The sequence below is a fragment of the Mya arenaria genome, chromosome 17 (assembly GCF_026914265.1).
Source record: "Mya arenaria isolate MELC-2E11 chromosome 17, ASM2691426v1".
NCBI lineage: Eukaryota > Metazoa > Mollusca > Bivalvia > Myida > Myidae > Mya > Mya arenaria.
In genome coordinates this window covers 5,195,304-5,267,392 of record NC_069138.1, presented here as the reverse complement: position 1 = coordinate 5,267,392, position 72,089 = coordinate 5,195,304, and the positions used below count along the sequence as shown (strand labels likewise).

The following is a 72,089-nucleotide window of genomic DNA, read 5'->3' as shown; positions in this document are numbered from 1 at the left end:
TTCGTGTCATTTCATGTCACTTCGTAAAAACATCATTTTATGTCGTCTCGTGAACACGCCATGACGACTCGTTTCTTGTCATTTGATGTCACGTTGTGAACACCTAAGGTAAAACACATCACTCGTGGCGAAGCCACTCGTGAAATATAGCTTTTGGTGCTCACCCGCTGAAATATATTCCGATCTTATACTGAAATAAATAATTATCCTCTAATTAAACCCAACGTTTCTAGTTGGTTACCCAAATGTTTATAAATGAAGATATATTGATGCATGTGTCGTCTGTCGCTTTCTTTTTGTGACGTTGTGTGTTTCTCAATCAATGCTCTCGAATATGATATATTTTAAACATATTTTTAGGCTAAAATAGCTATCAGCAAACTAAACATTGAAACCAACTATGTATGAAAATCATATTTCAACTATACGCAAAACTTTGTTTTATTAATTAAGTTTTTATCATAAGTAGTTTCTTACTTCCATTGGAGTTTTGCATATCTAATATCAGTACAATATTTTTGTTACCGATTTTATTTAGCATATTCACATATACAAACAATACATACCTTCGCAGATGGTGACGACAAGAAATCCAGAAAAAACGACACAGAGTAATAGCCGTGACATTGTTGGATTTCAACTCCGATATATTTGAGATCTATGGATGTTACATTACAGCTAGGTCCTTATCGTCCCTGCTAACGCTAACAAGAACCAAACACTTAAAGCCAATCAGACCCGGATGCATTTAATTGCTGTCGTTGAAAAATGTTCCTTTAAATAGACCGCCAAATAGCCTATTTACTCCAAATAATTTATTAAGCAAGTATATTATAATTCCCGTTTTCTCGTACGCAATTTTATAATAAAACGAAACATTTTGTCTTTGGGCAAATCTGGACCACAGATTGTTAAATAGTGCATTCTTGTCCTCCATAATACAATAATTTTATAGTTAAGCTCAATCATTCTACATTTTTAGTATGTTTTGCAATGAACATACCTAAAAAAGATATGCTTTGTCATGATTGCTAAACTTGGACAGTCTTGAATAAAACTCTAAGTAAATGATAAAGAGTTTTAGTCGACCAGTCAAATAACCATTCAATTTATTTATTATAGGGAAATGAGTTTGGTATATTTTTATTTTCTTTCCAAAACACAGTGTTTGTTCACAGTAAGTTTGGCTTAAATGTCAGATGACATACGAAATATAAAAACCCGTATTATACTTGACAGCTCTCCGTGCTTATACAAATTTATACGTGATGTTTACGTGCGATGTGGACTACGGTAGGTCCAACGTATGAAACCAATCTGGTATATACAGGTTTACCAGAATTACTTTGATTTGCAATTTCGGTAAGTTAACTATATCGTTATATTTGTTTTCAATTGTTTTGTACAAAACATGTTTAGTTCGTTGAATTACATTTACTTTATCAAAAGTCATACGCTAGATAGAGCACAAGAAACTCTATTGCCCATCCGTATGTCTATAAAAAGAAACCGAAAACTGCATTAGAACTTCTTGTACTTCTTTTCTAGTGCATTGGCTTGTATAAAGAAGTTTATTTGTTTTGGGTTCGACAATGTTATGTTATTTTCGCGTTCTGATCTATAATGGATATACAGGAAAAAAATTGTTATTAATGTTTTATGAAATACTTAGGTATGTATCTTTTCTGACCTTGATTTTAAAGTTTGCATCAGACCTTAATATCTTGAAACTAGCTTTTAGATATTCGTGTGCATTCTAATCGGATAACATTATAACAATGTAAATGCATTTGATTTTAAGGACAGTTCACTATTAAACCTAGGAAAATACTATTTTAATAACAATATGAATTTAATATTATAAACTAGTGCACTATTTAAACCGACTCAGATAAGCCTGTCAGTCTTAACCAGACACGCGAGTATCATTTGCACTAAACGCACTGGTCTTCTCTCTTTACATGCATCGGAGATAACCCAAATTAGCTTCATAAAGTGAAGTGATTATCATTAATTCATAATTCCAATTTTAACTTTGACTTATATACTATATAAATATAACATGTTATTGCCGTTTGTTCCACTCTTTTGTGCAAATCCATTGCAACGACGAAATTGTCGCTGCTGTTTAGTTGGTTACTACTAAAGTCAACAAACTGACCACTCAGAATGATCAGCTGACTACTCAAGTCAGTCAACTCACTAATGATGTAAACAAATTGAAACAACAGAATAACCAGATGGAATTGAATATCACGAACATGGATTCAAAGAATAGCCAACACTATGGAGGTAAACTAAAGATTTCGTTAATACATTTAACATGCCTTAATGTGGCATTACCTTTAATTGAAATAAATTGCATGTGTGTTTTTCCTGTTTATTTAATTCACACGCGGGTGAAGTTTGCGTCCGGTCGTTGAGTGCTTGAAATATCTTTATCAGGTTAAATGTTATGTTTTACTCTAGTCTTCATTTTTCGAAACCCATACTGGCGGCTCTGATGAGACCTATTTTTTCATATTATAATTATTGAAAAATGTTTGGACAAGGTTGATTTTATTGCCATCCAAAATAGCCGTAGATAGAATTGTGTTCTAGACTATAAGTATCTTCCATGGCCGAGAGTGTAAGATAGGTTCATTCCGACCTGAGCGTAGGGTGTTTTGCGGAAACGAGGCTTATATTATTATTAATATTGCCACAAGACAAGGTTTCTATGTTCTACAGACGACAGTCTTCAACAAGGGAGGTAATTACAATGTGGTGACCATTGAAAAGGAGTTCCATACGGGTATTTTATATTCGCCCGTGGGCAAAATATGAATTTCTAGCATGGTTAAATTATTGGATCTACTTTTCTGAGGTGGGAGAAAACTCGTGTTTCACTGACCATCCCATGACGGAAATCCTATCATTTATATACAAAGTTATTTTGATGCGTGTGTGGTCTGTTTGTGGTGTTTGTATTTCTGTGTACTGGATGAGTACCTAAATAGGAACTCTTTCGGCACTATTTTTGAAATATTTTTAGTCAGTCTTGCACCACAACTACAAAATTTTCCATCAGCATACTAGTATTCAAGCCCAATTGGTCGATATAAATGTCATTTTTCTAGATACTACCGATCTGCATGAAAAGTACGTTATTAACCGCACAGTCAAGGACTCCCATTTTTGTTCTCTGAGTACCTAAACATGGAACAGTATCAATTCGTTATTTATTTTTAAGTATTCTTTCAAAATTATTGCTACATGTTTTGTTTTGATAAATTAATAATATATGTTATTTCCAGCTTGGTTTTTGTAATTTTTGTCAGTAAAATTTGACGATTTAAGTAAAACGAATACAGGGTGTACCTGTTTGCTGTGATTGTAGCAAGCATGAAGTCATTCCTCCGCATGCCATGTATTGACATCTGAACATGAAGAACTTTGAATGATAGCAGTATTTACAATAATTACCAGAGAATCATGTTCTTTGGAACTTGTATCTAAGGCAAGCGTCTTTATTGATTAAAATCGTAAATAAACTGATCGCGGTCGGACAAAATGCTTTTATAATGGGTGTTCCATATTTAGGTACTGTTCCGATTTAGGTACTCACCCAGTATGGTATCCCTTTTTTATTGTGGTTTGGGTCTTGTGCCTATAAACAGGGTTTAATTTGAATGTTTGACAACAGGACTTGTCCCTATAGATTTCATTTAGTTATTGTTATGCTTCTGATATATCTTACTACTAGTATATATATATATATATATATATATATATATATATATATATATATATATATATATATATATATATATATATATATATAGTATGTTTGCACTGTGATGCTTGTGGAGTTTTGTGATGTTCTTTCATGTTTCTTGTTTGCGATTTTATGTTCTATGTCTTTGGCGTTTACCCAGTGCCATTAAACCGGGTTTATGTTTAAACTTTTCTGCTACTGAGCTTGTTTTTGTAGCTTTTCGCATAAATATTACAATATTAATGATACAACGTGTTTATATTTTTAAAGCTTTTTTAGTCTTTTTTATTTAGATGTTCATGTTAGGTGGGGACGAACAACATGTCCAGTCAATGAAACTGAAATTATCAATACAGGTTAACTGCCTTTTCCCTTGTGGTTTTGATAATTGCACCATATTTTTTTCATTTTGTACTTTGTTCCGAGTATGTATATCTAGTTCAAATGCATTATCAGCGAAATCAAGTTAGATATGGGAATCTCCATTTTTAACGTTATTTGGAGACAAGCATAGTTGTTTATCAGAAAGTTTCTTTTTATACTTATGGCTAGATTTAGAAACGACGTTAGGTTTTGTGTTTAAGGTTATACGAAATCAATGTGTTTAAAATAGCGTTTCAGACTCCCTCCGAACCTATCCGGGATGCATATGATGATACTGCACAGGAATGTTCGGCTAAGGTCTTTGGGACCGAATACGAGTTTTAGCTTTACACAAACGAAGGGACGCAGTTCTTTGGCAATAATCTTTTGAACATGATTCTCCTTGCGCAGTATGTCACACTTCTCGACTGGTAACTGCCATGGTCCTAGGTAGGAACTAGTGCTACGCTGGATATAAAAAAGAATACTCTGTGGCTATCCTGTTTCGTCCTTGTCTCGGCATCCAGGTTTCATGTCATTTTCAAACTACGCATATTTGTATTCTTTAGCCGAGTTTGAAAGTGCAGACTATGAAGACAAAAATGGAAATCTGATGTACCTAGACAAAGCTATGTGTGGATCACATCGCTTTCTACCGTATGCGAATTATCGTGTATTAACATAAGATTTTGTTCCGTTTTCGTCAGAATATAGCATCTCTAAGGCTGTTACGTGGTCTATTTTGTCAACTACCTCGACCAATGTTACTTCATAAGAATTTGGAAAATTGTTTTGATGGATATATGGCAAAACAGACAAACCAAATTTAAAATATAACTTCAAGATTTTTTTTTCTCACTGAAAGTATATTTACATATTGGCTTGCAATGAGAAATATAAACATTTGTTTTATTACAGGAACAAATTAAACACCGTAAACGCGATAGTGCAATAATACTGCTTACCACAACAACACAATAAAAGATGAATGTACTATGCATATGTTTTGGTATACTATATTTGCCAGTGATATATTATACCACTAATTACCTAAGAAATAGAAAATAGAAAAAACGAAAGTGAAAGTTGCGATATCGTTTTATAATATAGAAATGTGTGACGAACAATCTCATTCAATAACGAGTCGTAGGTTTCAAATAGATATTGCCGCTCCAAAAAAATAATATGTTTTTGTCTTCTATTAAGTTTCATCTCAAGCTTGTGCACCATAATGCTTGTTAACATTATTTAACAAGAATCTCCCCATCAGCATCTTTGTTAATATCATTTTGCAAGATCCGTTCAATTAGCATCTTAGTTATTAAGCTACGCCTACTCTTTTGAGAACGTTTTCTTTCTAAATACTCCTGCTTATCTTCCTTCTCAGCGCTGTGCAAACGATTACAGTGACCAAGGATTGGAAGAGCCCATTCGGTGACTGCGTTTCATTAACATTAACTTAACAAAGATATACCTTCAAAACAAAACACAATAACACCTAAAAGACGTGATACTGAAGGAACGTCTTGCCGTATGCAGTGACTATATTACTGCGCGTCATGACGTCAGTAAACGTCATCGCAAGCGCTTTTTTGGTGAAACGTACAAAAATGCGCTTCATTAAGGTGTGTAAGAAAATAAATCAATCATGTGTTTCCTTTCCGGATAGAAAAAATCGACCCTCAGGCACGCTGTGTAGCCGGTAACTCGGCAAGACTCGTTACCTGGCAACGCTGGTGGCCTCGGGTCGGATTTTTTTATCCAGAACGGAAAAACATGACAGATGTTATTAGTGTCTCATGTTTGGTATTGGGCAAGTCATCATCCTTGTGCTATTAACCATGATGTTTAAGGATTATCAGCTTGTCCCTGCAATTCCATCGTCTTGTTTTTTTTATAGGTCTTACCAGCCATCCCAGTCAACGGATCAATTATACAATGAAAACTATAGTAGTCGAAAGTTAAAAGTTTACTCAAAATTAACAAATATTTCAAGGTTTAAATTTAAAATCCCGTTGACAGATTACCGGGAGTGATACAGATAAGGGAAGTAACCATTGTGTGGTGTGTGAACATGTTCACGTTACTTGCCAAATAATTGAGAACAACAATTAATGATTACATGATCGTTCCATGTTTGTTCGTTTCGTCGTTTTTTTGTGTTTTGATTTTCGTTCATTCGGCTTTCACTGTATAACCAATACCGTCAACTGTCAGTATTTCCAACTGTCTCTTTTATTTTTTTTATGCGGGAAAAATGTGTTGTCAACCTTACCAGATCTGAATTCAGCTGTATTGCTGTATACAGTTGTTGAGAATTTTGTACTTAAATAACGGTTTATTAAGTTATTGTATGGTCATACAAATACATCTTACCAAAACATTCAGTGGTGAAGACGATACTGATGAACTCTTGTCCAACTTTTTTTGAAACAAGCGAAATGCTTACATTAACAGTAAGTGTTTAATCCCAGTCTTATATCACAATAAGATGATTCATTGTACGTTATACGTTGCAAAAGGCATATCGATAGATTTAAGATAAGTAACTATACTGAATTTCTATCAGGATAGCATACCTGTACATTTAAGATAAGTAACTAAACTAAACTAACTGTAGGGGAAGCTTATCTAGTAACTTATCTAAATATCCTTTAAAGAAATCGTGTCGATAGATTTTAGATAAGTAACAAAACTAAACTGACTGTAAGGAAAGCTTATCTAGTAACTTAACTAAACGTACTATAAGGACAGCATATCTTTACATTTCAGGTAAGTAACTGAACAAAACTGACTGTAGGGGAAGCTTTACTAGTAACTAATCTGAAAGTCCTTCAAGGAAATCGTGTCGATAGATTTAAGATAAGTAACAAAATTAATTGACTGTAAGAAGCTTACCTAGTAACTTAACTAGACGTAATATAAGGAAAGCAGGTCGATAGGTTTAAGATAAGTTACTAAACTAAACTTACAGTAAGGGAAGCTAATCTAGTAACTAAACGTTCTTAAAGGAAAGCTTGTCAATAGATTTAAGATAAGAAACTAAACTAAACTTACTATAAGGAAAGCATATCTGTTTGATGAACTTGTTCAGAGGTGGTTGTGTTCTATCGTCTTCGACAAAATCGAGGATGGCCACATCATAATCTTGAATGTCATGCTCGTGAGGGACGCCAGTCAATCAATATCAAGACGAATAGTGGCATGGCTCGAAAACGTTACTATGGCGAACCGTGTACCAGTTTCGCCTAGAAATATATCTATGTTAAATAAGTTACTTTTTAATGGAATGTTACCTTAAAATTGTCGTTTATTTAATTACAGAAATGATTCAAAACGTGGATTGTACCGATGCTTGTAATTGTGGAGTTTTGTTTGTGCTCTACGTCATTAAGAAATGTTTAAACGTTTAGAATGGCGTGTACAATAGCAAAACGGCACTTTCTGTGCGAGTTTCAGCATGCCTACAGAAACAACAGTTAAGATCAATTCGCAAACGAGTTTTAAAGCTCGACTCTCACAGATTGACCGTTTTGACATTTTTATTTTTTACTTTTGTATTGGAATGAGCCATTTTTGCGTATAAGACTGTTAGAGCCTTTCCTGGCATACAAATATTTGATTAGAATATACAAGTATTTCTACAACTAGCTATTTACCGGCTATAAATCTGGTAGGAAATTGATTCCTGACGCCAACACCCTCCTATAAATATCATATAGAAGTAATTCTATAAATAAGGATTACTCTTATCCAAATCTGGTTGGAAACCTCCTACTGGCACAAACAACCCTCCTATTAATATCATGTAGGCTTCTACAACTACCCTGCCTCAAACTGGTAGGGCAGTCCTTCTGAAACAGTCCTCTCTCTATAAATAGCATATACACGTTCTTCTATACCTAGGGATAACTTTAATTCAAATCGTGTTGAAAACGTATTCCTGGCACCAACACCCCTTCAAAAGATAGCATATACACTCCTTCTATAACTAAGGTAAACTCCAATAAATATCATACACGCTTCCTCATAACCTGCTTCAAAGCTGGTAGGAAACGCCTTCCTTGCACAAACATCTTTTTATTAATAGCACATACACGTACATTTCTGCAGAAACATTCACCTATAGATATCATATACGCGCACTTCTACATCTAGGAATGACTCCTTTCCAAAACTCTGTAGAAAACACCTTATTGGCCAAAACTATTTCCTAAACATAGCATATCAACTTACTTCTACAAATCGGGATTATTCACTCCAAATCATCCTTGGTTTGCAAGTCAACAAACGTGAACCGACGAGGAGGAATCCGGGGTCACACTTGAATGTTGCTGTCCTTTTGGTCTAACGACGCTGCGTACACCTTTCCGTGTTTGGGGTCATTAAGCTGAGTGCATTGTTTCCTGACTGAAGCGGACCGAATATGTGTATGAATATTTTCAAGAGCGGTTAAAAAGCTACTCGTATGCATAAGTGTGGTTTACATGAATTACTCACGTCTTATATATGGATAAATATATGATATATGATAAAACCAAATGATCTGGCTCTAATGAAAAGACTTTGGTATTGCGTACCAAAGGGCATTCGAATTAATAAACGTAAAGATGCACTCTCACAAATTTATCGTTTTGAATGAGTATATGTTTGCGTTTATGTCTGGCAAACAGTGATATAAGACTGCTGACAAAAGGTCGCATCGTAGTTTATCATAATTGCATTCTAAAAGTGACATTTTATGTCTAAAAGTGTTACTTACGCTTTAAGAAAAACGATGTTTTGGCAGTTTACCAAACAATTGAGATCTTTTCTATTGCTAGTTATATAGTATTACTGAATTAAAATATTGATTCCCAATCAACCGATTCTGAAACCCAAAAAAATAAATATAAAACGTAAAAATTGAGCATGTTTCTGTAGCTTTTTGCATATATATTGACATTCTGTTAGAGTACAGCGTAAGCTTAACATGATTGAATTTCAGATATATGTACATTTACTAATTTATAACACTCTTTTGCACCTTCCATGTACATTGACGTTATGCGGCATCGTTTGCAAGTGTGAATAACTGTCCTACACGGTGTATACGCAATTCAGTAATTTTAAGTTAGTAAAATTAAGCTACATAGTTGTGTTTCGGAGACATCCATTCCTAATATAGGTTTCGTCTTAGCAATCAATAGTTTAATTTAGAAAAATACGTAAAACGTTATTGCGTGTATACTATGTTGGAAAAAACGTGTACCTAAAGTCTCTTACCTCGGTCTTTGACAACACAGTCCGTCACAATTCCCTTCCATTTTCTATTTCTACAAAACCTGTTCTTGTTCAACCATCCGAACGGTTGTAACCGGAAGTTAAATTTTGGAAAAGGTTACAAAATTCTTGAAAAGGTAGTCACATTGAAGAATTGCAAGTGTATATCCATTTTCTATGTTTGTTGAAAAAATCAACACATCGAAACCTAGCAAGCTCTGTTTCTTATACAACTACCGCAGTGAGTAATATTAAGTTAAAAATTCACTAAAAAGTAGATCAAAACAAACTCAGTTTACAGATAAATTTAAAAGCCAAACGCATTAATACATTTTATTTACTGTATGCCAATCATAAAAATATATCCGATTTTCCTGTGAGCTGTAGAATTAATGTGAGCGTTTCCAGTTAAATATATGTGCTACCGTTAGGGGTCTTTTTCAGAAATATTAACATTAACAAAACTAAATACCTTTGCTGTTGGTAAAGACCAGAACTCCGGAACATAACACAAATACACAAAATAATTGCCACGACATTCTTTCAACTGCGCAATATTTGAGATAAGATGAAGCTAGCATTGCAGAGCATTTATTGTCGAAGTTAGTATGAACAAACACTTAAAACACATGAAAATAGGATGCTCCAATTTAATTATTTATATAGGCTGCAAGCACGTTTGTCTTTTAAGCCATGAGGAAGCTTGCCTACTTATTAAAAAAACTGGTCAAGCACAGATCTGATTTTATTACGGACGTTATCCAGTGCAAATATATTGTTAAAAAGGGAGTATTTTAGGTAAATAATCCCCAAAAAACTGCTTAATAGTTCATGCATCTTTTGGGCAATGTTTAGAAATTAAACTAATTCATCCTACACCTTTTAAGGGTGTTTAGATACAGATATTACAAAGATGACTTTTTTATAATTGAGATTTTGGTAGTGCATTATTAAATTCAAGTAATTGATACACAATGTTCTCTTAAATCCTTGACATTATTATAATAGTTTTCTTAAATAAAACATCAATGTTCATGTGCGCTATCCTTAAATTAATATATAATATTTTACATATATATTTATTCAATGTTTATACATATGTCACAGGCAAAAAACGTCTTGACTGTAACGATTTCCAGCAATGTAACCTTAACAATTTCAGATATATATATACGCTTTTACCTACATGTTATATGTACACGTAATCATTTTTTATGTGATGCTAGTAAATAAGAATTGACTGACGCAAACACGTTCAACATATTTTAATGAAACGGCACTGCATTACCACTCAAACATTTTCAACCATTAATATCAAAATAGTTATAATTTTCATTAGACTGTGACGGTTGAGCCCTCGAGATGATGACCTTGACTACCGCGGTCTGGCATGAGAATCAAGTGTTTTATGAATCTAGCGCCAAAAGATGTGTTTTAGCAGTAAATATTATTTCAATGCAATACTTATGAGAAAACTATACATTGTCAATACACGTTGAAATCCAAACAGGAAAAAAACCCAAACAGATTGCTAGAATGACAATTAAACAGCAGGCAAGGGTCGTCGGCATGATTGGTTCCCAAACCCCGATTTGGCAGGTAACTTTTACCTTGAATTTTCGAATCCGAAAGAATTCAGGAAATCATATCTTATAAAAAATGATATTTCGCCATTAACACATAGTTTACACGATTATATAGTTTTGCGACACTGTCCAGTGGTCGACACTCTAGTATAAGTCAGATGCGTGAGAAATTTAGAAGAACCGGAAGTAACATCAACTTAAGACCAAAGAGGAGAGCAACAACTCGCCAAGATCGGTATGTGTTTTTATCTCAGACCTATGCTATCTCTTTTCTCCGGTTACGTCAACGGCAAGGCGGACAGTTTGTGCGAACATATGGTCCACAGCCGCCTTCCGGCCGTCAATATTCGAGCCCGTTGTGCACGATGATTCCTATCCTTACCATAGAGTACTGAGTAGCACGGGTAGGACGGGCAAGACGGAACCTAAGGCTTACTAGATCTGCATATGCTCATGTTGAATCGGTTGATGTACGTCCACATTTATCGACAGAGGAGAGAGCGGTACAGAAGATGATGTCTGGTTAACACTTCAGTTTTGAGGGGGTTCCGTGATGGTCTGGGCAGGAGCCTCAATTCACACCATTACCCCAAAGTGTTATTTATAAGACGTGAGGTTTACGAACGACACCAATTAACTTGTGTTAATACCACATTTCCAACTTATCGGGGAATTTGTTGTTGGTAGATAATGTGGCCTGTCATGCTGAAATATTAATGTTTATGTTCTCGATTCATCTGAAAAAGCCTATATATCGTTCACACATATCATATGTGGGACTTGCTTTAGAGGAAGGTTAGAGCTTTGCACCAACACTGATGTACCGATAGCTCAAGCGTGATATTCGTCGGGTGAGGGAGAAATAACCATTCATTTGATGGTTGACCAAAAGAACTAAGATCGCAAACGCGAACACGGATTTAGATACAGAAACAATGAAATTTAAATTGTTGACAACAATACTATTCAGAAATAATCGACATAAAAAGTAGTGTGGTCTATTTACGGGTTTCTAGGGGCTTTAAGCAGTTTAGAATTCACCAAACGCCGAATAAGGAACTGAAAAGTGTAAACTTTCAACTTTACTACTGCTTCATTTTTCGACGTAACAACTATGCAGCACGTCTCTTATAAACATTTACACAAATGCAGCGTTGTTTTAAGAGGTTCAGACCCTTGAAGTGTTTTAATTTCGCACCAAACTCCTGAAAAGGAACAAACATAAAAAAACATTTTTTTTTCATCTCTTTTTGAAGAAATATCTATGCAGTAATGATCTACATATGCTTGAACGAATGTACGGTCTCTATACTTGGTGAGAAGATTTGGAAGCAAATGTATTTCGAAGATATGTTACTTAGTTATTATTTCATTGAAAGAAACCTATATCATCTAAACAAGCGTATTTATACTTTTATACCTTATGCTCTACTCTCCGAACCGATATAACCCCTAATCCAGATATAATATATTCAAAGAAAGCATTCCCGTCAAAAATTTTGGACATGCGATAGAACACGAGGAATCTAGAAAATAAGTAACCTAGTGACTTTTTCTTGAGGGGACATCTACCAAATTTATTTGATCTTGTGGATCCGTTAAAATAAAAGCGTTCATTACAGCTTTGAATTAAAACATATATTCTAACGTTGTCCAGGAATAAAATGAATCTGGTAAAAAAGACCCATAAGACCAATTAAAATGTGCTGCTGGAATTGATTCGAATGAACATTTTGCATTCATAAAACATTAATGTTTTATATTATTTCATGATTAGATTCTCTGAGAAGTCGAAACAATCGTGATTTGTATATTTATTTGCTGCACACAACACATGTTAATTCACGATAATTCACATACGGTGGACATCGAAATGATCCACACATGGCTTCGACCACGTACAAAAGCTTTCCTTCTTTGTTTTCATAGTCTGCACTTTCAAACTCGGCGTTAGAATCCATGCATGCGTAGTTGGAAGGGGATATGAAACTGAATATCCAGACAAGGTAGACATAAGATAGCCAGAGTATTCCTGTGTCCAGCCGGGGTAGCACTGGTTTCTGCCTGGGATCATAACAGTTGTTGTTCGTCGAGAAGTGTGACAGACTGCACAAGGGTCGTCATGGTCTTGCAGATTCTTGCCAAAGAACTGCACACCTCCGTTAGTGTTAAGACTTGTCTAGTATTCAGTTCCATAGACCTTGGCCGAATTGGCCTGTGCGGTGTCGTCATAAGAGCCCCAGATAGGTTCCGACGTCAAACAAAGGTTTTCTGCAGCACCATCCTGATTATAACGATTTCCTGCTATATAACCTTTAAAACAAAACATAATGGCTTGTCTGAATCCGGATAAAATATAAAAGACACACCCTAAAAGAAAATAAGATCAAATAGAAATAGGAAAAGGCCATTGTCTTATTTTACATATTATGAGATATGAGGTATTCGGGTTTTGATAAACCTGTATAAAAAAGTTCGGTTCCATTCCCTGGACAGGTTGTTCTTCCCCATCGGACATACACAGCACCTGGAAAACAAAATTCTACCAAAGTAAACACTTGCTGGAAACTATACATATACAGATGAAGGGGAAATAGAAAACCAAAGTACATGGAATATTCTGGAATTAGTTATATATATATATATTAAACAAAGGGCCAAAATAAACTACAATATGTACAAAATACGGAGCATCAAGTTGTATTTTTGAATTATTTTGATTTCTCCTACATGACTGTTTATATATTCTTAACTTGAAAGTATATATATATATATATAATCATGAACAATATAACAAACCTCCATAGTGTTGGTCACTCTTGGTCTCTAGAATCGTGATTTTTGATTCTAAGTTGCTATTCTGTTGCTTCAATATTGTGACGTCATTAGTCAACTGGCTGTTCTGAGTGGTCAGTTGATTGATATCAGTGGTCAGTTGATTTACCTCTGTAGTTAACAACTGAACAGCAGCCACAAGATCATCGTTGCCGTGAAGAAGAATTTTTGTTGATCCATGTCCGTAAAGGAAAGGCACCAAAGAGTGGCACAAAAGTAATGTACATTGAGCGTGGTATACATAATGCTTAAAATGCAAATTCAAATCTACTGCTTTATCAGTGATCTCTGTGAATTAACACAAAGCTGGGCTTTCTTGCATAAAACACAGAGTTGTATCTTTCAAAATTACAATACTTAAAATACTACTCAGTTATGAAATACCAGATAGCCGAGCTTTCGTGGTAAATACATAAAATGCGTTCACTTTCTTTCTTTACGTCTGCAGTCTAAATATAAATACGCTCTATCTTCATCCAACAGGAAAGCAGAGCTTTCTCTGAAATGTTGTTAAAGTTCCAACTTACTATGCCTCACAGGATAGCTGAGCTTTCTAGCAAGAGCATAGAAGTGTTGTCATTAAATTAACTATCTTATCTTTCAACAACAACCCGGTCCACTCGTCAGCTATTAACTATACAATACGTCAAAGCTGAGCTTTTCGGTAAATATAGTTAATATTTTAAATAAGCAACTACAAAGTTCAAGTTGATAAATACCAATTATTTCTTGATGCTGACTGTAGGGTAACTGCATCTAGAATCACGATATTATATACGCCGCAAAAAGCGCTCAAGCAAAGCAATGCTTCCATTGGTTGTTAAAACTGCGCGTCGATTGGTTGAAAACGAAGCACTTTGATTGTTTACAATCAGCATTCTGATTGGTTAAAATTATTCTTATCAAAAATAAAGAAACAACTTTTTCGGTAATAGTCCACTATTTTATACGGCTGTAGTAAATTCGTCACAATACAATTTGAAAGTATATTGTAGTCGTAAGTATGGTCGATATGAATCTAAAATCATAGGAATTTTTGTTTTACTCCAGTCCTCCATGCTATTTGAAAACTATGCTTTTAGTCACGGCATACATACTCCTGAAATAACTTATCTGTAACCTACCTGTAACTATCAGAATTTATGCGTTTCAAGTAGGTTTTACATGCTCTCTTTAAAATACTATCACAAGCAAAACTTTTTTACTTAATCCCATTGTCATGCCGCATGATAACAATACATATTGAGTACGATTTTATGCAAATGATAAACATTTTACCGTGTCTGCAACAGTTTCGTTTATGAAACGCACGGTACGTTGGAAATTCTAGGTCAATAACTGTTCAATGATTTGAGTGATGTTTTTTCATTTTTCGAATGCATTGTACTGCGACCTTAGGACCGACAATGATACAATCTAAAATGTATGCATGTATAATGTGCTTTTGATAATTCATTAATAAAAGAAGCAGTGCGTTCGCAGTCTCCTTTCAATTGATGTTTTCATATTATGGGTTCATCAGGCATCAAAATTAACATTATGTTAACTTGGTCCTTCATGGAACTAGCTTTTCAGTATATTTTCATTCATTTTATATAGTCAACTCCTTTCAAGCGTTATCTATTTAAAAAACAATTGTTTAAACGTTTGGCTACTGAGCATGTTTTTGTATTTTTCCACTTAAGTATCCAATACTATCCCGACAAATTTGAATGATATAAACGTCAGAAATTATCATTTGATAATACGATAGCTGAACGTCAGATATTGATTCCATTTATTAACTGAACGCAAAATTAGTTCGCAAACTCGCTTCATCTAATAATGAAATAAATTCAATCGTATAAGAATACACTTGGTTATTACAAATGTCAGCTGATTCACTGATAAGATGGTAAGTAACAACAAGATGGCAACTGTAATCTTTGATTTCAGTAACGTGTGAGAGGTTGCTATAACTTCTTGTACGAATTCAAGTGCGACATCAACAAGGGATGTGTACATATAACAAAAAGAAGCGTGTCGAAATGTCGACATTGTACATTTTATAAGTTACGTAATACAGGAACGTACATGCTCGCCTAAAGTGACCGGCAATGATATCTATGAATTCATTAGGAAAACGTTTTTCGAAAACATTACCGATACACGTGGAAAAGGGAGATTTGTTTTTTCCTCGTTTTTTATCACATATATTTCAAAACAACACATACATTGTCTTTTCTAAGTAGGAATGATAAAAATTATATGTTTTTTTTCTATTTTACCTATTTTTGCGCACATAAACACACGTACTCACCAACACAAACATAACACAAAATGCACAAACATATACACACTTACAGACACATACCATATGTACACAAATACATTATCCACAATATGATTCCATGTGATTCGAGTTCTGCAAAGGATGGAGGACTAGGTTAATGATAAAAACATATTAATATTTGTTATGACTGCATGCCATTAATCCTATAATTGTAATGTATATATCAAGGCTCAAATTTCAAAAATGTCATTTGACCAAGTTGAACGAGTTTTAAGACCAACAGCAACTTATTTACTTGTACTGTTAGCTGGACGTCACAATCTCTAAATGAGATTTCGTCGTCGGAAGAATTCATATATACTAGTGAGATATGTTTTTAACGCTAACTGGGCAATGCAAAAGATAAAAAAGCATTCACACCAGAAACCTATGTTTCTTGACAATCACACAATGAACAGGAAGGAAAAGGGTGTAAGGATTTAATAAAATGTGACTCCTGGATAGTATAGAATATTGTTCAAATTCACAAAATGTCATTTGTTTTCTTTTACTGAGAACAAACAAAACTTTATGGACATTTGGACTCAACGACCAAAACATGTCCTAATTATATATACCCAACCACTCAACATACAAAAGTGTCAACGCACTTCCTCCAAATTACAAGAGCCACGCCGATGGAATATTCCCTAATCGTGCTGTGGTCCGTTCAACATCGTCCCTGAATTCCCGTTGACCCCTTTGCTCTGTATAAACGCCATGATCGGCAAACGTTAACATCTAAACTGGTCGATCTAGGTGCCAAAGTGACTACTCCTCTATCTTAGGCTGCAACAAAGCTTTCCAAAGGTTGGGTAGTGAGATTTTGTAAAGGTTATTCCTAAAAAAATCAGAATACAGATAAGTCGCTATTAAAGTGACACTCTTATTCAAAAGCAATACATATACATGTAAAACAAACATAATTTTTGAGTGATACACCCTCAACTTCTTAAGAAGAAATGTACTTATGGAAAATATTGATTACTTTTAACATTATTATAACTGTTTATTCAATAGCTAAAAGCGCAAAACTATTAAATGGTTGGTAAATGCTAAAGGATTTACTGCAATTTAATATGGTCTCATAAGGTAGAAATACCGTGGTTTCTGCACATTTTTTTTAAAATAAACTCGGTATCCTTCACAAGAACCATTGTTTTCGACATTTGTTCATCCTTAAGTTTTTGGTATATTAAAATAATTGTATTAAACGTGTTAAATCTTATTTGGGAGTAATAGTGCATCTTTAAATATTGTGGTAAACATCAACTTATTGTTCTATTGAAGCTATTGAAAAGACGCTGGCAGTTTTAAGTGGGGATTTATATATTTATCAGAATGAACCAGACTTTACTGGACCAATAAGAACTCTTGTTACGACCTATTTATAAACATTGCTGTATTGGTGCGCCAATATTGAACATTTTCTTTTTAAAACGCAAGTAAAATTTAAAGTAAAATTATAAATATATTAAAGAACATATTTAACATAGTTTCGGACTATTGTTTGATATTTGCTACACATAACACATGTTAATTCACGGTAATTCACCTATTGACAAAGTTTGCATAAATACGATCTTGCCTACGTGATTAATATCGCTTATTTTTAGTTACTATTTGTCGCACTGACAACAGACACACTTTTAAGACAGAATTTTTGGCTCCTAACTATCTAAAGTCACAGTATTGAATCTAACGTTTTGATGTCGTGTGCACTTTTTACTGCAACTATTGTCTACCACTCCAAAGGGGTTTGTTTGCTCTTTATTGGTATACAAAAATAGTTGTAATATCTATCTTTATATATATCAGATTACCAACAAAGGACTTGTTTGATAACGAGTTAAAGCCGTGAAGCTTGTCAATCGGTTACAGTGAGGGTCTATAATTTTCATTGAGCATTACCCTTCAATATTAGTACATGTGGTATGATCGCTTCATGACCATTCTTTTCGGAAACGATTATACTAACCAAGTTTGCATAAGCACGATCTTTCTTACGTGATTTATTTCGCAATTATCTAGTTTCTATATATCGCATTGACAACAGCCACAGTTTAAAGACAGTGTTATAAACTTAAGGTATTGGGCTCCTAGTTATCTATAGTCACAGTATTGACTCTAACGTTTTGATGTCCTGTGCGATATGTATTGCAATTAATGTCTATCATTTCAAACGGGTTTGACTGCTCCTTATTGGTATACAAAAATAGGATGTTATTTTATATATATCAGATAACCAACAAGGGACTTGTTTGCTAACGAGTTAGAACCATGCTTAGAAGCTTAACATTCGGTTACAGTAAGGCCCTTACTAAGGGTTTATAATTTTCATTGAGCATTACCTTTCAAACTTAGTACATGAGGTATGAACGCTTCATGCTATGGTCATTTCCTAGGCTACATGCAAATGTTTTACAGTCAACCATGTATAAAGCCTCTTATTAACATAAACAGTAGACTTTACGATTAATAGGTTCATAATAACTCAAATTTATTACAATAAGCCAACACATTTTACCCTGTCACATTGAGTTCTTAGTTGAGCAGCCTTGATGGTTTGCCGATGCACATTTCTACATACCAATTATCTAAGCTATTGTCCTGATGGTAGGGGGAAAAATGTTGTTTTTATTCAATATACTATATTGTTTGATATCATTTATTAACAAAGAAACATAAATGAAGTGAGAGTTAAATGGCTTGTGATGGTATGTCAGAGTGTTTTACTAGTTTAAGACGGATGTCATTATGTTGTTGTTATTTTCTGTAATTTTTCGCCTGCTATTTACGCCGAATCAGTGTAAAATAACCCGCAAGTATTATTTGGTTTTGAATTTATGATTTACATATCAGTAAAAAGAAAGTATATTAGTAACAGAAATCCTTCAGAATAGTTTTAAAGAAAAATTCGTATGTATCTAAAAATAAGTTATTCATGCATTTGTCAATATCGTTTAAGTGACAAGGGTATTTAAAATCAATACATGCACATGTATAACAATATAACTTTTAAGTGACCTTAACTACTTACTAAATAATGCATTTATGGAAAATATTTATTACTGGAGATAAGGATGTAACCGTTTATTAAATAGCTGAAAACGCAAAAATAGTAATGATTGGTGAGTGCTAAAAGATAAGATAAAATATCGTGTTTTCTGCACCTTTCTTTCAAATAAAATTCGGTATTCTTCATAAGAACAATTGCTTTCGACATTTATTCACTCTTTTTGGTATATTAAAACAATAGAATTAATTTTGGTTAATCGGATTTTTGACTTTGAGTGCACCCCTAAAACGTAGAGATCATCGAAGGCAGTTAGCAAAATAAGGTTCTGTGCTGATACGCGATCGCACAAAGACATTGGCGTGGTATTGATTTTTCAGTACGGCGTGCTGTGTTTTACTGATAATTATGGAAACTGATAAATGATTGTATATCTTGTTTGAAATGTCGTTTTATGGTTAAGAAGCAGACATTTTATCTTTGTATGGGTTGTTAACCTTAAACAAATACTAAAGCCTTTGTCCAGTAAATATAACTCTACTACGTTGTTTGCATCTTTATCAGTTGTTTGCGTGCACACTTTTCAAAGTGTCCTCAAAGTGTTGCTTATGTATCCTTGACACAGCATGTCTGTAGCAGAATACGAAATTCGCATTTGTTAGTGTACGGTCAGCAGAATATTTTGAAATAGTAAAATGTTTACCAGTGTCAAACTTAAGGCACCAAGTAATCACCACAAAAATCTTTTTTTTTAATATATGCACTAAAAATAAATGAAACAAGAACTGTGTGTCCTTTTCACTGTTCTCCATCAAATATTTGAACGATGACTTTAACTGATATTATTAACGATATAGCTAACAGTATTTAATAAAAAATGTTGCATTAAAAATACCCCGGTTAAATGAAATCTTGAGAAAAGATATTATTAGCCAGTGCCCACGAATATTTGATAAAGTCCGAAATGTATCTTCAACTTATGTACTTAAATTACAGAATAACGCTTTTGATATTTACCAAGTTGTATGTTAAAATGTGAAGAACGGTGTGTTTTGAAAAATGTGTACTTTTTTCATTTTAAATATTGATTTCAAATAGAACAAGCTTTTAGCTGAATGGATGAAGGTTACACGATACTCAAACAATATCTGATATTTTCTCCATCTCCTTCGCAGTAATCTCCCTTGGTGGTATACATGCAATTTCTTTTCTTTTTTGATCGCACAATCTTGGTACTATGCATTATATTTTTCTTGTTATGAATTGTACGACCATTGCTCTGCATTAGGGGTCTAAGGAAATAAAAATATGGTTTCCTAAGACGGTGCATTGAATGAATTTCTACAGTTGCAGTATATGCCGGTATGTGCAAATATATCTGTTTTATGGGCAAGTCCGATTGCCGCAAAAACAATTTAGTGCAAACGACTGAAGAAATTTAAACTTGCATTTAGCCAAGGATTAGGATTATTGTGTATTGCCATATTGTAGTATTAACTTAATATGGATAGGAAACAGATGAAATACTCAATATATGGCTGACGCAATGCATTATTCAATTACATTTACTACATGAAACGCGTGCATAGTGGAACACATGCAGCACAAACGCGAATTCCAGTTGATAAAATCACGGATTAATGCCTGGAATGAAAATTAAACACTAGAACAGCGTATATTTACACCAGCACTGAGTAAAGCTAGAGCTAATTCAATGCTTATTTGTAGCCTAAACAACTCGTCTTAATCGGATTCAGAGCAGAATGGGTTGAGTAAATTCACTGCGCATGCGCTTAATTACGCATCTACTCGACTGTGATAATACCTACTACGTCGCGAGTTGGTAAAGAGTTGAGGCCAATCGTAACTACGGTGCCATCTCCGGCATTTTCGGAAAATTAAAATATAAGACGAGACAAAAATCGTAAAATGGTATGTTCGGTCATGAGGTAGAATGTGCCCCTGCGCATGATTAAACTATCTAACCGACTAACGAAAGTCTTAAATTCCCCATTCTATTTGAGGTTTAATTACGCATCTACTCGACTGTGATAATACCTACTACGTCGCGAGTTAGTAAAGAGTTGAGGCCAATCGTAACTACGGTGCCATCTCCGGCATTTTCGGAAAATTAAAATATAAGACGAGACAAAAATCGTAAAATGGTATGTTCGGTCATGAGGTAGAATGTGCCCCTGCGCATGATTAAACTATCTAACCGACTAACGAAAGTCTTAAATGCCCCCATTCTATTTGAGACTAATATTTGCGATTTGTTTTCCCGCTTGCAGTGTTTTCGCTGCAAGGCAACATGCATACAAAACAAAAACATTAATGTGAGCAAGTTTCTTTAACTGAACTCAAGACTCAGGACTTGCGATTTACTTTGTCTGGCCAACAGGTTTATTAACAGTCTACGGACGATTTATACTTTTTATGCAATATTTTAACATGTGAAAATGCCAAGGTAAGTGTGAAGTGATTGCTTTATCGATAATGGCTAATTCAGTCATTTTTGGTATTGAATATTGATCTTAACTGGATGTAAGAACGATGTCTTGGGATATAAATAACGGACCCTACAGTAAAGGAGTCAATGAACGAAAGATTAACTTTAGATGCAAGTTGATATCACCTAAAGGGAAAGGTAGGTTCTGGTGCAATCTGCCACTGTCCTAAATTCAATTCAAGGGCATTTACTTTATTCAGGATTGTTGGGATAAGAGTGATATTGTGCAGGTTTAAACACCCAAGTGACCGTTCCATGGCGGTACCTAACAATCCTTAATAAACATACCTAGTTTTTTTATAAAATATAGATGCACTGTGTTGTTTGTGGAGTTCTGTGTAGTTGTTTTATGTTTCTTGTTTGTGATTCTTTGTTTTTATGTTCTATATCTTTGGCGTTTACTCTGTGCCATTAAATTATGTTAAAACTGTTGGCTACTGAGCTTGTATTTGTGGATGTTTACATAAATAAGTAAAGGCTAGTGTCAACAATTTTGAGATGGAACTTAAAAAGTCTTTGTTAATCACTGAATCTCGAAGCCAAAATAACTTTATAAATTCATTTTGGATTCCACAAACGTGCAGGTTGAACACTTATATTGTTGGCCTGAACCAAATTCAAACCATGGGAGGGTTGTTATTAAACTCTTAGGTGTTGTGTTCATGTCCACAACGATAAGAGTGTCACGTAGACAATTCTTATATATATAGCAAAGGCTGTTGGAAGCCAACACTATTTGCCGATTGACAAGGTGAAACACGTATGAAGGGATATCTAAGGACGCGTTACTCAAAAGTCACAGGAGCGCTTTTCTAGCATAGGAGACATTGCCGACAATGCTTAACTGTTGAAAATTTATCTTGTGTTAGAAAACTGCTATGTATGACTCTTGAAGACGTGCGGTGTTATTTAAAATGTTCATTCACTATTACATGTATATATGTTAGCTTAGCTTTATATCAACTGTTCGTTTTTTAAGTGTCACGATAATTTAATATGTCATATATTTTTGCTTTGCTTTTCTACAGGTATTTTAAGTGGCTTTAAGATAATTAATTGATGATTATATTTTACAACAGCCTGTATGAGTAATATCAAACATTTTTAAGATACCAACTTTGTATTTATAGGGTAAGATGCAAAGACACATATTCTCTTTTACAGACCAAACATGAAGCTGCTGCTTATTATTCTGTGCGTTGGTAAGTTGTTTTTAGATCTGTTTTGTTATATATATCAAAAATCATAATGTTTGGCAAGACGTTTTTTAACATATCAAAGAGGTAGCTGTTTTCACGCAAATTTCAGAACATATTTGTCAACTATTTGCGAGCAAATGCACTTTCAGATTAACAAATCTAGAAAAGGCATTAAAAGAGATTCACTCACATGGATTTTATGTTGTTAAATCCAATTTTAAAATAGTTAATTTTGAAAAGCGTAACAAATGTCAGCATAAAAGAAATAATTGTATGTCAAAATTTTAAATAATGTTCAACAGTATTGTTCTGATATAAATCTGAGATGTCTGATTTTATATTCAAACGTGAACGAGTCCCTTCAGATATGGCATCAACATGCACCCGAACTCAGTTGTATAGCACTTTTATTTTTTTAACGAATTATGATCAATAAATGACCTCCTATACATTGTAGGAACCATTTTTGTTGTTTTTGTTGTTGTTTTTATTTAATCTGAAATTTTAATATCTGACCATTTATTTTTAAATGTTTTGGTCAAATCAATAAAGCTATGTGCCTATGTACAAAGGGCGTAATTTCTCTAATTTTTAAAGTCTTACGTTATTTTATTTCAAGCAAACGCTACTGTGTTTGCACGCCAGCGCCGGCAACGGCACAGACGGTAACTTTTACGACACACAGGTTATGACAATCGGCAAAATTCCTTCGAATACTATATAGACGAGCTAATAATACTAAGATGATGCACTGCCGCTATATATCCAAATTGCTATTCATTGAGTATTCTATACCTTAACCTGTTGTTTTCCTTTTCAGCATTGGTTGCTGCTGCTCCAAAAGGTAAATGCAAGGTCCCCACTCAGTAGAATCTTTGAATATGGCATATGTGTATCATAAATAATATTTGTGTGTGTCCGAAAGTTTCGATAAAATATTTTAGAAGTTAATACTTAAATACCGTTCTAGTCTAACAGAATATAAAGCGTTTAAACATGCTATGGTCATACGTGACTTAATCAAATTCGGTACAGACTTCACTAGTATTTAACCTTGGCATTACAAGTTACACTAAGAATGGCTAGAATACCGTGTAAATTAAAAGACACCTTATTGGACCTGCGTGTTCTTATTTTGTAAATCAGATTAACGCGTTAAATCTGATCAAGTCTATGAATGTCTGAGTCGTGACTGACGTTGTTATACCTGGATAACATTTTTACGCTACTATTGGTGACGTTTCATCGCAATACAGTGTAGTATTTCATGTTAGATTATCTTCACTCAACACAAGATAACTTTTGAAATACTGGTTCAGCTAAATCACACTCGAAGCGATTGTCGTGTCAACTTGGCCTGTGTGACAGCAGTTGTTTCTTCCAAGGCCAAACTGATGGTGGTTGCTGTGGGACATCTGGGCCATGTTACAACATTTGCTATTGCAATGGGGTAAGTTCGTGATTAAACTTAATGGCCCATTTTATTAGACTTTAAGAAGATATATCTTTGAATTATAGGCAACATAGAGATTTTTCATATACACTGTAGCTGGCTACCGTAAATGATTTTGTAAAAATAACTGTGTTAAGAATTCAAAGTGTGACGACAATTTCATTGTTTGTAACCTCCGTCGTGTGTTGTTTCCCTTTGTTTTGGTAACGCCGATATATTGAATACACAAATATATTTCTTAATGACTTGTAGGTAGCATAGATGGTTTTATTAGTCTCGTTGGTTAGAATTAGTTAGCAGAATTTTTGAATAATGTCATAAACACAACAATTAAACGGCGTTTCAGTTAAATCAAACGTCTCATTGATTGCTTTCGTCGCTGTTCTTGACGCCTTTTAGATAGTCAGATATGGTGTAATAGTTAAATGTTTATGATAGAAAATGCAATTTAGTTAAATTATCTTTATGAGAATAAGTCAAAAGTTTAGTTTTTGTTTTAGCTTTTCGCATAAATATTGAGATTAACATTTTATTTAGGATTGTCAGTCGATATATTTTTAAGGGTCTTATGGGCATTAGGAATCGAAAACTGATAAATATAGTGAGTTTGTAGGTAAATATGACGAGGTGATATCCCCAGTATAGTTTTCAAATGGACACGTTATTAGGTATATCAGGCGTGATTGTACTTTGAGTAGTTATTTTGAATTGAAACTCTGATAGAATAGAGTAGGACTGAATCAGTTTGTAATAAGTAGACAGCTAGAGGAGTCTGAGTGGTCAGCATGGCTACGGCATATTTAACTAGTGGTATTCAGGGATCACCTCTCAATCACTGCGAAAGTGCAGTGGTTCTTTGATGACAATAGTTACTGTAGGGAACAACTGAGACTTTGGGCTGTGGAATAAATATATCTGTAAACTTCCTGGTTGTCACACTCCTTGCCGTTGTGTTTTAACACCCCGATATGTATTGATGTACATTACTAGAGACCGGGCCGTAATGATGCTTCGTGCTGTGTAACTGTTGATTTACAGTTTGTTGCAGGAGCATACGAAAAGTGAGTTTGAAATGCAGCAAGTTTTGATAAGAGTAGAAATGTGAAATAGACATAGTTAAGATGAACGCATATAGTTTTGCAAGATATGTGAAGTTGTAGTTTAATTCTGTTGAACAGGGGACATGCACAAAAGAATCGGCGTGCTAGTATGAATAGTTGAACGACTCGAGAGATGTATAAGAACTATTTTTATATTTGATCAGATAAGTAATTTCAGACTAATAAAACAGCAAGCCGTAGCTGGAAATGGTTTACTTTTTAACAACAGTCTAATGTGTGTAGCTCTGATAAAAATTCACATGAAGTCTTTGGTCCATGAACTTGAAGAATCTTTGTCAAATGGTTTGCATGCTCGGCTACGTCATGTCGCTACTGATTATTAACATTTCTACTTTTCAAATGAACGCACTTTGTATCAAAGTATCAGTATTTATTAAAATTAGTCTGTAGACACAAACTTACACCTGCGAATAACGTATTTGTATTTGTTTACCCTTTTTGAGAAACAAGAACTGTTTCAACAAAGCTTTAAAAAGGAAAAGTCCGTATTGAACTAAAATCATTCATGTTTGCTGAGTACATAAATCCCTTATCGAACTAACGAACTTATTAAACAATTTGTGAGAGTAATTGATTTTGATATTAGGTCTTCATAGGTAGAACCACATTTATTTGTGTATGTTCGTAGATTATAATTATGTAATGTGTTTGTTTTGTGTTATTTTTCAGAGTGGCTATGAATATCGCTGTGGTCATTGCGATCTCTAATCAAAGCGAACTATACATGCATAATACTATGAACTGAAATTTTCGCTTTTATGTTGCAATAATTCGTTGCTAAAATATATTCTTCAAGATAAACTTATTGCATTTGTTATTTCTTCCCAATATATTTATTGATAAAAATGCTGCACCGACCAAACAAACAGATATTGTTTTAACGTGCAGATGCACCTATTGTGCTACTGCAGATTGTCTATCTCAGTGTGTGTATACCATGTCATAAATTACGTCATGTATGCTACGTCGTAAGGCAACATTTTGCTTTAAATGCAGCCTTAAATCACAGATAATTTTTCTTAACTACACTATTTTTATGAAACAAACAGCAGTCTTTGCCGCTTTAAGAGCCACACCTTTGTTTTATTACCGGAGTTTGATAAGTTGATTAGTTTCATCAAACGCCTTGTCAAACCTGTTTCAAAAGAATGTTTTCTCAGTGCTGCGTCAGACGGCCGTTTTGTGAATAGGTTTGTCTAAGAGTTTTACGACTCTCAAAAACTCTCAGTCAAACTCTGGTAAAAGACCGAAGGCAGGGCTCCGTAAGCGGTGTAGACTGCGTTCGATGAACGGGGTGTGGAGGGGAGTGATAACCTCACACCACCACCCCTACCCCAACCCGCCGCTACACATTTAAATTAAATTAAAACAAATGAAATCAATTAAATCAAACCATAATGGCGACCAAATGTTTAGGTACCCTTGTGCCTTCATTACAATTAACATAATACAGTGAAGACGTGTCATGCTGTGATATTGTTAAGTGGCCTTTTAAGATTTGAGCTCCGTAAAAACAACACAAACATATTTGGTAAGCTCAAATAAACTGAGTTATCTTCGATTTACCAAACTTCTTTGAAGAAGACAACCATACATAAAGGGCGCTCGATAACAATGAAACGAATGCAAGGGTAAGCGTCAAATGACCCCGAGCAATCAATTCGTCATCTAACACTACATCCAGACATTTGTTTATTTTAAAACATCTAAAGTGGTGCAGTTTGTATAATCTGAGAGAAGTATTATTATTTTTTGAAGAAAAAAATTGAAATGACTTTGTGTATGTTTTGAATAGGTATCTAGGTTTCGCAAACAAAGGTTGACGCAAAAGGAAAACAAAACAGCATGACCCAAATAATTTGAAGTGAATGGGGGACTTGTTTATTGCTTTTCGATGGAATATCGAAATTTATCAGTGAAATAACAATAGTGAAAATGTTAATTTGATATTTTCACTAAGGAGTGAACATATCAGTTTTGATCTACTTTTAACATCTATTGAAGTTTCTCTCCCTTCCTCAAAATTGAAAACGTGAGTTTTGAACCAGAACTTGTTGAAAACCAAATAATTTGAAATTAAAAAGGTTGAATAAGAACTTTTAATACAAACAAATCCTACTCACGAATTGATTATATTTAACATCCAAAATCATAGTTAAATTGACAGTTGTACTAAAGAACGTTTTCCTCTTTCAGATCATGATGCCATTTCAATCAAATTAGCAATCGAAACGGAAACAAGAGGGCAGATCGATGGAAAATGAACACTAGTATACTTGAAAATCGTTAATATGTTATACGTTTTGGAGAGAATGGACACAACAATAATGCAACTTTTCAACACCAGAATCATGGTGGGAAATTGCAAAGATAAGAATCAAAGAAATATCAATAAACTTCTGTAAGGAACTGAATAAAACTAAACCTGGCTTCAAGCAGTTAGAAAAAGAAAAAGAACAATTAAAACAAAAATATCTGACAGATGGCATATGCTCCGAAATACAATCGTTATCAGAAAAAATAAGAGATAGCTATACATATTAGGCAAAGGCTGCGCAAATAAGGTCAAGGGCTAAACTAAAAACAGAAAATGAAAAATTAATAGCTTATTCCTTTAACTTAAATATAATAAAGATAAAGGTATGCACAATTCTTTTCTAACGAACTAGAACAAATAATGAATAATTTGATTTGGAATGGCAAAAAGTCGCAAGTAGCCAGAGATGCACTGAAGCAGGAAAACGATCATGGAGGAGTAAATATATATAGCATTACTGACTATAAACAAGCATTACAAATAAGAATGATTCATAAAATTATTCACTCAAAGTATGAAACAACGTAGGGCAGTTTTATCTTGGCATATTAGATAAGAGCTTGAACACAAATAATTCCATTTGTATTATGTTCAGAAATAGAAAATAAGCTTATAAAAAATACCGAAATATTACTTGGAAAGAATGGAATCCTAGGGAAAATTCTTACAGATTTTCACAGTATGACTACTAATGAAGTCCTTTACACTCCATTATTTAGGAATCACAAAATAAAAAAATATTTTTAAGTAAGCCACTTTTTATTGCAAATTTTAGTAAAAGCGGGATTAAAACAATTTAAGATGTATGGTTTTTTTAACAAAAAATGATTACGTATCAACTGAAAGTTTACCCTGTAGATAAAAAATCAAACACAATTAGATAGATGAATGGACAATAATAAAAAGAGCATTCCTAAAAAAATTGTTGACACACTAAAATTGGGGAGGGTGTTTGAATCAACACAGAATGGTTATTTAAAAATTGATATGGATACTCTCTAATTACAAAACAAAATAAATAAAGACATTAAAGGTAGTGAACTTAGAGTTAAAACTATTTCAAACAATTTAATCTTTAACGACAAAGTAAGTAAAAACCAAGCGAAATAAATTTGGAAGCAAGTTTAAACAATACGAATTTAAATTGGAACCATATTTTAAGCTCAAATGGATCTCTGGGTGATCGGCAGTTTCAATGCAAGTACTTATAAAACATAATTTTCAAAGAGCATCGCCTAGCCGTAATGAAATTATCAAGATATAAGTTATGTTATATCTGCCATAAAAAATAGAGACATTAATTCATCTCTTTTTGGAATCGTTCAGTTGTTAAAGCAATGTAGGACAAAGTCTACAATTTAGTAAATCAGGCCCCAATTTCTCGAAACTTCTTAAGCTTAACAGGCTTTAGTCGCTTATTTCAATTAGCTAAAATACATACTGAAAAGGGATTTTGATAAATGAAAAATGGTTTATTCTGATTATCATACAGATTATTCCTTCAAAATTCTAAAAACTCTAAAAGAAGTAAATATAACGCATTTTATAGGACAACAAATATAGTGAGATTAGCTTAATCCTGTGATAAGGGACTTAAGAGAAATTGGGGCCATATATTCAACTAGAACATTGAAAACAGTACTCAATTTAACTATGACTATTTATTGTTTTAGGGGTCGATTATCAGATGAAGCTGTAATAAAAAAATAACGGGTAATATAAAAATATTGTACACGTACTACAATATGCCATGTGAAATATTAAAGATCAAAGAATTCATTAAATGTACAGTCATTAAAAGTGTTTGCGTAAGATTAAGATAATAAAACGATGAGTGTAAAAGGTTTTTAATTAAAGAACTATTAAAATACTCGTACTGACAGGGTTTTCAAAATGAACCGGCCGCCGGCCTATTTGACCGGTTAAAACCAGAAATCGGCCGGTTAGAATTGTTGTAGAAACCATAAGGTCACATTCTTTTCTGACCTATTTTAATACTGAGTATCTATTCTTACTTCAGCGTATAGAAGAAAACATTGTCGATGTCAAAAAAAGAACATAGACACCCCAATAAAAGTGGCAAAATTACAAACATCAGATTTACGCGACCATCTGCTAAAATAGATGTTTCGCTACGATGAACACTCGATATCTTCTTAATAGCCGCGATTGCAGATAGGTGTAATCGGTCCAAACACTTGGTAGATCACAGGAGACACATTTTGCTGACTGTTTAATGCAAATATTTCGAATATTGTTCGCCGAGTTTATTTTTTCCTCGTCAGAAATAAAACTTACTTTTTACTAATGTAATGATTAGGCTTTGCGTATACACAGGCTAAATGGCAGGTTTTAAGACACATTCCATTAATCGTTACAATAATTAATCCGCAAAAATCAATTGTTATTTATTTCGCCTAATGCAAGTCCCATCCCATCACAAATACCTGTGAAAGGATAACTTATTAACACATGTATTGCCATGTGTCGTGCATGTCGGCTGCAGATCAAACGATACACTTTCTGACGTCAGAGCACGAGCACACCACATTTTTCCGTTTGATATGCAGCCGACATGTACGACACATTTCAATACATGTTTTAATACCGGTAGGTTGAACTGGAGATTAAAGTCGCGTGGCAATGTATTGTATTTAAATCGCTTATTCGAATACCGTATGATCCCATTTTTCTCTAGGCTAGTTAACCATCTACCGTGTTTACCGCGTCTGCGTCTAGATTGTAAGATTACCGGAAAAATTATAGTCAATAATCGTCGTGTGAGAAACTTAAAATCACGGCCGAAATAATTGAATTCACTGCAAATATGAATGAACTGATAGGATTCGCAAAATATGTATGTATGTCCGAATTATAAGTGGGTTTTTTTTTAAATTATTTATTCACTTCAGAACTCCTTGAAAAGCCCTAAATAGCTCAAAATGCAGGAAATTGCATTCTTGTTTTAAAAAAAGTCGGGGGGGGGGGGGCATGCCCTCGGGCCCCCCTCGAAAGCCTGTTACAAATTCAATTTGGCCTGTTCAACTCAAACATTTTGAGAACCCTGCCACTACAATTTTAAGGTTTGGCGTTTACCAAGTGCCATTCAACCGGTTTTATGTTTTAACTTTTTGCTACTGAGCTTGTTTCTGTAGTTTTTCGCATACATATTGGAGTCAAAACATCAACGCCTTCAAATAATGTTTTTGTTCCATACCTGAAGGCAGCGACAAGTGTCTTTACTCAATGAATCTGATCTTTTCAGCAGTCTTTTTGATTTTGATAACTAAATCAATAGAGAAAAGAATCAAAGATCAACATCCCTGTGTATCACATGAAAGAGAAAAAATAAATAAATTGAATACATAAAATGATGCATAGCCACAAAATCTAAGCTTGAATATTCATGACACTCTGTAAATATTGTGATATAATGTTATGCTAATTAAAATGTACATGCATTTATCCATGTTAAATGTTGATAAAAAATTTATAACAATTAAAGTCATTACTCAGACAGATAAACAGTATATATATATATCAATGTATGGAGTATATTCAAGTATCCATCCTACGTATTCCATAAAAATCTTTGCATGAAAAAAGAAAATAACTTGACACAAAATAAACACTGCATAAATTCGTAGCGCACGGAAGTAGTACATTTCAAGATAAAGAAGTAACACGTAAAGGAGGCTACATTACACGATATTTATTGAGCTACTGCATTAATGTATTGCTGCTACAAAATTTATGTATATCTGATAGTTTTCTTTGAAACACTTCCTATGTTGAAACACAGTCAGGCGCGAAGTTGCATATACGTAAGTACGCGGCTGATTCCACATGATTCTGACAAAAAAACTTGCTGATAAAACTGTCCGTTTCCAGTACTAAATAAAGCACCTCAGAACGCCCAGAACGCACTAGATTGCACCATGGTATTCAAAAACTTCCGAAGGGGCATGCCCCCGAACCTCCCTAGCACAATTATGAATCAACATGAATAGAGGACTAGCTACGCCCCTGATAATGATTGGTCATATTTATTATGTATATATGTAAGTGGTACCAGGGGGTGCCCCGATCCCTGGTAGCACATATGTTTCCTGGAAAATAAAAGGGAATTCATTCGAGTCGCAAAAAGAAAAGAAAAAGATCGATAAATGCACACCAGTATAACCGAGATCAGTTCCAGTAGACAAGTAGTTCTGCCCCATATTGCACACCCCGAACACCCCTGGAAAAATGCAGACAAAGTGTTACTTAGTACCAAACTTTTATTAAGACAAATAAGGTAGTTTACCGTCACTGGGTTTCCGAAATTGAACTTTACTCTGTGATGTTATCTCAAAGTGTGTTCTTAAATTGGAAACACCATGGACAAAGAGTACAGCAGGTTCAAATGTATGTGTGAAAGTAATTACTTACTTTTGAAATAGAGACTACAGGACGTTTGACTTTCAGTGAGGTCGTTATTCAATGATATGCCATAAACATTATCGTCTTTATCAAATCATTTATTACTCTTGTTGTACGGCATAGCCACTTGCCTTCTTTAAACATGATCTCGATCAAATTTAAGCCACTGAATTTGTCATTGATGCTGCCTTTGTTTGAAACGCACATTAGGAGGATTGTAATATGTCAGTCGCGCTTGTTAGAAATGCTTTTTATATGTAATAAACAGTTAATTTGAAAATGTTGGTTACATTTCGAAAATGCTGTTTTAAATGATGGCCTGTGTGGTGGTTACTGAACAAATTGTAATTATTTTCTATTATAGTATTCATTCTTTGGCAATTGTTCACGTGTATTCATTCATATTCTTTCTTCTGCCAGTTTTAAATGACGGGGTAATGAGTAAAAATCCAAACAACATTCCTGAATAAAATTTCGGCACAAAACCATGAAATTATCTAGATATTCAAATTAACTAGCGATCGGTTCCTCAAATTATTAAACAGAGTTCATTAAGAAGGAGTATGGCCATTGTTCTACCGTAGCTATTGTATTATAAAACTAGGGTGAATAAAAAGCTTTTTTCTGGAAAATAAATCGTTATGGTTGCTCTCTTTTTTACTGTTTCCAGTTTCTTATATTATGTTTCAAAACATGTATACAATAACACAAGCGAACTTAGTAAAGTTGAAACTGATAAATACAGCATAAATAGGTCATCAGTCTTTGATTGAACATTTTCACCGCGTTTTATTCGTTCTTTTAGGAAAGCATATTTTAAGATTTCTCAATGAAGGCCATCTATCAAAACATATACATATTCGTGCAGTAAGGAAACATAAGTTAGATAACGGACTATATTTGTATGTTTCGTCATACTTAACACATTTTTATTGAAACAGTTATTTCAGATTTAAAAATAATTATAGTTTCTGCAACTACTTTTCACTTATAAATAAACTTTTTTCCTAATCCATTTCGCTGGTGTAATTTCATCGAAATTGTTTCTATTGTGTACGCGTCATAAATCTTTTAGCAATACATATCGCATAACACATGTGTCCGTATTCCACCATTTGCAACACTGCCGCTTTCTACTATGCTAACATCACTTCATAACAAGTATTATTGCGAAATGTTAAAATGACGTCATACAAGAAAATAATGCGTTGTTAAAATGGTAAAAGGCATGGTAAAAAGGTTGTTAGTACTAATTGAAAGGATAATTTGGCGATAACAAAATGTATTAACATAGTTACACTGTAGATAGAATAACTGCAGTGTGTTGTATTCCTTATTTCAACTAGCCTAAGAGTTGGACGTGATATTACATATATTCCATCAATAAGACAAAAAGCCGGTGTGTAATATTTGTTCGGTAGAAATTAAACATTTGTTTCCTTAAAACAGTTTCTTTCTAAATGACATTAGTACCATCAGTATAAGGCAGCTATTTTATAATGTGTGATCAAATACTCAAAACGTTCGTTAAGCCCAGCCTTCTGTTTTATTATTCTTCAAGAAGACAATTAATTATTGTATATTTATTTGCTGCACACAACACATGTTAATTCACGATAATTTACATACGGTGGACATCGAAGGGATCCACAAATGGATTCGACAAGGTACATCAGCTTTCCATCTTTGTCTTCATAGTCTGCACTTTCAAACTCGGCGTCAGAATCTAAGCATGCGTAGTTTGAAGGGGATGAGTAGCCTGAATACCCTGACAAAGTAGACACCAGATAGCCAGAGTATTCCTTTGTCCACCCGGGGTAACACTGGTTCCTGCCAGGGATCATGATGGTGGTTCGTCGAGACGTGTGACAGACTGCACAAGGGGCGTCATGGTTGAAAAGATTCTTGCCAAAGAACTGGGCTCCTCCGTTCGTGTAAAGTTCGAACTCGTATTCAGTGCCATAGACCTTGGATGAATATCTCTGTGCAGTGTCGTCATAAACGCTCCAGATAGGTTCTGAAGTCAGGCAAAGGTATTCGGCAGCACCGCCCTGATTATAGCTATTTCCTGCAGTGTAACCTTAAAAAAGAACATATGATATAAGCGGTGTTTAGACTAACGATATTGATGAAAACAAATGCCTAGTTAAGAACAACAACGCTTATGTAAGTGAATTTCACGATAAGGTAAGTATTTATATTGTTCAACATTGTATTATCACCAACGCGTGCCCGTATACAACAAGCTGATTTGTGCATGCCCATTGTACAGTGTCATCGACACTGGCAATGTTTTTAAACCCGCTTTTCTATAGCACTTCTATGGAAACTTTAATTATTATCAAAACATGTACCACAGCAATGTAGTCTCTATCATAAAAATACATAGTTTTAAAGGTCTTACACACCTATTGATGTGTTAACTTCAGTGTATGTGATATATAGGATATCACTTCTTTTCAACAAAAATGAGTTTTTATTGTTGTTGTTTTCTTGAATAAAATCTAAATAATAAAGTATATGCGGACGTAAAATAACGTTAAATGTTTTCACCCTATGATTTAATTTTGATAAAGCTCTAGTGGAGAGTTTTAGATGTCAAGATACGTAAATTGATATATTTCATAGAATTGGTCCCGCGTCTATGTATAAAAAAGTTTGTCTTGACAGAAAAAGTATATCCGTATACCCGTGTACACCAGATCAGTTCCATTTGTCGGGCATGTAGTTCGTCCCCATCTCACGTACACGGCACCTGGAAGGGAAAACGTCATAAACGATTAAATTACAAAATGAACACTATAGTGAAAACCCCAGTAACCTTTAAGTGTATCAGGGTCCTGTTTAAAGGCATAATGACTTAGACAAATCAAACACTAAAAATCTCTTCAAGAAATTGGAAAATGTAGAGAAAGCTATGCAGAAAATCTTTGTTGTATGACAGTATACTATTAAACTTTATTTCACAATAGTGATCGCTGAAATGGTATTTGAAAAGAGTGTTTTAGTAAACCTGTATTTGGTCTATGTTGTACTTAAATTGACATTATATGCAACTTTATCAGGCGTTATTTTGATAATCGCGTGAATAAAATAGCATTATATCGTGACGCCATAATCTAGGAATACAATATTTTAACCATGGGAGTCATACTGAACACTGTCTTGGTCTCGTTTCTATGGATAACGGGAACATTTTGTTATTCAAACATTATTTTAATAATTACACAGTTGCAGTAGAAAAACTACCATCGAAAAAGAAACAAGATACGCGCGTATTTAACTGATATTTAAATTCAAATTGCGCTGTGTTAGCTGTAATAATCGTGACATTTTGTTTTTGCCGTTTATGTCTTATATGAATAATTTTGCCTATCTAATACTAATATTACTTTATCTGCGTTTTCCCAAACAATAATGCTTACCTCCATCTTTGCTTGAAGATCCTATCATTGATTGTAAGCTAGCAATGTCCGTGCTCTGCTGGTTGACTTGAGTGGTCAGGTGGTTAACCGCAGCGGTCAGTTGATTGTTTTGAGTGGTCAGCAACTGCACAGCCGCCGCAATGTCGTCATTTGCGTGGAGTAGAACGCGTTTTGTCTGATCAATTTCCTCTCCTAAAGTTGGATGTATCCACAATATAAGAGCAAGTAAATGAAGCAACGTAATATGGGCAACCGCCATCATGTCTGATGTTCTTGCTTTTGCCAACTTGTTATCTTCAGACAAACTAATATGACTTTTCTATTACTCAATGTCCATGCTCTTAAAATAGAAAGATAAGAAAAGTGCTATCGTGCGATCGTAGGGCCTTATCAAATTTATTTTATGTTAATCGTCTTGTTCTAATTTGTTAAATTTTCAAACCACATAGAAAATAATAAATTTAATTTGACGAGAAAAACCAGGATGCGCCGGGGCTACGTTCAATGTTGACCTCGTTAGATTGTTAAAATTTGAAACATCAAATTTCGATCAAAACAGTCGTTGAAAACTGATCAGTGTTAAATCTTGTAATCGGGTCATTTCAAGCGGTAAACACACAATGCCCAGCTCGAGCATAAATATACAATATCAAAAGCTACTTTTGAATCGCGGATTGTAATTGCATACAAATCCACCTATGCATAATGCATTCTGATTTCAGAGACTTTACTGGTTCTTTGTACGTATTATACCAATGTGACCTCGGTTTAATTAAGTCCATTATAATGCTTGTTGTTGTGAGGAGGGTTGAACAAGATCTGGATCAGAATTCTAGCGCGTTATTAATCGACCACGGATTTGCTTTCAATGTGAATGATTTGCTAAATTTTATATAGCAAATATGCAATACTAGCTATTCACGACGAATGCCAATCTTAATAAAAACAAGTAGTTCAAAATATATACAAAACACATTTACATTACCAAAAGTTTTAGAGTTCAGTCGATCTTCACGCATGTATGGACAGAGAGAATGGCGTGGGTGTTCGAAAAAAATCCTGCTGAGAATCATCATTAATTGGGACATAATGTTTCAATTGGCTCGATGTTTAAATGGTACTAATCGCTTCCTTTAACCTTTGCTTTATCTTTAGTAATATCTTTGTTATTTTATCTGAGAAGATTGAACCACCGAATATTCTTATATAAAAAACAATCATATTCATTTTCTAAGACACTAATTTATTTGTGTATTTTTTTAATCTAGGCGGATTTTAAAATACAAATGTTAATAAAAATGTAATTCACGACAATGTTTAAGGTCATAGAAACATACTGATCATCGAATTTAAGAAGAGCAATTATTAAAACTGCATTCTTTTATATATAGCTGCAGTAAAAAAAAAATAACTATATTATTATATTTGAAGATATATTGTTGAAATATTATTCAACAGGTAATTGAAGTTAAACAGCATCAACAGTTTATTCTTTTACAAGTGTCAGCAGTGATATGTCATTCACTAAAAGTTGATTACTTACAATCCAAGGAATTATTAACTTGCGACTATAGGGTCAGTTTGTAACGTTGAAACCAGCCCAGAGCGATTCTTGACAAATTACCATATGAACCAAGTTCCTCCCCATTGGATTGAAACAACTCGTTATTTGGTAATAAAACTTTAGATTTAAGGGATTTGCGCAATATTTTCTGCATTAAAGTTAATAATAATTAGAGACCTTGTAAAGTAATGAACTACCAATTAATTGTAACAACCATTACAACTCGTTGGATTCGTATTACTGTTTTTAAAGATTTAACAATGATAAGTTTGGGTTTTACTGAACTTAAGTCGTCATTACAACTATTCATACACCTGTGAATGAAACTATCATATTAATATCAGAACAAAACTAGCACAACATTTGATTAAAAATTATACGCTGTTTAATGTAAGTCACGTGATAAAGCAATGTTTTACCCAAATTGTATTTGGGATTTTTATTTAAATGACATGATATGATGGTATATGACGAGTGAAAGCAAAACAATTTTAAGTTACATTAAATAACGGAGCACATAGGACCTTTCTGTCTTCAATATGTATGCGGAAAGCTACAGAAACAAGCTCAGTAGCAAAAAGTTTAAACATAAACCCGGTTTAATAGCACTGGGTAAACGCCAAAGACATAGAACATAAAATCACAAACAAGAAACATGGAAGAACAGCACAAAAATCCACAAGCAGCACAGTGCATACATACTAGTTATGTTTATCAAGGAGTGTTAGGAATCGCCTTGGAACGGTCAGTAAAATGTAAATTTACTGGGGGTTTAAACCAGTTTATGTGCACAAACCTCACTCTTATCCCAACAATCCTAAATAAAGATTAAACGCAAAAGGTAAATTTTATCAAAGTATGCATTTACTTGAGGAAACTTAACAATAAAACAAATAATAATAAACCTATAGGTAAACCCCAGATACTTCTATGATTAGAGATCCCAACTCTATCTGCTGACGAAAGAATACAATTCAGAGCACCTAATGCAAAAGCTTTTCAAAGATACGATGCAGTCATTGTTTGAAACTATGAACATCACACACAGTCTGCCTTAAAATAAAAGGTTTAAAACTGTGTGATCATAGAGTTTCATAATAAAAAGCATTATTGTACTAAAACTGGGAAAAAATAAAGAAAACATTATTAAAAATAAAAGCGACATGTATTTGCTAATCTTTTATTTAAATAATTTGAAAATGTAAAATATTTGAACATGCCAAAACACTCCGGGTCAGCCAAAAAAAGTTTTAAAGATAACATGAATTAGCAAAATCTTCATAAAATCAAAAGCTTAGTTATGTAAGGATGCCATATTCAACCCTATATTTTGTTTCAGGAATTCATCTTCAAAAACTAGAAGGCAAGTGCTCTTCAAAATATTGCCTTTATATCCACGGTTTAACTTAAATCCAAGTAATTCACTGAGTCTATCCGCCCAACTACCTGCTGGAAACATTTTAATTTTACGATTTTTCTATAAAAACATCACAATAAAAATCGGGATGAGTATTACTATTAGCAATCATCGATTAAAGACTACTATTGTATTTTGATATGAGATTATAATGACCATTAACAAATTTTGAGAAAGTTTTCCTTAATTTACAATATTTGAAACCCTGTTTTAGAAGTTTTTCCGTCATAAGTTTACTGCGAGAGCTGAATTTTTTTACATGCTTTTATATTCTAGCAAATCTTATCAACTGTGCAATAAAAACACCATATGATGGTGAGCTAGGAACATCTCCATCTAAAGAAGGGTAATTAATTATTTTAAAATTAAGCCTTGACATAGTGAAAGCAAAACTGTTTTAGGTGATATTAAATAAAAACCATATAGGACCTTACTACCTTCATTTCTTGACATGGTAAAAACTCAGCTGTTTTAAGTAACAGTAAATAAAGAAACATAAAGGATCTTTTCGCTTACACTCGCTCCCAATATTACAACTGATGCAAAAGAAATGTAAAAGTAGGAACGAAGGTATTTCGAATGTGCGTATATATAAGTTTATGTTGTTAAACTTCTCAGCATTAGTTACACTGGAGAGAAAATGTCTTAAATTTACTTTTTTTTACATTTTACATATCTTAAATGAAGGCTCCCGATAGTTTTGCCTTTAAGAAGTGTAATAATTATTTGCTGCGGTGATGTCCTCTATGTTAACCAGCAGTATCATGCTATTTTAGTAAAACTCACATTTATCCGTCCTATTTTGGACCATTACTGTATACAAACTATTCACGAATTTACCGTATTCCTAAATGTGTACAAACTGAACGTCATAACTTATTGGAATAAATGTAAAATATTATATCAAGGGAATTGTTTGTTTCAGATTTTAAATGCATATCTTATGTTTTAGACATTTCAAAATCGCTATTTGTATTTCGGCATAAGCCATTTTAGCGGTTATTATTCAGTCGATTCCTTTACAATGGAATATAAAGTATTAACATTGTATAGTAGTATGCATACTTCAATGAAACAAAAAAGAATGTTTTTTATGTTATGAATATATTTACATTTCCGAAAAGTTACACATCTATAAGGTATCAGTTTAAACTTTATTTTTTTACAACGATTATTAACTTATGACTAGTAACTCTCGTTGGCACGATGTTCGGCGAATATTTTGGTCTTATGTTGTCGGGGAAACCTGAGAACCCGACAATATCTCACTTGGCCGGCAGGGTGATCACCAACAAAAAGCACATGCGCGCGCATTGGCGAGAAGCCACTTCACTAACCTGATAACCTTATTCTCAACGAGAATGTATTAAGATATATAAAAGCTCACCAGGATAAACGAGATCAGTTTCATTAGACAAGTAGTTCTGCCCAATTGTGTGTACACCGAGCCTGGATAAAAGTGCAAACAAAATACTAATACATATTAGGTGGTGTAAATGCGGCTGCAAAATGCACCAAAAAGCTGGTCATAATGCTTCTTCAAACTGGTTATGGCTGGGCCTAGCTGGTCATTCCGTGTCTTCAAACTGGATATGTTTGCTCCCTGCTGATTTGTTTGTGTCTTTAAACTGGCTCCCTGCTGATTGACTTGTGTGGTCAACACCTGAATAGCCGCCACGAGGTCGCCATCGCCGTGAACAGGAACACGTTTGTGTTGATCGTTGTCCACAAAAATGTTAGTGGCAGAATAAAGAAATAGCAGAACGATTGTATTAAATTCAAATTTATTAAAGCATTGCATGACCGTCTTAAACCGGGTTATCTTAACAGAACATCATTCTGTGATGTTATCTCAAAGTGTGTGCTTAAATTGGAAACAACATGGTCAAAGAGTACAGGAGGTCTAATATATATGTAATAGTAGTTAATTACTTCAATTTAAAATATCGGTAATAAAATTATTAAAAAAGGGTTTGCGTAGTATATATTGAAAAAAAATCAATCGACAATCATTGGTTTATGTACGCTTGGTGCATGAAAATAACATGGATACATTTCAAGACAGACATTGTTGTCGTGTTCCCATCGGTTGCTTGGCTAGGGAGGTCTGCGCCAGTTTACTATCAGTTCAGACTGTTTCAAAAACTCTTATTCTGTTATAAAAGACTGAAAGACCTACCACCATTGAGATTTCGTTTTACAGAATCCTTATTCTAAAACGAACGTCTGTGACTGCAAATGCATTTCAGACTGTTTCAAATAGGCTTTCTTTCATTTGAACTATTATGTTATCTTACGCTGAAAATGGTAACTATCATCTAACCATCTTTATTACAGTGTATATCTTTCAAATAATGATATAATTGCCTTAAATGTTTATCTCAAATTAGACCACGCTCAATCTAATCCAACCAATCGGCATTCGCTATTTCATTGCTCCATTTCTCATATAAACGTTGTACCATTAGAAGTATATATACAACCCCTAAAACACGATTTCCTCGAGGCAAAATAGATCACATTTGATGAACAGTTAAGCATGAAACTGTATTCATTGGCCAAGAAAAATAAATAATGTAATTTATCAGGCAGCTATTTTTAAAACTTCTTTCATGATCTAATAATAATCATTGAATATACTTTAAAAGCAAACTGGAAACACTATTTCATACTGGAACAAAAACTAAATGAGATATAAAGAAGCGAATTCAGTGGAACCAGAGTAGCTAAACATTATTTTCCACTATTTAAGTCGCTAAAAATTAGTTGTTACCTCTTGGAGTTTAGTTACATATTCAATATCATGATTTACATTATAGTTCGTACAGGTCACAGGTCACAGGTCACATTCCTCAATTTTATGATTTATTTATATGCTGATAATGAAAAGACTGTTTTCAAGTTTTATGGTTTGACCGAACGTTCATCAGGTATCTGTTTCATACAGAGAGTCCAAGGATGGCGTTTTCAACCCCGAATGTGGTGTATCCTTCGATTTATAAATATCAAGTCAACTATATCACCAAAAGACCCCTCCCACTGCACCAACCACTGTGCCATATTTACAAAAAACACTTGTGCATGATGCTGTTATCATTTTAGATATTTTTGACTGATCTCTATTAGCAGACACTAGCGTTGGTAACTAGTTCAATGGCGACAATTATACATCCAAAAAACAGATAATAATACTGAAAAAACCTTACATTTTTTCCCACAAGTAACAAATCAAACTTAAAGCGCATTTATTTGTAAGGCCATACCAAATAACTTTTTCAGTTAGCTAGATCTAACATCTGAAAATCTTTGAAAGCCTTAATAAGATAAAAACTTCAAAAACATGAACCCCTCTTTATGTAAAAGAATTACAGATACGTTTCATGTTGATCTCAATATCAATTATATTTATGCAGAAAATAATATTCAATTTTGTTTTTTGACCACCGATACAAAACCATTCCGTCATTCCGATACGGCAATTCCAGTTCTGGAAAATAGGTTAAAATCCTTGCATTACAATGTGTACGGTAAACATTAATTCTCTAACCACAGAAAATTGAGTGATTGAGCCAAACCCAAATACACATTGTCTGCGGTGTACAAAGTTAAATGGTTTCGCTTTAGTTCACGTGGTCTAAGTCGTCATAGATACGTCCACTCATTGTCTATCCTATACATAGCATTTGCAGCAAGGTCATAAAACTAATGTTAAAATATCACATTAACACATAATTTCTACCTTGTAATGCATTCATACACTCACATTCTAGTTTTAAATGATTTTGTTTTGGTTTTAAAGTATATATGTGGTAGTATAGTCACTGGAATATGATATTTATTAGTTTATTTGCTGCAAACAACACATGTTATTTCACGATAATTCACATAGGGTGGACAAGGAAGTGAACCACATACGGCCTCCACAAGATACATCAACTTCCCGTTTTTGTCTTCAATGTCGGAATTTTCATATTCAGCTTCTGCATCTAGGCATGCGTAGTTGGAAGACGATGCGTGACCTTGGGTACCAGACAAACCAGATACGAGATAGCCAGAGTATTCCTTTGTCCACCCGGGGTAACACTGGTTCCTGCCTGGGATCATGACGGTGGCTCGTCGAGAAGTGATGCATACTGCACAGGGAGCGTCATGGTTTTGAATATTTTTGCCAAAGAACTGGGCACCTCCGTCCGAGTATCCTTCACCACCAAACTCATACTCAGTGCCATAGATCCTGGCCGAATATGTATGAAGAGTATCGTCATAAACTCCCCAGATAGGTTCTGATGTCAGACAAAGGTAGTCGGCGGCACCATTCTGACTGTACAAATTCCCTGCAGTGTATCCTTAAATATAAGATATAAGGCGATTGTTGAACATACATGTCTTAATTCAATGTAACTCTGTGTACATATATTGCTAGTAAATAATTATAAAAAAATATTATGAAACCTCATTCCATGTATCTGCATGTATACGTACATCCAAGAGGAATATGTTTATTAGATTGTCCATTTTTAGAGAAAGGCTTTTAACATATATTAATTATACTCAACCATTAATAACAATAAAAGTATTATGGCGGAAATATTTTTTTTTCGTATACCCGTGTAAACTAGATCAGTTCCATTTGCTGGGCATGTAGTTCGTCCCCATCTTACATACACAGCGCCTGGAATGGAAAATTTCATGTGTGACATCACGTGAATGTTTTGAATAAAGAATTGTTAATTTGTAGCCCAAAAACCTATATTTAACCATTTTAAAAGCTGCATTTGTAAAAGTAGAAAAAGCTAAGCCGTAAAACTATTCATGTCTCAAGGGCATCATATACAGAATTATGTTTAAAGACAGTGTAACGTATTTCTTCTGAGTAATCGCAAAATAAATCAACAAACGTTGGACTTGCGCGATGTCAGCTTAAATGTCAATAACTGTAATCGTTATCGAAATCATTTTCTTCTAGTACACCGATATGTTGGTCGTAAATTTACAAGTAGTTCACTCCATTCGCCTTTAATTGGACAATTACATGAGAACCATAACATGATATCGTTACGCCATACTCACAAAGAGAAACAACGATAGTTATAATCAAAAATAATTGAACAAAAAAATAACATATACGTAGTCAATAAAGTAAGATCATTTATAAAGACTGATGTATTAGCTTCTACATGTATAATTATGTTTTGTTTATATTGTTTGCTTTTTTCTGTCGATATAATTACTTCGCCATTTAACTCATAAATCCTCAAGAATATCTGTCTTGTTCACCAATCAATAATGCTTACCTCCATCTTGCTGGTTAACTTGACGGGTTAGTTGGTTAACCGCAGCGGTCAGCTGATTTACTTGAGTGGTCAGTTGATTATTCTGAGTGGTCAGCAACTGCACAGCTGTGGCAATTTCTTCATTACCGTTGAGAAGAACGCGTTTTGTCTGATAAATTTCCTCTCCTAAGGTTGAATGTATCAACAATATTAGAGCAAATAAATGAAGCAACGTAACATAGTAAACCGCCATTATGTCTGATGTTCTTACCTTTGCCAACTTGTTATCTTAGGACTAACTTAAACGACGTTCCCTTTACTCAATGACCCTGTACTAAAATAGAAAGATAAGAAAGTGCCATTGTTTTATTGTAGGGTCATGTCAAGTTAATTTTATGCCAAATGCCTTGTTTCATTTTGAAACCTACAAACCAGACAAGACACAGAAATGTGATTTGTCGAGAAAAACTGGGATGCTCCGGGGTTACGTTAAAATTTTAAAATATAAGACATTAAATCAAAACTGATCAGTGTTAAATTTTGTATTCAGGTCTTTTTTAAGCGCTAAAGAAAATTTGAAATAAACGTCAGAGATCGACTGTCCGTTGAAAGAATTCATTAAGGTGTTTCTGATAATAACCAGAGACTTCGTCAATCTTACTAACTAGCTTATTTTCACACAATGCCGAGCTCGAGCATGGACCTACAATATCAATCAAAGCACTGAAAGCGCTGTTGGACGGTACTGGTGGTAATTTTAAAAGAAGTACCGTCAAAGCACAATTTTTGAATCACGGATTGTTATTTACATACAAATCCACCTTCCTTGATTTGCAGAATGCATCCACGTTTGACATACTTCACTGGTTCTTTGTACTATATCAATGTGACCTCGGTTTGACACCATTATCATGCTTGTTATTGAGAGTTTGGTTAAACGAGATCTCGGCCCGTATTCAAATAATCAACATAGATTTAACTTAATTTTAAGATTAGACACTAAATGTTTTGATTTGTCGGTATATCTAGCTGACCAATAGGCTGCATGGAATCACTGAGGCATGTCTAAGGAAAAGGATAAGATCAATATTGAATACTGGTCCTGGATCACATTTCTAGCGCGTTATTAATCGACCACGGTTTTCTAAAATTTTAAATAGCAAAATATACAATACTAGCTGTTTACGACGCATACATTCTACATAAAAACAGGTATTTTAAAATATGTTCGAAACACCTATTTTTACATAACCGAAAGTTTAAGAGTTCAGTCGATCTTCACACATGTACGGAAAGAGAGAGGTGCGTGTGTTCGGAAAATATCCTGTAGAGAATCATTACTAACTGGGACAGGTTTAAAGTTTCATGACGTACAGATCGTACTAATATATGTGTTAATATCATTGTATATGAAGAGTGAAAGTAAATAACGGAGCATAGACATGGTTAAAGCAAAATTGTTTTAAGTGACAATAAATAAAGAAGCATTTAAACCTTTCTGCCTTCATCCATTTAAAGAACGAATTGCGGGATTGATGTCATTATCGGGGTATGAACGCAATTTGAAAGACTCCATGCGTACTTTGACCAGCTCAATTGCGTTCATATCTCCCGCTATTCATTACAAATATTTACACTAATAGTTTATTTTTTCATTCCAAAATTGTTAAAAAATACTTCATTCATTTAAGAAAACATTTCAGTAATCTTGTCTTACTTATTCCGTAAATAGAACTACCTGACTGTAACCGGAACTATTTTATCAAATGACGTCACAATAACGCGGAAAAAGATCAACCACTTGCAATCACTTTAAACCTTAAATTGATCAACTTATGGCAAAAATACATTTATCATATCATTAGCACTTTCTTAAATGTTGATTTATTTTACGGGCCCTGCTTACACAATACTAACTATGAGAAGTTCAATAATTTTCATGTATATTGATATGCGATGAATTGCGATCCGAACATATCCGAAGATCTTACGTTTATCGATTGATAACAGCAATTGCCGAAAGGCCGTTCATTTAAGGAATGGAAGCTGAGGTTTGAATATTGACATAATGAAAGCAATACTCTATATATATATCCTAACCTCATTATAAATATTTTGGTACGTTACCCTAGATTACCTTCGACGATTTCTAGTAGAAGGCCGACTTTCCTCTGACACCTGGCCCGAATTTCTCGAACTGTGTTAAGTCCTTTATAACAGGATACGGCTAAACTCAAAATTTTGTTTTAGTTAAAAATTATGAAGATACAGCATGTTTAGCACGTTTTTGAAACAAAACAAAAAAGTTCAAATGAGAATTGTCTGTATTATAATGAGCATTATAAAAGTCATTTTTGTTAGAGGCACAAAGGATTTCTAGTGACAGTTCTAAGGCGGTAATCCCATCATGTATCGGTAAAGCTATTTTGACAAGTGTGTTGTGCTTAAGTTGTGTATGTGGTGTTTATATAATTGCGTCTCTAGATCTTTGTCGTTTTGGGCACTTGCCTTGTGCCCCTTCATAGTGTTTATTTTTTTTATATTCGAGTACTGGGCCTTTTATTATTTTAAACTTATATTAACATACATTTTGTGCACCTAAAGTAACTTAATAGTGCCTCCTTTTTATCAAACGTATATCCACATAGCTATGTAGTGTGGCATACATTCTAAATTGTCGGTTTATATATTACCTTTTGAGATAAAACAAATCAGAGCGGTGTATAATTTGAAGGATACATATCGTATTTGTTCTAATTGTATGAATATAAAGTCTGCTTCAATGCTTTCAGTATGTTTTTGCTAACAATTGTTATTGTTTGCGTCATAACGTATTCGACTTTAGCCGAACAAGGACGTTTCAAACGCGTTCTTCTACATGGCGATGGTGATCTTGCAGCAGCCGTTCAACTTCTGACTACTCAAGTCAACCAACTGACCTCAGAGGTTACTAACAATAAGCAACAGAACAGTCAACTGCTAACTCACAATTCGGAATTGGAGTCCAAGATTTCACAGATGCAGTCTTCTTTTGATCAACACTCAGCTGACTCATCTTCGCACCAGAACGGCGGTAAGTAAACAAAATATTTAAAATTTACTCAAGGAATATACTTGCTGTGTAACTATTTTGACGCGTCATGTAAAGTGATACACTTATTCAAAATCAATTCATAAACATGTATAACAAATATAAATTTTGAGTGATACATTCTTTACTACTTACTAAATAATGCATTTATGGAAAATATCAATTACTGATAGTAAGATAGTAACCATGTTTTGAATAGCTGAAAACGCAAAAATATTAAATACTTAGTTAGCGCTAAAAGATTTATTGTGATCTACTCATAATGTAGAAATCCATGTTTTCTGCGCCTTTCTTTCAAATTAAACACGGATCTCATTATAAGAACCACTGTTTTCGACGTTTTCGATAATTATACTTCCTTTTTGGTATACATCAAAACAATTGTATTAATTGTGGTAAATCTTAATTGCGAGTAAGAGTGCGTCTTTAAAAAGTGAAAACCTACAAGGATAGGATATATAAATGAAACGAGATATACCAAGCGTTTAAAAAATAAGCATAAAGACAAACTCCACCTGTATCTTTATACTCTTTTAAAAGACGCTACAGGGTGCGTTGATGAAATATTTTTGGCATTGTTCCAATGAAAACATATTCTAAAACAAATAATGTACTTCAGTTTGTATCATCTTGTTTTATGCAGGACTGCAATTTTAGAAACCGTCCAAACATATCTGATTTTAAATAACTTTTGATATTGCGAGATATAAGGATTTGAGATTGCGATTGAGATTTGACTTAAGTTTGTCTGTGGTAACGGGGCTTGCTGCAGTCCCCGAGCACTCAATCTCATAATTAAAGTTAATTGGTCTCCCTAATTGGTCATGAAACTCTTTGTAAAGACACTGTGGTAATGGGATAAGGAGTTTGATTTGACTCAGCAGTTTAAGTCTAGTACTTATACTCTGTTTTATATCAAATTGCAGGCGCTGTGTACATCAGATGGGGACGAACGGTTTGTCCTTTGAACGGAACAGATCTTGTGTACAATGGTAAGTATGTGTTATATTTTAGTTCAAATACTCTCCTACTTCATCATGCTTGCAATTATTATTATTATTATTATTATTATTATTATTATTATTATTGTTATTATTACTATTTTTATTACTATTATTATTATTATTATTATCATTATTATTATTATTATTATTATTATTATTATTATTATTATTATTATTATTATTATTTTCATTAATAATAATAATTATTATTATTATTATTATTATTATTATTATTATTATTATTATTATTATTATTATTATTATTATTATTATTTTCATTAATAATAATAATTATTATTATTATTATTATTATTATTATTATTATTATTATTATTATTATTATTATTATTATTATTATCATAATGATTATCATAATTATCATAATTATCATAATTATTATTATTATTATTATTATTATTATTATTATTATTATTATTATTATTATTATTATTATATTTATTATTATTTTAATTATTATTATTATTATTATTATTATTATTATTATTATTATTATTATTATGTTTATTAGCATTATTAGCATTATTAGCATTATTATTATTATAAGCATTATTAGCATTATTATCATTAAGATAATAAAACGATGAGTGTAAAAGGTTTTTAATGAAAGAACTATTAAAATACTCGTACTACAATTTTAAGGTTTGGCGTTTACCAAGTGCCATTCAACCGGTTTTATGTTTTAACTTTTTGCTACTGAGCTTGTTTCTGCAGTTTTTCGAAACATCAACGCCTTCAAAAAATGTTTTTGTTCCATACCTGAAGGCAGCGACAAGTGTCTTCTCAATGAATCTGATCTTTTCAGAAGTGTTTTTGATTTTGATAACTAAATCAATAGAGAAAAGAATCAGAGATCAACATCCATGTGTATCACACGAAAGAGAAAAATAAAAATAGAATACATAAAATGATGCATAGCCACATAATCTAAGCTTGAATATTCATGACACTCTGTAAATATTGTGTTATAATCTTATGCTAATTAAAATGTACATGCACTTCTCCATGTTAAATGTTGATAATATTTTTATAACAAATAAAGTCATTACTTACAAAGATATTCAGTATATATCAATGGATGGAGTAGATTCAAGTATCCATCCTGCGTATTGCATAAGAATCTTCGAATGAAAAACGAAAATTACATGTAGAACTTGACACAAAAAAACACTGCATAAATTCGTAGCACATGTAAATTAAACGAAAGTAGTAAATTTCAAGATAAGGGATGTAACCCATGAAGGAGGAAACATTACACGGTATTTATTGCGCTATTGCATTGATTTATTGCTGCTACAAAGTTTATGTATATCTGATAGATTTCTTCACATTCTTCATTGAAACACAGTCAGAAACGTAGCTGCCTATACGCGAGTACGCGGCTGAATCCACATGATTCTGACAAAAAAAATCAAAATAAATAAGCCAAATGTACAGTATGTGTACTTGACTACATGCCCCTTAAACTGTCAATTTTCCAGTACTAAATAAACTAATGTTGCCTGGAAAATAAAAGGGTCTTGATTGGAATGTCAAAAAGAAAAGAAAAAGATGGATAAACGCACACCGGTATAAACGAAATCAGTATCACTAGACAAGTAGTTCTGCCCTATATTGCGCACCCCGAGCACCCCTGGAAAATGCAGACAAATTACTACTTAGTACCAAACTTTTATTAAGACAAATAAGGTAGTTTACCGTCTTACACTAGGTTTTCTAAATTGAACTTGACTCTGTGGTGTTATCTCAAAGTGTGTTCTTAAATTGGAAAGATCATGGTCAAATCTTTGAGTATAGCAGGTTCAAATATCTGTGTGAAAGTAATTACTTACTTTGATTTGAAATAGAGACTACAGGTCGTTTGACAATCGCTGAGGTCGTTATTCAATGATATGCCGTAAACATTATCGTCTTTATCATGTCATTTATTGTCCTTGTTTTACGGTCTATACACCTGCCTCTTAACATGATCTCGATCAAAGCCACTGACATTGTCACTGATGCTGCCTTTGTTTAAAACGCGCCTGTAAGAAATACAATTTATTTGTCATCAATTTTTAATTTCAAAATGTTGGTTTAAGTTCTAACATGATGTTTAAATGATGGCCTGTTTGATTGTTACTGAACAAATAGTATTTATTTTAATTATATTATTCATTTTTTGGCAATTGTTCCTGTATATTCATTCATATTCTTTCTTCTTTTAAGACTGTTGCAAAAAACGAATATGGTTGAACCGCAAAAAGACTCTTTGTACGCAGGACTCTAACGATTGATACATTTTCAATTCACTCTAAATCCTCTCGATTTGGATATTTAGTTTTCTAGTTACTAATTGTTAGTAGATGCGGTTAAAACAGTCCAAATATATCGGTTTTATGTCCGAGTCCGGGTTCCACTAAAACAATTGGAAGCAGGGATCTTGCAAAGTTTGAACTGGCATTCAGCCAGTTTTAAATGACGGGGTAATGAGTAAAAATTCAAACAGCATTCCTGAATAAATTTCCGGCACAAAACCATGAAATTATCTAGATATTCAAATTAACTAAATAACAAATTAAATTGGTTCCTCAAATTATTAAAACGTGTTCATTAATAAGGTTCATGCCCATTGTAGCTATTGTATTATAAAACCAGGTTGAATAAGAAACTTTTTTGTTCATTTCTCAATAATAAATCACTATGGCTGCTTCCTTTTTTTACTGTTTCCAATTTCTTATATTATGTTTCAAAAACTGTATGAAATATCACAAGCGAACATAGTAAAGTTGAACCTGATAACTATTGCATAAATAGGACATCAGTCTTTGATTGTGTTCTTATTTTAAGCTTTGTTATTGCACGCACATTTTCTCCGCGTCTTATTTGTTCTTTATTTATCTAGGAAAACATATTTTTAGATTTCTCAATGAAAGTCAACTATTATAGTATATACCTATACGTGCAATAAGGAAAATGTGTTTAGTTAAATAACGGACTATATTCGTATGTTCTGTCATACGAAACACATTTTCATTGAAACAGTTATTTCATATTTGAAATCAATTATGGTTAGTATAAGCAATTTGTGTTCATACTTTAAACTTATAAATAAACTTTATCCTAATTCATTTCGCTGGTGTGATTTCATCGAAATTGATTCTATTTTGTACGCGTCAAAAATCTGTTCCCATATTTTGTTGATGATAGGAAAAGATACTTACCTTATGTAAACATGCATAATATTAATATATTTACTTTCAAAAATGTTATGTGTGAAAATGATCCTTTGAAGCTGAATTATCTGAGCAAATTTGTCAAAATTATATGTCAAGCTTTTAAAACCCCACCTGGCAACCCTTAACTATAATTACTCTATTTACACTAATTATAACATCCACTGTCCTTATAATCTGTTTATGTACTCAAACTTTTCATATGTGTACCTACTTAGTACTGCATTACTAACCATACAGTCTGGTTAATATATATTATTGTTCTTTTACATGTTTATATACAACATGTTGTATTATTCATGTTGATGACCTCAAAACACATATTTGTATTATGTGATGAGAGCAAAATAAAACAGTGAAACAGCTAGCAATAAGTATCGCAGAGCACATCTGTCCGTATTCCACCATTTGCAACCCTGCCGCTTTCTACTATGCTAACATCACTCCATAACAAGTATCATAGCAAGAAGTTAAAATGATGTCATGCAAGAAATAATTTGTTGTTTAAATGGTAAAAGGCAAAGGAAAAAGAATGTTGGTATTATATTAAAGGATAATTTGCCTCTAACAAGATGAATTACCAAAGTTACACTGTAGAAACAATAAATGCGGTGTGGTGTTTCCTTTATTTCAATTAAAGTTGGAAGTGATATTACATATTTTCCATCGTATTAAAAGACAAAAAGCCGGTTTGTAATATTTTGTTCGGTAGAAATTTTTGTTTTTTTCTAAAAAACAGTTTCTTTTTAAATGACACCAAAATGTTTTGGGGTCAGCATGCATCAAAATTTCACGTTTTGAGTATAGGACGCATGGAAACCCATAGCTATAGAATCGACCCTTAATATATATGCATGTTTAGTGCCATCAGTATAAGGCAGCTATTTTATAAGATCAAATACTCAAAAATTTCGTTAAGCCCGGCCTTCTGTTTTATTATTCTTCAAGAATACAAATAATTATTGTATGTTTATTTGCTGCACACAACACATGTTAATTCACGATAATTCACATACGGTGGACATCGAAGTGATCCACAAATGGCTTCGACCAAGTACATCAGCTTTCCATTTTTGCTTTCATAGTCTGCACTTTCAAACTCGGCGTCAGAATCCATGCATGCGTAGTTGGAAGGGGATAGGAAACCGGGATATCCAGACAAGGTAGACACCAGATAGCCAGAGTATTCCTTTGTCCACCCGGGGTAGCACTGGTTTCTGCCTGGGATCATGACGGTGGCTCGTCGAGACGTGTGACAGACTGCGCATGGTGCGTCATGGTCTTGCAGATTCTTGCCAAAGAACTGTGCCCCTCCGTTCGTGTAAAGATCAAACTCGTATTCAGTTCCATAAACTTTGGCGGAATAGCTCTGTGCGGTGTCGTCATAAGCACCCCAGATAGGTTCTGATGTCAAACAAAGGTTGTCGGCAGCTCCATTTTCAGTGTAAAGATTTCCTGCAGCGTAACCTAAAGCCGAGGTTAACAAAAAGCATCCCTCATATAATGCTCATGTTCGCCTCTTGATTAGATTAATGTCGAAGATTTTGCTTTATCGAACGTGTGTATTTTAACGAAGTAAATGCTTTAAAGCGAAATATACATAATCTGTACAAAACACATAAAATTAAACAATTACAATATAGCGCGATAATACAGGATTCGTAAGAATAGTACTGTCAAACCTGTATAAACCAGATCGGTTCCATTTGTTGGACATGTTGTCCGTCCCCAGCGTATGTAAACATTACCTATAAAACACAATAAGCACTGAGAGTTGTCATGTATTATACAGGTTCTAAGTACCTTTCGCGCGTTTGCTAAACGGATAGAAATGACCAAGTGCACATACGAAAAAAGGTAACGTGGCTATCCCAGTTACCGTCTAAGCAGCTAGCTTGAGGGTCGGATCGATATATTTGCCCCAGGAAACTGACAATGAAACATATTTAGTTTTTCTGAATATCTGAAACATTTATGTAACATTAATGCAGTTGTAATTGTTGTTCTGTGTGCTTTCAAATCTCTTCGTGCACGACAAAGTTACATCCCGACTAACTACACTGTTTATGAATATATGAAGTATTCCAAAATGATACAACTGTAAGTAGGTCATCACCCTTGAGATAGAGACGTTGGATTTGCATTTGATCTAAATGTTACGAGTACGTGTCAAATAATCTTAAGAACTCCCCCCCCTCCTTCATATAAGAGTTACAGCCCAGACACTATACTCTATATGCATACATGCGGCATTCCATAATGATCAAACTCCAAGGGTAATCTTTAACTTTGATGTAAGGTCGTTGGTCATGCATATGACACGTCGTCTTAACGTAAACGAACAAAAGGGCCATTCATTGTATATCCCTCCCTTTATGACAAGGTTATAGCCTGAACACAGAAAACAGGACCGACGGACTGCCGGATGGACGCACACACGGACGGTGAATTTCTGATATATCCTTCATCGGCAACATAAACAATCCGATCATTTATACCGCGGATGACAGTTGGGCAACTATATTAGATGATGAAAGGTTTAACAAACCTCCACCTGGTTGGCCATTCTTAGACTCCAGGACGGTGATCTTTGATTCCAGCTCAGCATTTTTCGCCACCATCTGTTGCTTCAAGTTGGTAGAATCATTGTTCAGGTGGTTGATTTGAGTGGTCAGCTGGTTGTTTTGACTGGTCAGCTGTTTGTTCTGGGTTGTCAGTTGATTTACCTCAGTGGTCAGATGATTGACCTCAGTGGTCAGTTGATTGACCGTAGTAGTTAGCAGCTGAACAGCCGCTGCAATGTCATCGTTGCCGTGGAGAAGGACACGTTTTTGTTGATACGTGTCTGCAACGGATAGGCACAAAAGAGTAGCACAAAAGAAGAATATATTAAGTGTATTGTGCATGATGCTTAAAATCCAAATTCAAATTGACAATTCATAAACTTAACTTTATTTGGCTAATTTAGGTTGTATCGAGATAACATTATCATGACTGTTCTAAAAAGGGAATTACTGTGCGTTCGGTGCAAGATTTAACACGCGGATTGTATTAGGATGGCATAGTTGTGAGAAAGTTTAATTATTGTATAAGTTTTGCAAGTTATTATATTGTTTTCCTATTAAAATATATATGACAAGAGTTTATTACGCTTTAACGTGTCAGATACAGCATTTGGTATCATTTAGGGCTTTATGTGCAAAAATACGAAAGAGTTTAGATGGACAGAAATAATGGGAAAAACATTAAAATATATATCATTTCACCTGTTCTATTGCTTTTCGAAGTTTTTTCTTGGCTTTAATGGCGTGGTTTCGCCCCCAGCATTTTAATGCAATTTCGATATCATAGAGTAAAATACTGATAAATTAAATGTTTATAGATGCATAACCGGGAAATCTTATTTATGTCCAAAAACATGGACGAGTCCCTTTAATGATTAAAATACATAAAACAATACGCTTGATTTTACGAAACGGATTTTTGGCTAAATGGAAGTTCGGTTGTTTCTTGCACAAAATATAACAAGTTTCAAGGTATTAAATAAAAATAAACCCGAAAATGGTACATCAGATGTCTGTTGTTGTAATGTGGTTTAGCATGGAGTTCAAACTTCTCAGCATTACATGCACTGGAGAAAAATGTCTTTAAATTTCAACTTTTTACATTTTACATATCTTAAACGAACGCTCTCGGTATTAAAAAGTGCCTTTAAAGGGACTTTACACCAGATTGGCACCAAAAAAGATTTCTGTAACGAATCTCAGGACAATTATGTAATGTTTTACTCTTTATATCATAATTGTAAAAAAAACGCCAAAATGTAAAACAAAATTCGAGTCGGAGACTAGGTTCGCACCGGTGTCGCCAAAATTGCAGTCCAGCGTTGTATCCACTGTGCAACGAAGGCTTACCCTAAACGGTTGGAATAGGTAGACATACCTAGTAGTTTTTTCAATGGAAAAATGCGAAAAAACTGCAAAAAACAAATTGATTGTAAACTATGTTGTACTTCAGTTAAACGGTTTTAATTTATTGTACACATCGATACCAAGTGTATGTTAGTTTTCGACAATTTTCTCTTTTTTTTCGCTATTTCATCATACGGAGTACAGCCCCTTTAAAAGTTGAAATTATTATTTGCTGCGGTGATGTCCTCTGTGTTTACCAATAGTATCATGCTATTTTAGTAAAACTCACATTTATCCGTACTATTTTTGATCATAATTTTAAACATACTATTTACGAATTTATCGTGTTCCTAAATGTGTACAAGCTGAAAGTCATAAATATTAGGTATTAATGTAAAATATTATTTCAAGGGAATTGTTTGTTTCAGATTTTAAATACATATCTTATGCTTTAGACATTTCAAAATCGCTATTTGTATTTCGGCATAAGCCATTTTAGCGGTTATTATTCAGTCGATTCCTTTACAATGGAATATAAAGTATTAACATTGTATAGTAGTATGCATACTTCAATGAAACAAAAAACAATGTTGTTTATGTTATGAATATATTTACATTTCCGAAAAGTTACACATCTATAAGGTATCAGTTTAAACTTTATTTTTTTACAACGATTATTAACTTATGACTAGTAACTCTCGTTGGCACTATGTTGCGCAAACGTTTTGTCTTATGCTTTCGGGGAAACCTGTGAACCCGACGAAATCTTACTTGGCCGGCATGGTGATCACCAACAAAAAGCAAATGCACGCGCATTGGCGAGAAGTGAGTGCGTTTACCACTGCACTAACCTGATATCCTTATTTTCAACGAGAGAGAATTGAGATAGATAAATGCTCACCAGGATAAACAAGATCGGTTCCATTAGACAATTAGTTCTGCCCCATTTTGTGCACACCGAACTTGGAATAGGAAGTGCAAATATATTAGTAATTAACACCTAATCAGAACTGTGTAAATGCGGCTGCAAAATGCACCAAAAATCACCAAAAAGCATTCATAACAGAACAGAACCACTCAGCGTTATTAAGTGTGTTGTACTCATACACATAATGTTTAATACATGTATGCGAGAACGTTTCCGTTCCGTTTAATCAGACCATTATTTGCATTGTTCATGATAAGATGTACATATATTGCATCACCATTTAACGTATATATACTCGTATGTATCTTAGAATATAAAATAAGCCCTGACAAGTATTGGTACAATCGGCACCGAAAACTGTTTGTGCCCATGACGGTTGGACGAGAGTACGGCAACGTCCATTTGCAGCTGAACGATTTGAATGTCCATGCGCTTGAAACTTGAAATTTAGCTCAGTGTTTTTCGTTACTAGTTGGTCATTATGCTTCCTTAAACTGGTTATGGCTGAATATGTTTTCTCCCTGCTGATTTGTTTGTGTCTTTAAACTGGCTCCCTGCTGATTGACTTGTGTGGTCAACACCTGAATAGCCGCCGCGAGGTCGCCATCGCCGTGAACAGGAACACGTTTGTGTTGATCGATGTCCACAAAAATGTGAGTGGCAGAATAAAGAAATAGCAGAACGATTGTATTAAATTCAAATTTATTAAAGCCTTGCATGACCGTCTTAAACCGGATTATCTTAACTGAACATCACTCTCAATGTGTGTGCTTAAATTGGAAACAACATGGTCAAAGAGTACAGGAGGTTCAAATATATATATATATATTTGAACCTCCTGTACTCTTTGACCATGTTGTTTCCAATTATATATACACACACATTGAGAGTGATGTTCAGTTAAGATAATCTGTGTGTGTGTGCGTGTGCGTGCGTGCGTGCGTGCGTGTGTGTGTGATAGTAGTTACTTACTTCGATCAAAAATAGCGGTAATATAACTATTAAAAAAGGGTTTGCATAGCAATATATTTGAAAAAAATCAATTGGCTATCATTGGTTTATGTACGCTTGGTGCATAAAACTAACATGGATACTTTTCAGGACAGACATTTTTATCAGAAAACTGAACGCTACAATGAAAACTACAGCGATACGCCCAGTAGCCAAAAATTAACGATTTTTAAGGCACACTATCAAGTTTCACAAGGAATATATAAGCCGACATACGTTCAATAAAATCGAATGCATCTGTACATTAAGTCTTTTATATCAGCACAGTAATCCAAACTTGCAACGTTATTCTAAGCAATCTGGGTTTTTTGCAGAGCAATCTTTTTGGATAAATTTGGATACAATCATAACTTGTTTGCTAGGGAACTAGTTTCTCTTATCCAGTAATCATGACGTCTCAGATATTTGCACTGAATGTTATTAGTATGGACAAATTCTACCTGTGTAACATGCTCTTCACTCACCCTAGCAATGGCAAAGTCAGCACTGCCGTGAAGGACTCACTGGTTTGCTTTGAAACGAGTTTCACTCATGCAGTAATAATAACTTCTAAGACACTTGCACTGATTATTTGTACTGTGGCCTGTAAAAACAGCACCTACACAAGCATTACATCTTCAGCTTTAGTGTTAAAAAGGGGACATTAAAAACGTGTGTGGTACTCAAAAGCTCAATGTATCATAGCAGTACACGTTATGATAGCAATTTTGAACAGTAACATTGAAATATAAAACGGTGAGCTTACTGTTCAAATCATTTTCTGCCATTTAGGCCAATTTCACTGTGAAAAACGAACTGCGCTTTGGACACAAAGAACATATAATTATGTTCCCATCGTATTCCTTGGTTTGTGACCGAGTCCACGTTTGGAGGTTCAAGAAACAAAACACAAGATGCATTTGTCGTGTCCCCATCGATTGCTTGGCTAGGGAGCGCCGCGCCAGTTTACTATCAGTTCAAACTGTTTCAAATACGCTAATTATGTTTTAAAAGACTGAAAAATCTACTAACATTGCGATTTCGTTTTACAGTAATTTTGCTCTAAAAAGAACGCCTGTTACTGCAAAACCAATTCAGACTGTTTCAAATAGGTTTCCAATTGAAATGTTTCCTTACACTTAAAATGATAATTATCACCTTATCATCTTTATTACAATGTATCTCTTTCAACCAGGGATATAATTGCCTTAAATGTTATCTCAAAATTGCATTTGCAGAATGGGCATACAAGTAAAGTTGAAATAGCAAAACATTAACTGATAACATTTCTACATTTTAATGTATTCATACACTCATATAATAGTTTTAAATGCTTGAGTTTGGCTTTTAAAGTATGTGCGTGGTAGTATAGTCATTTTAATACGATATCTATTATTTTATTTGCTGCAAACAACACACGTTATTTCACGATAATTCACATAGGGTGGACAAGGAAGAGACCCACATACTGCCTCAACAAGATACATCAACTTCCCGTTTCTGTTTTCAAAGTCGGAATTTTCATATTCAGCTTCTGCATCTAGGCATGCGTAGTTGGAAGACGATGCGTGACCTTGGGTACCAGACAAACCAGAGACGAGATAGCCAGAGTATTCCTTTGTCCACCCGGGGTAACACTGGTTCCTGCCTGGGATCATGACGGTGGCTCGTCGAGAAGTGATGCATACTGCACAGGAAGCGTCATGGTTTTGAATATTTTTGCCAAAGAACTGGGCACCTCCGTCCGGGTATCCTTCACCACCAAACTCATACTCAGTGCCATAGATCTTGGCCGAATATGTATGAAGAGTATCGTCATAAACTCCCCAGATAGGTTCTGATGTCAGACAAAGGTAGTCGGCGGCACCATCTTGACTGTAAAAATTCCCTGCAGTGTATCCTTAAATGTAAGATATAAGGCGATTGTTGAACATTTCTTAATTCAATGTAACTCTGTGTACATATATTGCTAGTAAATATAAAAAAAAATATTATGAAACCTCATTCCATGTATCTGCATGTATAATTACATCCAAGAAAAATATGTTCATTAGATTGTCCATTTTTAGAGAAAGGCTTTTAACATATATTAATTATACTCAACCATTAATAACAATAAACGTATTATGGCGGAAATAGTTGTTTTTTTTTCGTATACTCGTGTAAACTAGATCAGTTCCATTTGCTGGGCATGTAGTTCGTCCCCATCTTACATACACAGCGCCTGGAATGGAAAATTTCATGTGTGACATCACTTGAATGTTTTGAATAAAGAATTGTTAATTTGTACCCCAAAAACCTATATTTAACCAGTTTAAAAGCTACATTTGTAAAAGTAGGAAAAGCTAAGCCGGAAAACTATTCATGTCTCAAGGGCATCATATACAGAATTATGTTTAAAGACAGTGTAACGTATTTCTTCTGAGTAATCGCAAAATAAATCAACAAACGTTGGACTTGCGCGATGTCAGCTTAAATGTCAATAACTGTAATCGTTATCGAAATCATTTTCTTCTAGTACACCGATATGTTGGTCGTAAATTTACAAGTAGTTCACTCCATTCGCCTTTAATTGGACAAGAACATGAGAACTATAACATGATATCGTTACGCCATACTCACAAAGAGAAACAACGATAGTTATAATCAGAAATAATTGAACAAAAAATAACATATACGTAGTCAATAAAGTAAGATCAGTTATAAAGACTGATGTATTAGCTTCTACGTGTATAATTATGTTTTGTTAATATTGTTTGCTTTTTCTGTCATTAAAATTACTTTGTCATTTAACTCATAAAACCTCAAGAATATCTGTCTTGTTCACCAATCAATAATGCTTACCTCCATCTTGTTGGTTAACTTGACGGGTTAGTTGGTTAACCGCAGCGGTCAGCTTATTTACTTGAGGGTCAGCTGATTATTCTGAGTGGTCAGCAACTGCACAGCTGCGGCAATCTCTTCATCTCCGTTGAGAAGAACGCGTTTTGTCTGATCAATTTCCTCTCCTAAAGTTGAATGTATCCGCAATATTAGGGAAAATAGACGAAGCAACGTTACATAGTAAACCGCCATTATGACTGATGTTCTTACCTTTGCACACTTGTTATCTTAGGACAAACTTAAACGCCGTTCCTTTTATTCAATGTCTATATATGTACTTAAAATTGAAAGATAAGAAAGTGCCATTATTTTATTGTAGGGTCATGTCAAGTTTATTTTATGTCAAATGCCTTGTTCCATTTTGAAACCTACAAACCAGACAAGACATATAAACGTGATTTGTCGAGAAAAACCAGGTTGCTCCGGTGTAACGTTGAATGTAGATCTCGTAAAAACATTTTTTATCAAAACAGTTCTTGAAAACTGGTCAGTATTAATTTTTGTAATCCGGTCATTTTTAAGCGGTAGATAAAATTAGAAATAAACGTCAGAGATCGACTTTGGTTGAAGAAATTCATTAAGGTGTTTCTGGTAATAACCAGCGACTTCGTCAATCTTACTGGCTAGCTTCTTTACAAACAATGCCGAGGACGAGCATGAACTTACAATATCAATCAAAGCACAGAGAGTGCTGTAGGACGGTACTGGTGGTAGTTTTAAAAGCAGCAACGTCCAAACACAAATGTTGAATCACGGATTGTTATTTTCATACAAATCCCCCTTCCTATGATTTGCAGAATACATCCCGGTTCAAGATACTTCACTGGTTCTTTGTACGTATTTTACATGACCTCGGTTTGACATCATTATCATGTTTGTTATTGAGAGTTTGGTTTAACGAGATCTTGGTCCGTATTCAATAATCAACATAGATTTAACTTAATTTTAAGATAAGACACTTAACGTTTTGACTGGTCTGTATATTTAGCTGACCAAGAGGCTGAATGGAATCACTGAGGCATGTCTAAGGATAAGGATAAGATCAATATTGAATACTGGCCCTGGATCACATTTCTAGCGCGTTATTAATCGATTACGGATTTTCTTTAAATGTGAATGATTCGCTATCATGTTAATTTTTAAATAGCAAAATATGCAATACTAGCTTTTTACGACGCATGTCTTCTTAATAACAACAAGTAGTTCAAAATATCTACAAAAAAATCTATTTTTACATTATGTATTTTTTTAGAGTTCAGTCGATCTTCACGCATGTACCGAAAGAGAGAGGTGCGTTTGTTCGGAAAATATCCTGTATAGAATCATTTATAATTGGGATATGTTTAAAGTTCCTTGATATACAGATCGTATTAATATCATTGTAAATGACGAGTAAAAACAAAACAATTTTAAGTGACAGTGAATAACAGAGCATATAGGACTTTTCTGCCTTCATCCCTTAATATGGTGAAAAGAAAACTGTTTTAAAAGGAAAGTTCATTAAAAAGTAGTTATGAGCGTATCGCTTTCATCACCTCCCCCCCCCATACACACACACACACACACACGCACACGCACACACACACACATACACACGCACACACAAATAAAATCACCGGATGCAATAAAACGGAAACGTAGGCACGTTTTTTCGAATGTGCGTGTTCACATATAAAAAGCGTCAGCTGTGATAAACAAAAATATCGCTAACTTTGCACTCATTTATAATTATGCATCGTACACTCGAGTGCATTTAAAAAGTACATGTTATTCAACAAATCAAATTGTATTTATTCTAAATATTTTAATATGTCAGGCCGACACGCCTCGGACACTAGGCCGGAATTTCTCGATTTGTGTTAAGTTCTTTATAACAGAACTAACCTCACAATTTTTGTTTTTAGACTTGAAATGAAAATTATCTCTATTAAAATGAGCACTTTAAAGGTCATTTTTGTTATAGTCATAAAGGATTCAGTTTTTTATTCCATTGAACTCGTGTTTCACTCACCGTTCTAAGGCGGTAATCCCATCATGTATCGGTAAAGCTATTTTGATAAGAGTGTGGTAAGTTTGTGGTGTTTTAGCTGTGTATTTGGTGTTTAAGCTGTATTTGGTGTTTTAGCTGTGTTTGTGGTGTTTTAGCTGTGTTTGTGGTGTTTTGGTTGTGTTTGTGGTGTTTTAGCTGTGTTTGTGGTGTTTTAGTTGTGTTTGTGGTGTTTAGCTGTGTTTGTGGTGTTTTAGCTGTGTTTGTGGTGTTTTAGCTGTGTTTGTGGTGTTTAGCAGTGTTTGTGGTGTTTTAGCTGTGTATGTGGAGTTTTAGCTGCGTTTGTGGTGTTTAGCTGTGTTTGTGGTGTTTAGCTGTGTATGTGGTGTTTTAGTTGTGTATGTGGTGTTTTAGCTGTGTTTGTGGTGTTTAGCTGTGTTTGTGGTGTTTATATACTCGTGTCTCTAGATCATCGTCCTTTGGACCCTTGCCTTGTTCCCCTTAAATGATCGATTTCTGGGCTTGTTATTGTTAAAACTAGTATTAAAAAGAACTATTTGCGCACCTAAAGTAACTAGATAGTGCCTTATAATCAAACGTTTAGCCACATAGCTATGTAGTTTGGCATACATTTTAAATTGTTAGTTCATACCTAACCATTTGAGATAACAAAATCAGATCAGTGAATACTTAAAGGATACATATCGTAGATGGTATAAGTTTAAATTTTATGAATATCAAGTCTGCTTCCATTAAGTAAGTCTTTGCTAACAATTTTTATTGTTTGCGTCTTAACGTATTCGACATTTGCTGAACAAGGACGTTTCAAACGCGCCCTTCTTCATGACGATGGTGACCTTGCAGCGGCCGTTCAACTTCTGACTACTCAAGTCAACCAACTGACCGCTGAGGTAGCAAATCTAAAACAGCATAATAATGGGGGTAAGTAAAATAATTTGATTTTCATAACAAAAAAAAATAAAATTGCGCAAGGTATAATTGAAACAGTGTGCACTTGCTCACTGTGTTAGTAATGTGTTTAAGACAACATGTAATAAACTGGAAACTGCGAGGACAATACGAGGAGCCAAATATTGACGAAGACCATGTTTAAAGACACAATGTAAGGGTGTCAAAAAACAACAGACAGAAAAAAAAAACCAGAAAAAAGACAGACGACACATGCATACAAGTGCGTCCTTAATACATGCTGATGTTGGTACATTGGAATGGTTAGCGAAACAAGAGTTAAGGGAAGTTATCCATCATTAAAACGAAAAGGTGTTTACGCTAAAGGTTCATTTTAAAATTACAATTTTTAAAAAAAAAATGTTAACGTTTTAACCGAGATCTTTATTGTATTGATCATATTTATGACCAAACAATATAATTGCTATATAATCATAATACTATTTTGTTAAATTACCTCCCTTAAATCTACCATATCGTACTAATAGCGTCAATATTGTGTTATTTAAAAATGTTATCCATCCACAAATAATATAATGGTAATCTTAATGCACAAACACAACTTTGGACCCTAATGATGGATGGCCCACCTTAAATGCACTAACAAATATTTGCATCCTAATTATGGGTGGCTTACCTTCAATGCACTAACAAATATTTGCATTCTAATTATGGATGGCGTACCTTAAATGCACTAACAAATATTTGCATCCTAATGATGGATGGTATACCTTCAATGCACTAACAAATATTTGCATCCTTATGATGATGGCGTACCTTCAATGCACTAACAATTATTTGCATCCTAATGATGGATGGCGTACCTTCAATGCACTAACAAATATTTGCATCCTTATGATGATGTCTCACCTTATTACTCCTACACAGTTTTGAATGCTTATGATGGATGGCTTACCTTAATGCACTAACTCATCTTTGCATCCTAATCATGGATGGATTACCTCAATGCACACATCTTTGCATCCTTATGATGGATGGCTGACCTTAAATCAGTTTCCATGCGCTCAGCCTTAAGCTGTAAGCTGGTTAATGAGGCCTCTTAATTGGTCGTCAAACACTGATAATTCGATAAGGGGTTTGATTTATTCTTGTATAAGAAAATCGTTTATTATAGTGGCATGTGTAATGGACACTATACATAATATTATGCAATATAGACAAAATAGTTTACACCCGGCCCAGTGGACCTATAAGTCACCTTACAACATAAATGATATTAATTATGGCAAGGTCAATTAATATACATTATTACAAAACAATAATGGCAGATAATACAAATTAGATAAACATGGTAATATATGTTGTTAGCGAGAAATATGAAAATATGTATAAATACTGTGACTTGTACTAAAGTGGTGTTTTCTTTGAAGGTGCTGTGTACATCAGATGGGGACGAACGGTTTGTCCAATAAACGGAACAGATCTATTATATACTGGTGAGTATGAGTTATACGTTAGTTTAAATACATTCCTTCTATGTTATCATCAATCATGAACTCATCCGATGCCATAATTATCATTATTGATAGTGCATGCTTAGATTTAGTGTTGTAACAGACTGCACAGATGGTTAAGTTCGAACCGACGACCCTTAGCTATGCTTGCTGACGCCTAGTCTGGGGCTCAAATCAGCTTTCATCCGTTGATAAGCTTGGTGTGCTGCCAACTGATCTAACTTGTCGACTTGTTACTCGTACCACAAACTACAATCATTAAACAAAACGTTGTCAATTTAATATTCGGGATCAACAAAAGCATAGGTAGCCGATATAAAAGAGTTTTATAACGACGAAAATTACTAGCGTTTTCTGATTTGCACATTAACTTAAGTACATGTATAACATTATCAAGAAATATATTTAGAAACCAAACGACAATGCAAAATAAACAAAATCATCTGCATAAAAATGACTAAGATTCAGATGCTGTTTTGTATTAGTATTTCGTAAGAAAATAAATTTGTTATTTTTCCTTTATTTCAGGATTTGCTGCGGGCAATTTCTACAATGATTATGGTGCTGCTGATTTTCTCTGCCTAACGTCTGACCCTCTGTGGGGGGTGTACGATGACGCTGAGCATTCACCATCGGCAAAGGTGTACGGGACGGAATATCAATTTTCTGAACAGCATTATGCAAACGGAGGAGCACAATTCTTTGGGAAGAATTTGCATGAACATGACGCACCATGCGCAGTTTGTCACACTTCTCGACAAGCCAGCGTCATGATTCCAGGCAGAAACCAGTGCTACCCTGGATGGACAAAGGAATACTCTGGCTATCTGGTCGCTGGATTATCTGGGGCATCACACAAATCGCCTACCAACTACGTATGTTTGGATTCTGGAGCCGAGTATGAAAGTTCCGACTTCAGAAACGACAACGGAAAGTTGATGTACATGGTTGAAGCTATGTGTGGGTCACTTCGTTGTCCTCCGTATGTGCAGTACCGTGAAATAACGTGCGTTGTGTGTAGCAAATAAACCTTATGCAAAATGGCATGAGTCGTTTTTAGCAAATAAAAGTTTTTGCAAGAATTGTTGTTAATAGCAAAGAACAAACTCGACACAGCGGTTACTTCCCTTCATTGGACAGTTGTTATTGCCATCAAAGATTATCATGTGATGATTTAAATCATATGACTTCATTCAAATTTTCCTTCATTTAAAATCTTTCATTTTTAAAATTTGAAAAAAAAAATAATGGAACTTTGATTAAAACAAAATAATTAAATCAGACATAAACATGGTATCTAAACATTGTAGCCCTTTGTAGAAAGTCCTTCAACTGCCAAGAGTTGCAAAAGAGTTGCAAAATAAATAAACTTGTAGTCATAACATATTCCTTCCTTTATTTTGATAATTTTGTCAATTAGTGCAAACCCCTGCCAAGTTTAAAACACCCCCAATGAATTGAAGCATTGACCCACGTGGTAAATTTACGACCACCTCCGACTTGTGGCAAATGTGTACCCAGGGGTAAATTTACACCCCTTTGTATTTGTTTAATATGTACATAATTGCCCCTGAGGTTAATTTGCCCGCTTTGATATTTTTCCACGAGGGTGAATCTCGTCAGATAAACCCAGAGGATACTTTAGTGTGAAACCGTGTATTATTAAAACCTAGACGTGTTTATAAAAATATGTTTTTTTGAAAAGTAAGTGAAATATAGAAATTATGAATCACATTTCTACCCACCCTTGTATAATCAAATATACAAACAATCTTAATCGCTTGCATATTCTTGCATTTGACTTTGCAATGAACCTTGACCTTGACATTGAAGAGGTCAGTTATTTATGATAGCATGAAGCACGGTATGAAATACATCTTTACACATGCCATGTTTATAGATATATAATTTCGTTTTTAGCATAATTTTCCATAACATTCTTACAAAAAAAGCACATTTGCGACCTTTGACATGCAGTTACGCTGGCTCTGAAAACTTTATCCCAAATAGTATTTTAAATGAAAGAAAACACTATTTAAAAGGCTTCCATCCCTTTAATGACACAATCTTAAAAATAGATAAACTTAAAACAAGGGAAGGATATGGTTACAATCAAGATTTAGGATACTTTTCATATCTGACCTTGAAATGCCCATTAATATGGCATTGAAGTAGTCAATGTTGAATGTAAATTGGAAGTACAATATGCGAGAATTAAGAGAATTAATATCCATATGTTATCAACAAAGTTGACCAAAACCAATTTAATTTGACACCATACTCTTCCTAAACCTGAATAAGGCGACGCTTTCTTAACTTTATTTCCATGTTACACATTAAATTTCTTAAACGAAGAAAAACAACTTAGCTGTCCATTTCATCATATTTATTTTTGTTCATTTACATTTAAAAGGTTTGGAATGTTTGGCGAGACTCCCCTTTCACATATATAAATATCTGGGCCAAATTGACCACAGCACAAATTATTTAGGCCCAAATGGCCATAGCGCAAAAAACTAATTTTGGGCCCACTTGACCCAAAATGAATTTTGAAATAAAATGGTCCGAAAATGTTGACCCGATTAAAGGCCAACTGGTCACCTGCCAAACTTTGGCGTCTTCCATGGCGACCTACCTCAAAGTCTCAGGGTTGAAAATAAGCAATCAATTATTGCAGCAGTTAAACAATACAATTTAGTTCAGCTCAGCAAATATGCAAATCAGTTTCAACTATCAATTACAAGTATTCATTCTTTAGCAAATGTAAGTGAATTCCGTCACGGAAAAGCAATGTTCGGAAAGCACTTTAAAATGGTTAATGATAAATTTGCTTAAGATTTGGATAGAAAAGGTGCTGCCGAGCGCCAATGTGAAGCGAAGATAATCTGAGCTGAACTCCCCAAAGAACAAATTTGGGGCGGCAGCACAAGGGGAGCCCCGCCTTCTTGATACGAGATGGTAGCTTTCAATACGATCCGCATTATTCTACTAAGCAGCAGTTCGTATATAACTGTTATATTTCAGGCAAAGTGAGTTTAGCTTAGCGTGTTTCTGATACAAATTGCCAAATTTTGGTTGAATAACTCGTTGCCATCGTCTGTTAAATGGACGCCATCTTGCAATAGATACTTGGTTGAAATATTGTGGGCCATGAAGCACCCCCCTTTCTTTGAAATGTAATTTTTTCAGAAGCTGTTCAGGCGCCTTTTAGCGTTATACATAGCAATGTTATTTTTTGAATAGCGCCATGTTAATCTAGGCAAAATTTGCGAGAACACAACTATGGTACCAGGTAAGATGTTGCCAATATTATCTACCAGCATCTTAAAATGCTTTATAAACTCAGAAATTTTTATCCTTCCAATATCATTCCCGCCGCAATGCATAATGATCATGGCTGGTGGCTGGCACATGTTTACGCGTTTCAGAAGGTTAATCTTTCTTTCCATTTCCTTAATGCCTAAGCCCCCGTAACCCTGCCACCACAACTTGCATGACTCCATTTTCAAGTTAGGATCAGACATCCACGCATGCATGAACGCGTTCCTGACGATAGATGACCCCACAACCCATACGTGCTTAGGAGAACCTAAATATGAAAGAATATACAAACTTAAATATTGTTTCCGATCAATTGAAAGTAATCAACGATATGAGAGAAATGATCAAATCATAGGTACTGCGAATTCTAATGAAACAGTATACATGTACTATTAAAACCCATTAAACTTCTTCACATGCCAGATAGTAGTGCAGCCTAACGGAACGGCGGTTATTACTACACACTAAATTAAAACGTTAATTTAAACAGGGCAATGACTGTGTGTTGCCGATTTTGATGTATGATTTATAAGCCTCTGACTTCCATCGACCCGCGGCCTTAATAATGTCAACAGGGCAGCCTACCAAAGCGGCGGTTGTTGCTGCACCTATTCTAAATGAATGTGTATTATATTTAGAATACTCAATGTTTAATGTAGAGAGGCACCTTTTCACTATAGCTGAAAATTGACCGCGTGTCAATGGTTTTCCATCCAGATGACAGAGCAAGGGGCCTCTGATTTTGGGCCGTCTAGCAAAAAACTGCCTCATGGCCAACACAGGGCATGTATTCTTAGTAGCCTTCGGGATTTTTATACTATGGCCACGGGATGTTTGGTCTGTTTTGGAACCCCTTATATTCACAATGAGAGCATTTTCTGGCGAGGCCAAAAACACGTCATCAATTGCAACTACCCTATTTGTTAGCTCTTGTTTTGTAACAGTGATTTCACCCACCCGGAAAAAGCCAAAAAAAGCTAAGCTGAAAGCAGCGGATAACAACTGACTTTCATAATGATTGGTGGTAACAAAAGGAAATACTCCAATTATTTTTTCTAGCAAGCCCAACGTTATAGGTAGCCTTGTTCTAGAAGGCGGTTTGCCTTTTTGGATGCCATTAAGTATACGATTAACAATGTAATTTTCTGTGGCGTCTGGGAAAAGCTTGCATTGGCATCCGACCGCACATTTGTAGAGCTTAATGGTATTGTATGTTAGCTTTTCTAAAGAAAGGTATGACAAAAACATGACAATATGATCGACCTCCGGAGGCCAAGTATCCGGGTATTGATACAGAAATCGAAAATCCCGAAACCTTTTAAGCCCTACATTATATGACTCCAGTGTGTTAACTGTCAATGACGACGATATTAGTCGTCTACTTTCATTTCTGAGATCAGCGACAGAAAATTTTCTGGCAGTTGTTCTTGGCGAGTAGCTAAAGGTGCTAGCCGGTGGAATCTCTGCCACTGTTTGCGTGAAATGGAATCAGCAATTTCGTTTGCATGTGTATCAATGTGCATTGCCTTAAAGAAAATATTAAACTGCATGCATTTCAAAACAAATCTTCTCACTAGCTTCATGACCTGCTTTGACTTTGCTGTTTGCTTGTTTATTATAGAGACTAGCGCCAAATTATCTATACAAAAAATGATTCGCTTATTTGCCAACAGCGGCGGGCCATTGAAAGAAAGCCCACTTGCCGTTGAAAAAACACCCACAGCCCAACTCAGCGCTACCCGCACTGTCGGTAAAGAGTTGCAAGTTTTCATTTTCATACCAATCCTTTTCAGAAATGGGACAAAGGTCGTTAAATTCTGACACAAAACTAAGCCACATAAGAAAGTCTTCGCGCATGCCTTGCGTTATCCTTAATTTGTAAAATTTAATTTCCAATCCAGACATAGAGTCATAAAAGCGCCGTAAAAAAGCTCTACTCGAGCGAATAGCTTGGCCAAAGAAACACAATTTTCCTACCAATGACTGAAGATCACCTAATGTGAAAAAAAAATTCTTGTTAACATAACGTGACAGCAAGGACTTCAATTCCTCAATTTTAACGAGTGGGATCCTTATAATAACTTTGCAAGAGTCGATCTCAAGGCCAAGGAATATTAAAACAGTTGTGGGTCCTACGCTTTTCTCTTCATTTATCGGGACACCAATTCCGTTGCAAATTGTATGAAATGTTTTTAGTAATATACCACAATCGTTTGTTTCATCGGGCCCGCCAAAAATAAAATCGTCTAGATAGTGGTCAAGAGATGGTAGTCCTGATAATGTTTTTACAAGCCAATGGATAAATGTTGAGAAAACCTCAAAATAGAAAGGGGCGCAGCTGACACCGAACGGAAGATTAAGGTCGATGTATATTGCCCCTTGTACTTTCATTCCCAGTAAGTTAAAATCACACGGATCAATAGGCAATAGCCGAAATGCTGATTTTATGTCTCTTTTAGCCAATAAGCAATTTGGGCCTAAATCGAGAATCATATCAACCACCTTATCGAATGACGTATACGACACAGTTTTAATTTCATCTTTAATACCCCCATTTATACCACCGGTTTTTCTCGGAAAGCTGAGATGGGTAATAAGACGGTGCCCTCCGTCCGATTTTGGGACGAGCCCTAATGGCGAAATATGGAGATCTGAAAAGTGTAGCTCAGTGAAAGGCCCTGCCATTCTGCATGCTTGAATTTCTTTATTAATTTTATCTAAAACAATTGCCGGATTAACTTCAGCGGACTTTAGATTTTTTGAGTCAAAGAATTTCCGCTCTCCATAGTATCCTAGCTCGAAACCATGTTTAAAACCATTTTCTAATAACTGTGCGTGCTCTCTATTTGGGTATTGTAAAAGAAAAACCGATAACTGTTCAACATTAATAGGTGAGTAGCCAGGGGATTTTAACTTTTGATATTCAATAACGTGGTCTGTCTGATTGGGGGAAGCGAGAGTACTGCTTAAAGGTGGAGCGGAAGTAACCGCGGTTGAAAGCGGGCCGAGCGTGGTAGGCTGCGCCACGCAACTGTGCTGGGCCACTGTTGTGACTATAGCCTCTTCCATTTGAAGCACAGTACCTAGAAGGGTGATGATTGTTACATATCAGGCAAGAGTGTTGATATTTGCATGGTGTGTTTTAACATTGCCTGTAATTATAATCAAAACATTTGGTGGAATTTTGTTTTCCTACATTATTCACGACAGCGAGTGACGGGCCCATAGACAAAAGCCACAACTCATTGTCAATTTTACCAAATGAAAAGCTCAATGGGTCAAATGAGAGGCGCATTCTAAATTGCTGGTCATATTCGAGCCAGCCAAGTCCAGCAAATTTCTTAGCTGCCAGCCTTATATCTCGCCCGTATTTCAGCAACTCTTGGATTTTATTAGGGTGAGCGGTTAAGAATAAAGAGCTATATACAAAAAAGGCGTCGGTCCATTGTTCAATGTTTGATATTTTGGACGTATTTGGTTTGGCTCTAAGCGCAATTTCGCCGTTAGGGCCTATTGATAATTGTTTCACATCATCTAGAGCGCTTACGGGTTTATCTTGGTCTAATAATTGAGCAAAATCGACATAGCTACCAGAAATAATCTTAGATTTAATGGAAGCCGACACTGAGTCTCCCAAATGGCTGTGTATGCTTAGCGACATATACATGGTTGCATCCTGCTCTAAAGGTACATTAACTATGGGGGTTATACCTTGCTCACAATGTGCCTGATTCACCAAGGGCGTAGTAAACTCCGGGCTCTGGCTTTGGGCGGCCTGCACGTCCGAATACCTCATGGGTAGCGCGTCGCTGTATGATGTGGCACTAAATGTCGCGGCGCTTGTCGGTGCTCCTGACGGCTGAGCCACGTGGCTGGCAGGCGGTGCGTTCATGGTATTCACCTGTGTGCACGTGGACTGTGTCCCTGTTACCGGCGTGGCCGTCTCGAACCTGGCGCGCTTGGCCGTCCGCAGCTCGTGTATGATATCGCGAAGATCCGTCTCAGACATGTCAATAAATCGAAAAAGAAGAGTAAACAAGGAAATGACAGCATGATTAACCATTAGCGAGTAAATCTATTTTAACCACAGCTTATATCACTTACAGTTCTTATAGTTAATATTTACTTTATGACAAGGCCGGAGCCACTAAATCACTATTGCATAATAAATATACTTATCCCACACAGTTATAAATTTTAATTTCCCCTGAGCTGAAAAGATGCATATTGAAGTCAAGTATTGAAAACAAAAACCCGAATGACAGAACGCGTCCTCTCAGCTCAGATAATTAAGCGGGAGCTATCATTACCATACAGCTTTACAATAACAAACCAAGGTATAGTTACGTAGTATACCGGTGACCACGTGCGCTCTGTCAAAAACAGCTGAGCAAATATCGATCATGAATAGACATATGAAAACCAATAATAATGTGAAGCCGATAAATATTACATATCACTTATAAC

The 72,089-nt window shown here is 34.5% G+C and overlaps 7 protein-coding genes, 1 long non-coding RNA gene and 1 pseudogene across 9 annotated transcripts in view; 2 read left to right on the top strand and 7 right to left on the bottom strand.

Annotated features, from left to right (window-relative positions):
• The window catches only part of LOC128222764 (complement C2-like), a 23,986-nt gene extending 23,296 nt beyond the window's left edge, over nt 1-690 (bottom strand). For both annotated transcript variants that reach the window (XM_052931877.1, XM_052931876.1), the window contains exon 1: nt 567-690. In XM_052931877.1, the coding sequence (XP_052787837.1) occupies nt 567-627 (61 nt within the window). In that variant the 5' untranslated portion in view covers nt 628-690. The remainder of the gene's footprint in view (nt 1-566) is intronic.
• Nucleotides 691-12,782: 12,092 nt separating this feature from the next.
• LOC128224379 (uncharacterized) lies at nt 12,783-14,861 on the bottom strand (annotated as a pseudogene).
• Nucleotides 14,862-22,800: 7,939 nt separating this feature from the next.
• LOC128223889 (uncharacterized) lies at nt 22,801-24,223 on the top strand. Its single transcript, XR_008259393.1, has 3 exons — nt 22,801-22,841; nt 23,659-23,682; nt 24,158-24,223. It is a non-coding gene; the product is annotated as an uncharacterized LOC128223889 (long non-coding RNA).
• Nucleotides 24,224-33,719: 9,496 nt separating this feature from the next.
• LOC128224921 (short-chain collagen C4-like) lies at nt 33,720-35,856 on the bottom strand. The gene is made up of 3 exons (XM_052935024.1): nt 35,577-35,856; nt 34,841-34,906; nt 33,720-34,231 (listed from the first exon to the last, which is right to left on the bottom strand). Exons 1-3 carry the CDS (start codon nt 35,836-35,838, stop codon nt 33,735-33,737), a joined length of 825 nt encoding a protein of 274 aa, XP_052790984.1. The 5' UTR covers nt 35,839-35,856; the 3' UTR covers nt 33,720-33,734.
• A 6,544-nt stretch (nt 35,857-42,400) lies between these two features.
• Nucleotides 42,401-44,092, bottom strand: LOC128222876 (uncharacterized). Its single transcript, XM_052932041.1, has 3 exons — nt 43,852-44,092; nt 43,164-43,229; nt 42,401-42,903 (listed from the first exon to the last, which is right to left on the bottom strand). The coding sequence occupies exons 1-3, from the start codon at nt 44,081-44,083 to the stop codon at nt 42,401-42,403; spliced, it is 801 nt and encodes a 266-aa protein (XP_052788001.1). The 5' UTR covers nt 44,084-44,092.
• Nucleotides 44,093-52,128: 8,036 nt separating this feature from the next.
• On the bottom strand, nt 52,129-57,775 carry LOC128224378 (short-chain collagen C4-like). The gene is made up of 4 exons (XM_052934201.1): nt 57,754-57,775; nt 53,799-54,003; nt 52,841-52,914; nt 52,129-52,625 (listed from the first exon to the last, which is right to left on the bottom strand). The coding sequence occupies exons 1-4, from the start codon at nt 57,773-57,775 to the stop codon at nt 52,129-52,131; spliced, it is 798 nt and encodes a 265-aa protein (XP_052790161.1).
• Nucleotides 57,776-58,384: 609 nt separating this feature from the next.
• On the bottom strand, nt 58,385-59,239 carry LOC128224377 (short-chain collagen C4-like). Its single transcript, XM_052934200.1, has 2 exons — nt 59,146-59,239; nt 58,385-58,887 (listed from the first exon to the last, which is right to left on the bottom strand). Exons 1-2 carry the CDS (start codon nt 59,237-59,239, stop codon nt 58,385-58,387), a joined length of 597 nt encoding a protein of 198 aa, XP_052790160.1.
• Nucleotides 59,240-62,963: 3,724 nt separating this feature from the next.
• LOC128224376 (short-chain collagen C4-like) lies at nt 62,964-65,329 on the top strand. The gene is made up of 3 exons (XM_052934199.1): nt 62,964-62,980; nt 64,201-64,283; nt 64,830-65,329. Exons 1-3 carry the CDS (start codon nt 62,964-62,966, stop codon nt 65,327-65,329), a joined length of 600 nt encoding a protein of 199 aa, XP_052790159.1.
• A 2,157-nt stretch (nt 65,330-67,486) lies between these two features.
• Nucleotides 67,487-71,631, bottom strand: LOC128224375 (uncharacterized). The gene is made up of 2 exons (XM_052934198.1): nt 71,334-71,631; nt 67,487-67,890 (listed from the first exon to the last, which is right to left on the bottom strand). Exons 1-2 carry the CDS (start codon nt 71,629-71,631, stop codon nt 67,487-67,489), a joined length of 702 nt encoding a protein of 233 aa, XP_052790158.1.
• Nucleotides 71,632-72,089: the final 458 nt, after the last annotated feature.

Excerpts from the sequence above, each read along its gene's own strand:
- LOC128224921 (XM_052935024.1), bottom strand. The coding sequence starts at position 35,838 with ATGATGGCGGTTGCCCATATTACGTTGCTTCATTTACTTGCTCTTATA. Across the intron at positions 34,907-35,576 it reads ATCTTCAAGCAAAGATGGAG|GTGCCGTGTACGTGAGATGG; the intron begins GTAAGCATTATT and ends TTTCCCTTCCAG. Across the intron at positions 34,232-34,840 it reads AACTGATCTGGTGTACACGG|GTTACACTGCAGGAAATAGC; the intron begins GTATACGGATAT and ends TTCTTTTTTAAG.
- LOC128222876 (XM_052932041.1), bottom strand. The coding sequence starts at position 44,083 with ATGGCGGTTTACTATGTTACGTTGCTTCATTTATTTGCTCTAATATTG. Across the intron at positions 43,230-43,851 it reads AGTTAACCAGCAAGATGGAG|GCGCTGTGTATGTAAGATGG; the intron begins GTAAGCATTATT and ends TTTCCATTCCAG. Across the intron at positions 42,904-43,163 it reads AACTGATCTAGTTTACACGG|GATACACTGCAGGGAATTTG; the intron begins GTATACGAAAAA and ends CTTATATTTAAG.
- LOC128224378 (XM_052934201.1), bottom strand. The coding sequence starts at position 57,775 with ATGGCAGAAAATGATTTGAACA. Across the intron at positions 52,915-53,798 it reads AACCACCTGAACAATGATTC|TTTTATAGGTAATGTTTACA; the intron begins TACCAACTTGAA and ends GTGCTTATTGTG. Across the intron at positions 52,626-52,840 it reads AACCGATCTGGTTTATACAG|GTTACGCTGCAGGAAATCTT; the intron begins GTTTGACAGTAC and ends CCTCGGCTTTAG.
- LOC128224377 (XM_052934200.1), bottom strand. The coding sequence starts at position 59,239 with ATGTCACACATGAAATTTTCCATTCCAGGCGCTGTGTATGTAAGATGG. Across the intron at positions 58,888-59,145 it reads AACTGATCTAGTTTACACGA|GATACACTGCAGGGAATTTT; the intron begins GTATACGAAAAA and ends CTTACATTTAAG.
- LOC128224376 (XM_052934199.1), top strand. Across the intron at positions 64,284-64,829 it reads AACAGATCTATTATATACTG|GATTTGCTGCGGGCAATTTC; the intron begins GTGAGTATGAGT and ends CCTTTATTTCAG.
- LOC128224375 (XM_052934198.1), bottom strand. The coding sequence starts at position 71,631 with ATGTCTGAGACGGATCTTCGCGATATCATACACGAGCTGCGGACGGCC. Across the intron at positions 67,891-71,333 it reads TCAGGCACATTGTGAGCAAG|GTTCTCCTAAGCACGTATGG; the intron begins GTATAACCCCCA and ends TTTCATATTTAG.